The sequence below is a fragment of the Oncorhynchus mykiss genome, chromosome 1 (genome assembly GCF_013265735.2).
Source record: "Oncorhynchus mykiss isolate Arlee chromosome 1, USDA_OmykA_1.1, whole genome shotgun sequence".
Lineage (NCBI taxonomy): Eukaryota > Metazoa > Chordata > Actinopteri > Salmoniformes > Salmonidae > Oncorhynchus > Oncorhynchus mykiss.
This window is the reverse complement of record NC_048565.1, coordinates 27,127,131-27,199,219: the sequence shown is the minus strand read 5'-3', so window position 1 is coordinate 27,199,219 and position 72,089 is coordinate 27,127,131. Positions and strand designations below refer to the sequence as shown.

At 43.1% G+C, this 72,089-nt stretch overlaps 2 protein-coding genes and 1 non-coding gene across 5 annotated transcripts in view; 1 reads left to right on the top strand and 2 right to left on the bottom strand.

The window, feature by feature from the left end:
* Nucleotides 1-27,876: 27,876 nt before the first annotated feature.
* On the bottom strand, nt 27,877-46,400 carry LOC110520078 (E3 ubiquitin-protein ligase Siah1). 3 transcript variants are annotated; one of them, XM_021597135.2, is made up of 3 exons: nt 46,295-46,400; nt 35,112-35,168; nt 27,877-29,879 (listed from the first exon to the last, which is right to left on the bottom strand). In XM_021597135.2, exons 2-3 carry the CDS (start codon nt 35,119-35,121, stop codon nt 29,029-29,031), a joined length of 861 nt encoding a protein of 286 aa, XP_021452810.1. In that variant the 5' UTR covers nt 35,122-35,168; nt 46,295-46,400; the 3' UTR covers nt 27,877-29,028. The 3 variants fall into 3 exon arrangements, with proteins under 3 accessions (XP_021452810.1, XP_021452801.1, XP_021452787.1); XM_021597126.2 differs by having other exon boundaries at nt 46,135-46,295; XM_021597112.2 differs by lacking the exon at nt 46,295-46,400 and adding an exon at nt 37,500-37,674.
* A 9,406-nt stretch (nt 46,401-55,806) lies between these two features.
* Nucleotides 55,807-55,860, top strand: LOC118966748. Its single transcript, XR_005053625.1, has one exon. It is a non-coding gene; the product is annotated as a U7 small nuclear RNA (small nuclear RNA).
* Nucleotides 55,861-64,199: 8,339 nt separating this feature from the next.
* The window catches only part of n4bp1 (nedd4 binding protein 1), a 12,627-nt gene continuing 4,737 nt past the window's right edge, over nt 64,200-72,089 (bottom strand). The window contains exons 3-7 of the mRNA XM_021597099.2: nt 69,678-69,808; nt 69,312-69,408; nt 66,643-66,750; nt 66,441-66,542; nt 64,200-66,349 (exon numbers count right to left, since the gene is read on the bottom strand). Of these exons, the coding sequence (XP_021452774.2) occupies nt 65,926-66,349; nt 66,441-66,542; nt 66,643-66,750; nt 69,312-69,408; nt 69,678-69,808 (862 nt within the window). The 3' untranslated portion in view covers nt 64,200-65,925. The remainder of the gene's footprint in view (nt 66,350-66,440; nt 66,543-66,642; nt 66,751-69,311; nt 69,409-69,677; nt 69,809-72,089) is intronic.

Here is a 72,089-nt window from a genome sequence, read left to right as displayed (position 1 = left end):
TGAGGCTGATTCCCTGACCTGTCAATGTTCTTAATTTGCTGTTTTATGATTTTGTTATACTCCTGTGAATTCAGTTTTTTTACTAGATTACCTGTAGTTTTCATGTCTGTCTGTAATTGTCTTGGACAGGATGCGCTTGAAAAAGAGATTTCAAATCTCAATGAGCGCTTCCTGGTTAAATAAATAAATTCTTTAAACATTATCCAGCCTGCATAGCAACCATTTTGTTTAGAATGGATGACCAGTCATTTTGTTTAGCAACAATGCAAAAATAATTAATGATTGGGTGGCATCTGTAGCAACATGACCAAAATAACTAACAACCAGATTTAAAGTATAACTACACTATACCATTCAAAATAGGGAATGTTGTAAAATAATTTGTATTAAACTACCTATTTATAGTATTTTAGAAATAAAACAACATTAGAAGAAAGGATATTTAGCTAAATAATACATATTCAAAAATAAGGAACTGGAACACAAAAGTACTCAGAATCAACATGGTAGGGATAAAAACAGCAAACCGAGGACATAGAAGGCACAGTATGTGCGGGTGTATAGTGATGGAAGGTGTGTTTTTATGTTTGGAAAAGTGTGGAGTTAAGTGAATGCAAATCCCAGACCCCATGTACTGTATATGTGCGAGCAGGGGTTGTGAGAGAGAGCTTTCAATTTTGTGCAGATATAGGATATAAACATAGCAAAAAAAGAAACGTCCTCTCACTGTCAACTGCGTTTTTTTTCAGCAAACTTAACATGCGTAAATATTTGTATGAACATAAGATTCAACAACTGAGACATAAACTGAACATGTTCCACAGACATGTGACTAACAGAAATTGAATAATGTGCCCATGAACAAGGGGGGTCAAAATCAAAAGTAACAGTCAGTAACTGGTGTGGCCACCAGCTGCATTAAGTACTGCAGTGCATCTCTTCCTCATGGACTGCACCAGATGTGCCAGTTCTTGCTGTGAGATGTTACCCCACTCTTCCACCAAGGCACCTGCAAGTTCCCGGACATTTTTGGGGGGAATGGCCCTAGACCTCACCCTCCGATCCAACAGGTCCCAGGCGAGCTCAATGGGATTGAGATCCGGGCTCTTTGCTGGCCATGGCAGAATACTGACATTCCTGTCTTGCAGGAAATCACGCACAGAACGAGCAGTATGTCTGATGGCATTGTCATGCTGGAGGGTCATGTCAGGATGAGCCTGCAGGAAGGGTACCACATGAGGGAGGAGGATGTCTTCCCTGTAACGCACAGCGTTGAGATTGAGCTTGTCATTGCAGGCAGTCTGATGATGCTGTGAAACACCGACCCAGATCAAGATGGACCCTCCCCCTACAAATCGAAACCGCTCCAGAGTACAGGCCTCGGTGTAACCCTCATTCCTTCGACGCTAAACGCGAATCCGACCATCACCCCCGGTGAGACAAAACTGCCACTCGTCAGTGAAGAGCACTTTTTGCCAGTCCTGTCTGGTCCAGCGACAGTGGATTTCTGCCCGTAGGTGACGTTGTTACCGGTGATGTAAGGCAGGTCCTGACCAGACAACAGGCCTACAAGCCCTCAGTCCAGCCTCACTCAGCCTATTGCGGACAGTCTGAGCACTGATGGAGGGATTGTGCGTTCCTGGTGTAACTCGGGCAGTTGTTGTTGCCATCCTGTACCTGTTCCGCAGGTGTGATGTTCGGATGTACCCATCCTGTGCAGGTGTTACACGTGGTCTGCCACTGCAAGGATGATCAGCTGTCCGTCTTGTCTCCTTGTAGCACTGTCTTAGGCGTCTCACAGTATGGACATTTCAATTTATTGCCCTGGCCACATCTGCAGTCCTCATGCCTCCTTGCATCATGCCTAAGGCACGTTCACGCAGATGAGCAGGGACCTTTTGGTGTTTTTCAGAGTCAGTAGAAAGGTCTCTTTAGTGTCCTAAGTTTTCATAACTGACCTTAATTGCCTACCGTCTGTAAGTTGTTAGTGTCTTAACGACCGTTCCACAGGTGCATGTTCATTAATTGTTTATGGTTCATTGAACAAGCATGGGAAACATTGTTAAAACCCTTTACAATGAAGGTCTGTGAAGTTATTTGGATTTTTACGAATTATGTTTGAAAGACAGGGTCTTTTTTTTTGCTGAGTTTTCATTTTAAAATAAATTATAAATATAGTTTATTTATGGACCTATCATGATAAAACGGTCCCCAACCCTATACCCTAGACACCTACCTGAGCGACCAATACACTAAAGAGAAGTCCTGTTTTATGGGCATACTGTAAGTTGCATGTAAGCTGCCAAAACAGAAAGATAAATGCGGTCAGAGACCCACTAAAGCAGCACCGCCCGCTCAAGATTTTGAGCCTGCCTGGCAGGGTTGATCCTACAAAGCCCCCCTGATGGGTGAGCATAATATACAAGGAATTTCTCAAAGCTGCTAATGAGAACCTTGAAAACCTTGTAACTAGCCGGTGGAGATTCCAGTGGGGTGCAGTGCTGGCAACACTAGCTGCAGTAACCCATGGGGACGGGGTCACGCTCGGACAATCAGAGAGGGGGCAAATGATTGTGAACCTGGTGGCACAAAATAATCAAAGGTCTGACTGGATAGAGATGCTTGGAAAAATGGTCACAACAGGGGATCAGCATGTGTGTGTTTTAGGGAAAAGGGGTGTATCTGATTTCCATCAGCTGGAACTTGATGTTGTTTAATCAAATCTCTTAACGTTTCTTACATTTTGCATGCCTTCTCAAACAGCTGCACCTTTATATGCATTTACACATAAAGTCCTTTCTTGAGCTGAGCTTGTGGTTGTTTGTGGGGGAAAGAGGTTGAGTGTGTATGTGTATCCCACATCTGTTGCTATGGGGTAATGATGTTAGGGACAATAGTTTTTAATAAACAGTACCAGTCAAACGTTTGGACACCTACTCATTACAGGGTTGTTCTTTATTTTCTACATTGTAGAAAAATAGTTAAGACATCAAAACTATGAAATAACACATATGGAATCATGTAGTAACCAAAAAAGTGTTAAACAAATCAAAATATATTTGAGATTCTTCAAAGTTGCCACCCTTTGCCTTGATGACAGCTTTGCACACTCTTGGCATTCTCTCAGCCAGCTTTATGTTCCCACATATGCTGATCACTTATTGGACGCTTTTCCTTCACTCTGAGGTCCAACCATCTCTGCAGCACTCCAGCAATTAGGCCTTTATGGCAGAGTGGCTAGACAGAAGCCACTCCTCAGTAAAAGGCACATGACAGCCCGCTTGGAGTTTGCCAAAAGGCACCTAAAGACTCTCAGACAATGAGAAACAAGATTCTTGAATGCCAAGCATCACGTCTGGAGGAAACCTGGCACCATCCATATGGAGAAGCATGGTGGTGGCAGCATTATGCTGTAGGGATGTGTTTCAGCGGCAGGTACTGGGAGACTAGTCGGAATCGAGGGAAAGATGAACAGAGCAAAGTACAGAGAGATCCTTAATGAAAACCTGCTCCAGAGCTCCCAGGACCTTAGACTGGGCTGAAGGATCACCTTCCAGCAGGACAACGACCCTAAGCACACAGCCAAGACAACACAGGTGTGGCTTTGGGACAAGTCTCTGTATGTCCTTGAGTGGCCCAGCCAGAACCCGGACTTGAACCAGACCGAACATCTCTGGAGAGACCTGAAAATAGCTGTGCAGCGGCATCCAACCTGACAGAGCTCGAGAGGATCTGCAGCGACGAATGGGATAAACTCCCCAAATACAGGTGCCAAGCTTGTAGTGTCATACCCAAGAAGACTCGAGGCTACAATCGCTGCCAAAGGTGTTTCAACAAAGTACTGAGTAAAGGATCTGAATACTTATGTAAATGTGATATTTCAGTTTTTTATTTTTATTAAATGATCAAAAATGTCTTTAAAACTTTGCTTTGCTTTGTCATTATGGGGTATTGTGTGTAGATTGATGAGGGGGGGAAAAACTCTTTCATCAATGTTAGAATAAGGCTGTAACGTAACAAAATGTGGAAAAAGTCATAGGGTCTGAATACTTTCCGAAGGCAATGTATTGACTCAGGTGTGTGAATACTTATGTAAATGAGTGTGTTCCGTATTTCATTTTCAATAATTGTGTAAACATTTCTAAAAACATGTTTTCACTTCATCATTATGGGGTACTGTTTGTACATGGTGAGAATGATCATTTTATTATCCATTTTGAATTCAGACTGTAACACAACAAAGTGGAATACATCAAGTGGTATGAATACTTTCTTCAGACTCTGTATGTGCATGTCTTTCTGGTTTCTATTGTCACTGTAAGTGTATGTGTAAGCGTACGTGAATGTTCTGGATGCAGCGAGTCTGGAGGAACTTTTAAAGAAGACTTTACTCCCTGCTGACCTGACAGATTGAGGGGCTCAAGCTGCTGCAGAACACCAGAAAACCCAGACCAGATGATGACAAGAAGGTAAGGCAAAAGACAATATATACACTACCCAGACAGTCTACTGTTAGCATTTCCCATATGAAAAGGGGTTATGCTTGTAGGCATGCTAAGAGAAGGGGTGCCTATCTACAATTGACAAGCAGAGATTCTCTCTCTCTCAATTCAATTCAAGGGCTTTATTGGCATGGGAAACCTGTCTTAACATTGCCTTAGCAAGTGAAGTAGATAATAAATACAAGTGAAAAACAATAAAAATTAACAGTACACATTACACTCACAGAAGTTCCAAAATAGACATTTAAAATGTCATATCATGTCAACTGTGTTGTACTTTAACTATTTGCACATTGTTACAACATGGAAAATAAATAAACATAAATATGGGTTGTATTTACAATGGTGTTTGTTCTTCACTGGTTGCCCATTTCTTGTGGCAACAGGTCACACAACTTGCTGCTGTGATGGCACACTGTGGTATTTCACCCAATAGATATGAGTTTATCAAAATTGGGTTTGTTTTCATTTTTTTTTTTTTTGTGGATCTATGCAATCTGAAGGAAATATGTGTGTTTAATATGTTCATACATTTGGCAGGAGGTTAGGAAGTGCAGCTCAGTTTCCACCTCATTTTGTGGGCAGTAGCCTTCCCTTGAGAGCCAGGTCTGCCTACAGCGGCCTTTCTCAATAGCAAGGCTATGCTCACTGAGTCTGTAGATAGTCAAAGTTTTCCTTAGGTTTCGGTCAGTCACAGTGGTCAGGTATTCTGCCACTGTGTACTCTCTGTTTAGGGCCAAATAGCATTCTAGTTTGCTCTGTTTTTTTGTTAACTACTTGACACATTGGAAGTAATTATCTTTTTGTTTCTCATGATTTGGTTGGGTCTAATTGTGTTTCTCTCTCTCTCTCTCCCTCAAATGCTTTATTGGTATGAATGGTGGTTGTCATTGTTGCCATAAGCGATGTATATGAAGTATTACAAAAATGAACAATATATCTGAGCAAAAATATTAATACATTAAAGAAATCATACAATACACTCAAAATAAAACAAATACACTCAAAATAAAACAAACTAGCCACATTGAGACATTAAATTTACAGGGCTCATGCGTGTAAAATGGTGGGAACAGTTGTCTCCCTAATAGTATGACAGGCCAGGACATACTCTGCAGCAACTGTCTCTACGTTTTCTCCCAGAAAAGTGGATTTTCTTCTCAACAGGTAGTTTAAGAAATCCTGCAATCTACAAATTTCATGAGATAAATACCTCTGAATGAAGCATATTTGGATTAGTGGAGTATGGAGGGCTGTCCATCCTCTACTTCAGCTGTGCAATGATGCTTACAAAGTCTCTCCTGTCTCTTTCCACAGATTGAAGAAGATGCCCCAGTCCATGCCAGAGTACGCTCTCACCCGAAACTACCTGGAGTTTATAGTGGGATTTCTATACGCAGTACACCACTACAATCTCTTAATGTCTTTATTAATACACACTTTATTCATTAAACTCATAGATGTACACATCCATAAATACAGAGAGCACACCATATTCATGTTTCAGGTTATACCTTAACAATCTCTAATGGGATTGAGTATTTTCTGGGGTAAGGGGTAGCCAAAGTGACATTTAATTATGTATTATGTATTAAGTACCACAAGAGGGAGGCCATCACCACAGTTATCTCTTGAACTCTATTCAAAATGGAACAGAAGGCTTCTGCCACTGGAGAGCTCCATATCATATTTCTCCACTGGCTGCTTGGTCTTCTCTACTAAGCAGAACCAGCAGAGGGAGCTAGTAATTAGACACTGGAAATGTGCTTATATAATACAGCATTACTCATGGGGGAGTCCATAACTGTACATCTGCTTATTCATGTACAGTCATGACCTAACCCCTCCGTTAGTCAATTATTCTATGTCCATCTTGGCTAAAACTCTTTTTAATTAAATAGTAAAAAAAGTGATTAATTGAAACACTTGATTTACATTAGATAAAGTTACCATGTTTATGGTGTGAGAATTAAGCCATTCTCCTGTTTGTGCAGACTGTCTTGATATCCTCACTGCTCAGGTGCTGAAGAATGAAAACTATGCCATGGAGAAGCTGGAGAACCTGGCTGTGAGGCAGCTAGAGAGCACCCTGAAGGGGCCCGTTCTGTGCTTCGTGGTTCCACCAGGGGTGGGAAAGACCAGTGTGGGCCCTTGAAATGAAGTGGATACTGTCCACTTTAATTTGAGGGTAGTTTCATCCATATCAGGTGAACCGTTTAGAAATTATAGCACTTTTTGTACATAATCCCCTCATTTTAGGGGACCAAAAGTATTGGGACAAATTCACTTATGTGTATTAAAGTATATAATTAAAAGTTTAGTATTTGGTCCCATATTCCTTGTACTCAATGATTACATCAAGATTGTGACTTTTGTGCCCAATATAAATTAATGATAAATAATGTATTGTATCATTGTGGCATCACTTATTGTAAATAAGAATATAAAATGTTTATAATCACCTCTACATTAATGTGGATGCTACCATGATTACAGATAATCCTGAATGAATCGTGAATAATGATGAGTGAGAAAGTTACAGATGCACAAATATCATACCCCCAAGACATGCTAACCTCTCACCATTACAATAACAGGGGAGGTTAGTATTTTTTTTGGGGGGGGGGGGTATGATATTTATACCTCTGTAACTTTCTCAATCATCATTATTCACGATTCATTCAGGATTATCCATAATCATGGTAGCATCCACATTAATGTAGAGGTGTTTAGAAACATATTATATTCTTATTTACAATAAAAGTGACTCAAATGACACAATACATAATTCCCCAAACCTAACTTTTTACTACTTTAATACACATAAATTAATTTGTCCCAATACTTCTGTACAAAACTATGAATAAATAAAGTGCTGTAATTTCTAAACGGTTCACCCATTACGGATTAAAATACCCTCAACTTAAAGCTGACAGCCTGCACTTTAACCTCATAGTTATTGTATCACTTAAAATCCAAAGTACTGGAGTACATAGCCAAAACAACAACACATGTGTCACTCTCACTTTTGGAGTTTACTGTATATCATAATAACAAAAGGTACTGACATGATTTGTCCAGAAAGCAGTACTTGTCAAGGTACAAGTAGTTCAACATGTGTGAAGCCTTGACTGTAACTCATCAGTGGTCATGGTTGATAGGTGGAGACAGATGTGGGTCAGCAGCAGCAGATAAAAGGTTCTAATGCTGTCTGTCTAGACGGTACATACCACCCTCTGCAAGGTGAGTAAACCTGAGAGTGAAACCTAGGAGTGGGAGCATGATGTCATCTTTCATGTTCCTTTGATCTCCTGGCACTATGGAGACTCGGTGGGGCGATGACATCATGGCCTACAGGCCCTGGCATGTCCATCCTGTGTCTCTCAGCCAGTCTCTGAGTTCATCCATAACCCCTAGCCTCCAGTCTCATACATTAACCGTGACACCACACAACCCGCCACTACAGTTTAGGAAGCTGCCTGTTGTGTGTTTTGATGTGGTTTCAGGTGTGTACATATCCTAATAAGTGTGTAAGGGAGGGACCGGGTTCATGCTGGTTCAGGCTCATCTAGTAGGGTGTGTGTGCTGTAGTGTAGCGTTAGTGTCTGAGTGAAGTCTAATGATATCCGTGTTGTGTTGCCCCCTCATGTCTCTAATTAGCTTTAATCTGCTTCCTGCCTTTCTCCATCCTGTCTTTGGAGCCCCAGGGCCAGACATGTGTGGGAGGAGACCTCTATGTTAGTCTTCCTCTTGTGGTTTCTCTTCCAAATATACAGTTGAAGTCGGAAGTTTACATACACTTAGGTTGGAGTCATTAAATTTCGTTTTTCAACCACTCCACAAATTTCTTGTTAACAAACTATAGTTTTGGCAAGTCGGTTAGGACATCTCCTTTATGCATGACACAAGTAATTTTTCCAACAATTGTTTACAGATTATTTCCTTCCAGTGGGTCAGAAGTTCACATACACTAAGTTGACTGTGCCTTTAAACAGCTTGGAAAATTGCAGAAAATTATGTCATGTCTTAAGAAGCTTCTGATGGGCTAATTGACATCATTTGAGGTGTACCTGTGGATGTATTTCAAGGCCTACCTTCAAACTCAGTGCCTCTTTGCAAGACATCATGGGAAAATCAAAATAAATCAGCCAAGACCTCAGAAAAAAAATTGTAGACCTCCAGAAGTCTGGTTTATCCTTAGGAGCAATTTCCAAAAGCCTGAAGGTACCACGTTTATCTGTACAAACAATAGTACTCAAGTATAAACACCATGGGACCACGCAGCCGTCATACCGCTAAGGAAGGAAACGCGTTCTGTCTCCTAGAGATTAACATACTTTGGTGCGAAAAGTGCAAATCAATCCCAGAACAACAGCAAAGAACCTTGTGAAGATGCTGGAGGAAACAGGTACACAAGTATCTATATCCACAGTAAAACGAGTCCTATATCGACATAACCTGAAAGGCCGCTCAGCAAGGAAGAAGCCACTGCTCCAAAGCCGCCATAAAAAAGCCCGACTACGGTTTGCAACTGCACATGGGGAGAAAGAGTGTACTTTGTGGAGAAATGTCATCTGGTCTGATGAAACAAAAATAGAACTGTTTGGCCTTAATGACTATCGTTATGTTTGGAGGAAAAAGTAGGAGGCTTGCAAGCCGAAGAACACCATCCCAACCGTGAAGCACAGGGGTGGCAGCATCATGTTGTGAGGGTGCTTTGCTGCAGGAGAGACTGGTGCACTTTACAAAATAGATGGCAACATGAGGGTGGAAAATTATGTGAATATATATTGAAGCAACATCTCAAGACATCAGTCATGAAGTTAAAGCTTGGTCGCAAATGGGTCTTCCAAATGGACAATGAGCCCAAGCATACTTCCAAAGTTGTGGCAAAATGGCTTAAGGACAACAATGGCAAGGTATTGGAGTGGCCATCACAAAGCCCTGACCTCAGTCCTATAGAAAATGTGTGGACAGAATTTAAAAAGCTTGTGCGAGCAAGGAGGCCTACAAACCTGAATCCGTTACACCAGCTTTGTCAGGAGAAATGGGCCAAAATTCACCCAACTTATTATAGGAAGCTTGTGGAAGGCTACCCGAGTGAAACAATTTAAAGGCAATGCTACCAAATACTAATTGAGTGTGTGTTAACTTCTGACCCACTGGGAATGTGATGAAAGAAATAAAAGCTGAAAGCGGTTTATTTATTTCACCTTTATTTAACCAGGCAGGCCAGTTGAGAACAAGTTCTCATTTACAACTGCGACCTGGCCAAGATAAAGCAAAGCAGTGCGACACAAACAACAGAGTTACACATGGAATAAACAAACTTAGTCAATAACACAAAAGCAAGTCTATATACAGTGTGTGCAAATTAAGTAAGATTAGGGAGGTAAGGCAATAAATAGGCCATAGTGGCAAAATAATTACAATTTAGCAATTAAACACTGGAGTGATAGATGTGCAGAATATGAATGTGTAAGTAGAGATACTGGGGTGAAAAGGAGAAAACAAATAACAATATGGGGTTGAGGTAGTTGGGTGGGCGAATTACAGATGGGCTATGTACAGGTGCGATGATCTGTAAGCTGCCCTGACAGCTGATGCTTAAAGTTAGTGAGGGAGATATGAGGCTTCAGTGATTTTTGCAATTCGTTCCAGTCATTGGCAACAGAGAACTGGAAGGGAAGGCGGAGTTGGCTTTGGGGATGACCAGTGAAATATACCTGCTGGATCGCATGCTTCAGGTGGGTGCTGCTATGGTGACCAGTGAGTTGAGATAAGGCAAAGCTTTACCTAGCAAAGACTTCTAGATGAATCATTCTCTCTACTATTATTCTGACATTTCACATTCTTAAAATAAAGTGGGGATCCTACCTGACCTAAGACAGATAGTTTTTACTAGGATTAAATGTCAGGAATTGTGAAAAACTGAGTTTAAATGTATTTGGCCAAGTAAACTTCCGACTTCAACTGTACCTTACTGTCGGTCTGTAGGAACTATTCTTGGGTGGTGCTGCTGTGACACTTCAGAACAAATCAAATCAAATCAAATGTATTTATATAGCCCTTCGTACATCAGCTGATATCTCAAAGTGCTGTACAGAAACCCAGCCTAAACCCCCAAACAGCAAGCAATGCAGGTGTAGAAGCACGGTGGCTAGGAAAAACTCCCTAGAAAGGCCAAAACCTAGGAAGAAACCTAGAGAGGAACGAGGCTATGTGGGGTGGCCAGTCCTTTTCTGACTGTGCCGGGTGGAGATTATAACAGAACATGGCCAAGATGTTCAAATGTTCATAAATGACCAGCATGGTCCAATAATAATAAGGCAGAACAGTTGAAACTGGAGCAGCAGCACGGCCAGGTGGACTGGGGACAGCAAGGAGTCATGTCAGGTAGTCCTGAGGCATGGTCCTAGGGCTCAGGTCCTCCGAGAGAGAGAAAGAAAGAGAGAAAGAGAGAATTAGAGAGAGCACACTTAAATTCACACAGGACAACGAATAGGACAGGAGAAGTACTCCAGATATAACAAACTGAACCTAGCCCCCCGACACAAACTACTGCAGCATAAATACTGGAGGCTGAGACAGGAGGGGTCAGGAGACACTGTGTTATTAACTTAACGATGAAGAATGAGCTTTTTCACATCTTGTTTTGGCTTTAACTTTCCTTGTTTTGAATCTTTCCACATTATTTTATTATTTCCCTTCCATTGATTTTCTCCTATCTCAAGGCACACCTTTCTCTCTCATTTTGCTTCCTTTCCCTTATCTACACCTCTATTTTTCTCCCTCCTTTCGCCTCTTTGCTCTCCTTTCCTTTCTGTGCCCTATTTTCTCTCCACTCTGCACTGTTCTCTGTGTCCTGACTCCCTCTGGTTGCAGGAGGACTTACGTGGGCAGCATGCCCGGCCACATCATCAATGGGCTGAAGACGGTGGGAGTCAACAACCCTGTCTTCTTGCTGGATGAGGTGGACAAGCTGGGCAATAGTCTGCAGGGAGACCCTGCCTCTGGCCTGCAGGAGGTGAGACACATGGGACTAGGAACCAGACCAGGGGGCAGCCTAGTAGTCTCTCTGATACAAAACATATGGAGAGGACAGGGAGGAGGAGGTTGACTGCTGTTAGGAAAAGAGAGGGATTGAGTGATACAGGGAGGGACAGGAGACACAGCCAGACAAACAGGCAGGCAGAGAGAGATAATACGATTGTAGAGGAGGATGGAGTAAACAAAAAGTTTGCACGTAAGAAGTCAAAATCTGTCTGATCTCTGGAAAGACCAGTAGTCCACTGGAGGTAGGTATGTGACCTGGTCTGGTTCAACTGGACCTGCTCCACTTCCTGCTGGAGTTAACAGCTCCCATGGTGCATCACTGTTCCACTTCACTTCAAATCAAAATGTATTGGTCACATACACATGGTTAGCAGATGTTAATGCTAGTGTATCGAAACACAATGGACAAAACACTTCCTGGAAACACAATAGGGGAAGGGGAAGTAAGAATCCCCATCGCAGTGATGGACAGAGAACATGAGCACTGTAGTCTCCACACGGGTGGAAGGTAGCCTAGCGGTTAGGAAAGTTGGGCCAGTAACCGAAAGGTTGCTCATTTGAATCCCTGAGCCGGCAAGGTGGAAAAATCGGCCCTTGAACAAGGCAGTTAACCCCCAACAACTGGTGCCGTGGACGTCGATTAAGGCATCCCCCGGCACCTCCCTGATTCAGAGGGTTTGGGTTAAATGCAGAAGACGCATTTTGGTCGAATGCATTGTTGTGCAACTGACTAGTTATCCCCATTCCCACACACATGCTATACTGTCCACATATACACATCACTGAGTGCCTTCAGAAAGTATTCATACCCCTTGACTTGTTACAGCCTGAATTTGAAATGGATTCAATAGATTTTTTTTTAGAAATGTTTGCACATTTATTGAAGATGAAAAACAGATATCTAATTTACATAAGTATTCACACTCCTGAGTCAATACATGTTCGAATCACCTTTGTCAGCGATTACAGCTGTGAGTCTTTCTGGGTAAGTCTCTAAGAGATTTGCACACCTGGATTGTACAATATTAGCACATTGTTCTTTTTTTAATTCTTCAAACTGTGTCAAGTTGGTTGTTGATCATTGCTAGATAGCCATTTTCAAGTTTTGCCATAGATTTTCAAGCTAATTTAAGTTAACATTCAATATCGTCTTGGTAAGCAACTCCAGTGTATATTTGACTTTGTGTTTTAGGTTATTGTCCTGCTGAAAGGTACATTTGTTTCCCAGTGTTTGTTAGAAAGCAGACCAGGTTTTCCTCTAGGATTTTGCCTGTGCTTAGCTCCATTCCGTCTATTTTCATTAAAAAAAACTCCCTAGTACTTGCTGATGACAAGCATACCCATAACATGATGTAGGTACCACCATGCTTGAAAATATGAAGAGTGGAGAGTAGATTTTCCGACATAAAGTTAATTTCTTTACCACAGTTTTACTTCAGTGCCCTGTTGCAAACAGGATACATGATTTGCAATATTTTTATTCTGTACAGGCTTCCTTCTTTTCACGCTCTCATTTAGGTTAGTATTGTGGAGTAACTAAAATGTTGTTGATCCATCCTCAGTTTTCTCCTATCACAGCCAATTCTAACTGTTTTAAAGTCACCATTGGCCTCATGGCAAAATCCCTGAGCGGTTTCCTTGCTCTCTGGCAACTGAGTTAGGAAGGGCGCCTGTATCTTTGTAGTGACTTGGTGTATTGATACACCATACAAAGTGTAATTAATAACCATACTCAAAGGGATATGCAATGTCTGCTTTAGGTGCCCTTTGTGAGGCATTGGAAACCCTCCCTAGTCTCGGTGATTGAACATTTCTAAAAAATACTTTGACATTATGGTTTATTCTGTGTAAAAAATATATTAATTTTCATTTTAAATTCAGGCTGTAACACAACAAAATGTGGAAAAAGTCAAGGGATGTGAATACTTTCTGAAGGCACTGTATGTTTTGAGTTACAGATGGTCTGAAGACGATGTATTTAGGTGAGGGATACCTACCTTCCAGCAGTGTGATGGAAGACTCATCTCAGTAAGAATGCTTACAGCTAGTTAAGATAACAGCCCCACTAGCCTCAAGCCTAAGCTTGACCCTCCAGTAGGAATGGTGCTCACTACTCAGAAGTCACACTCACTTTGTCTTTCTTGGTTACACACACACACACACTTGCACATTCCTAGTTCAAACACACTATGGCATGTTTCTACAGGCTCCCTCTGTAGGTCTGTTTGTTTGGTGTTGTTTGGTTTTGCTTTAATCCTCTTATATATTGACGTGTGTGGTTATGTAGTCATGCTTTCTGAGGAGGCAGTGTGTGCAGACCATGGCACAACCAAACCGAAATCTCAGACTCAAGTCGCAGAATTACCCACCAGGTGCACCGTGTTCTGCTGCATTCCACCGTCTTACACCAAAATTTGATTTGATTTTGATTTGATACTCCCACTTCCCCTCTCTGCCTCTTACTCTCTCCTTCTTCTGCTCTCCCTCACCGCTTGGCTACCCAGAGGGAGAGAGAGAGAGGCATAGCAGGGAGGAACAGAAGGGACATGGCGGAGGAAGCAAGGCAGAATGATTTGTAAATTGCCTCTGGCAGTGTGAAGTCTGACCCAACAACACACATAAACACAGACACACACAGTGTCAGTGTTTCTACAACTGCAGCTGGTAGACATGCAGGTCATTAGTAACAGTTGCTAACCAGTTGCATATATTGAAATATAAGTTACTACTGTGCTAAATAACCGAAAGAAGACTTGCAAGTGTGGCAACGCATGACTAGACAGTCACCAACCAGTTGAGTACATTGATATATGCATTGTTCCTTGTAGACAATTTGTTATTTGTCCTGACTACCACTAGGTCCTGGACCCAGAGCAGAACCACAGCTTCACAGACCACTACCTTAATGTGACATTTCTCAAGTTCTGTTCATCGTTACAGCCAACATCACGGCCACCACCCCTCCGGGCCTGCTGGACCGGAAGGAGGTCCTACAGGTGCAAGGTCAAAAGCCAGGGGTCAATGGTCAAGGTACAGGTTGGTCAGCTAAAGAGGTGTGGAACCTGTCTTGGCTATTGATTTATGTATAATTAATGTAACTGATTATTAACAGACGAATAGCACACTTCATGGCATCTGTAGATCCCCTCTGAGATTGATAAGATGGATAAATATGGTAATGGACTGTCAGGAAGAAGTGTGTATTAGATTATTGTATGGATGTGTATAATGTGTGTGTATAATGTCCTCTCAATGTACATTGAGGAGGAGACGGTGGAGATAGCTGATGGGGAATCAGGTAACGACGAGCTACAACAGCATGGTCTCACCCCCCAATCGTTCCAGACACCTCAGGACATCATTAGCAAGTATGCAGACACAAACATAAACACACACATAGCACACACACACACACCATAGGGGAGCGGTAGGTCAAAGACAGGATGAGGGGAGTGATTATCTTTCTAGCAGGACAGAAGGGGGAGATTACCAGAGCCAGACAGTTTAAGACGGGTCACAGAGGGCACCTACTGGTACATACTGACAGACACACAGACAGATAATTAGACCAAAACAAATAGATTGGCAGTACAATATTAAACCTACAGACACCCCAGTAGACCCAGATGGACTCGAGTCATAATGTTAACATAAACAACAGGGGCTGTCAGTATAGAGTCATACATTCCCGGTTCAGTCCAGACATCTTTACTGAGCCATACGTACCTCCACCATCGCTTAATTAAAGGTGAGTAGTTGGGCATAGAAGAAGAAAAAAGGCCACTGGGGTTGGCTGGCTGAAGAAGAAAGAGAGTGGAGGTCAGAGCATGGTGCAGATGGGGCCAGTACCTATCAGACCAGGCCTGGGGGGGGAGACTGTGGTGTTCTGTGGTGTATTAAATACTTTTGTCTCAAACACTCACATCACACTCAGTCATTTTTCCCATCATGATTGATGCTGATGTTAGCTGAACTGTGTGTGTGTGTATGCAGGTACACTTGAGGCCGGTGTCCGCACCCTGGAGAATATCGAAGCGATCTGATCTGCCGAGTGGTGGCAATGAAGGTCGCAGAGGGTCACAAGTTCACCAAATCAGAGGCCATGCCCCCCCAGGGAGTTGAGGATGAATGTAGGAAGAGCAGCAGGGGGACAACCGTGCCCCTCTGTGGGGCTGGAGATGAGACGTACTGTAGCTAGCTGTGTCAGTCACAGTCCCTACAACACACTACAGTGGTGAGCAGCATCTCAGACTGATGTGGGCTGCATAAAGACCGAGGCAAGCACAACCCACACACTTCAAGCTGTGAAATCACCATATCTGCTCCTTGATGTATTTGAGGCCCTGGAGACTGGAGCTAATTGAGTTGTTAGTATGATATAGCCGTGTTCCTATGTACACTAGCAGGTGCCCCCCCCCCACCTCACACACTTTCACACTGCTGGCTGGCTGTGCATTCCCCGGTGCCAAAAGACTGCTGACCACTGCACAATGCCCTCACACAAACACACAGGCATGCTCACACAAAGTCACACATACAGTACATACACACACATACACACCATCCGCCCTCTGAATATGGGGCCTTCTGGGGTATGAGTGGTATTAAGGGGAGGGGGCAGGACTTAAGCCTGCTAGCAGACTGCCTCATGACCATATGCCCCCTCTCCCCTCTCCCTCCCCCACCCAGTGTATCTGTGCAGCTGCTCTTGTGTAACAGGAGAAATCACACTGCCAGTTAACATGGCCAGAGCCAAGGAGGAGGGGGAGAACAGAGGGGTTTTATGACTGTGTTGCATTTGCCCTATTGAAACTGAATTGGACTCTGCCACCCCCTCCCCCCTCTGTGTAACCACTCCCACTGTACAAGGAAAAACATCAGCAGATGAAAAGAGAGGGAGAGGGGGGCAGTCTTCCTCTGCTCTTTGTGCAAATGTCTGTCTGTTGCCAGGTAACGGTGACATTATTGCAGACAGAACAAAGAGTTCTGAGGAGGTGTGTGCGCACTGTGGGGGGTCTGTGTCTTTCTTTCCTCTACCAGCTGCTCCACGACTGGCGGCTCGTGACATCTGTCACATGACCAGTTAGGAGCACACCTGTTGTTCTTTTGCCCACCTCTCTTGGTTGTATCCTCTGTTTCATCCCTCACTTTGTTTTATCTTTCATTGCACTAGACCGCGCAGAGGGAATGAACTGTCAGACCTGTTTCCTGTTATATTACACACTCAGACACTACTCCGTTATCTCGGTCAGTAAAGACTATCCTCAGTTATATTAACAGATAGAGGGAGGTGAGGAAGATATCTATCCCCTCTTCCCCTCTTTAGTGCTTCATTGAGTGTCTGTAGAATGGTGCTGTGCTACAGTGTAGTTTGTTTTTATTGGCATGTGCACTAGCACAGTGAAATGCCTTTCTTGCTTGCTCTTCCACAAGAATGCAGTAGAATATGGGTAGAGAGTGTGTAGAATGTGCATAGAGACAGTACAAAAATAAAATAGAAGGGTCAATGCAGATCGTTTGTGTAGCTGTTAACTAATTAGCAGTCTTATAGCTTGGGGATAGAAGCTGTGGTATAAGACTTGATGCTCCGGCACCGCTTGCGTGCGGAAGCAGAGAGAACAGTCTATGGCTTGGGTGGCTGGAGTCTAACAATTTTCCCGGGCCTTCGTTTCACACCGCCTGTTATAGAGGTCCTGGATGGCAGGGAGCTCGGCCCCAATGATGTACTGGGCTGTCCACACCACCCTCTGAAGAGCCATGCGAGTGAGGGCGGCGCAGTTGCCATACCAAGCAGTGATGCAGCCAGTCAAGTTGCTCTCAATGGTGCAGCTGTATAACTTTTTTATGATTTGAGGGCCCATGCCAAATCTTTTCAACCTCCTGAGGGATAAGAAGTTCTGTTGTGCCTTCTTCATGACTGTTTGCGTGACTGTCCTTACTGATTTGGACACAGAGGAACTTGAAGCGCTCAACCCGCTCCACTGCAACCCCGTTGATGCGGAAGGGGGCATGGTCTCCCCGCCCGTTTCCTGTAGTTCACGATCAGCTCCTTGGTCTTAATGATATTAAGGGAGAGGTTGTTGTCCTGGCACCACACTGCCAGGTCACTGACGACCTCCCTGTAGGCTGTCTCATCGTCGTCGGTGATCAGACCTACCACTGTTGTGTCGTCAGCTAACTTGATGATGGTGTAGGAGTCATACGTGGCCACACAGTCGTGGGTGAACAGAGAGTACAGGAGGGAACTAAGCACACACCCCTGTGGGGCCCCCGTGTTGAGGATCAGTGTGGCGGAGGTAATATTGTCTACCTTCACCACCTGGGGTCGGGAAGTCAGGAAGTCCGGGATCCAGTTGCAGAGGGAGGTGTTCAAACCCAGGATCCCAAGTTTTGTGACGAGCTTGGAGGGGACTTGTGTTGAACACTGAGCTGTGATCAATGAACAGCATTCTTACATAGGTACTGTATTTCTCTTATCTAGGTGGGAGAGGGCAGTGTGGAGTGCAATTTAGATTTAGTCTATGGATCTGTTGGGGCAGTATGCAAATTGGAGAGGGTCGAGGGTGTCTGGGATGATGGAATTGATGTGTGCCATAACCAGCCTCTCGAAGCATTTCATGATTACAGATGTGAGTGCAACAGGGTGGTAGTCATTGTAGCAAGTAGCCTTGGAGTTCTTGGGAACTAGAATGATGGTTGTCAGCTTGAGACGTGGGGATTACAGACTGGGACAAGGAGAGGTTGAATGTGACTGAATATTCCCGACAGCTGTTCTGCGCATGCTCTGAAAACACGCCCTGGAATTCCGTCCGGCCCTGCGGCCTTACAAGTGTTGAACTGATTGAAAACCTTACATCGGCTTCGGAGAGTGAGATCACTCGGTCAGCGAGGGCCCTAGTGTATGGCTTGGTGTTGTTTTTGTTGAAGTGTTCATAAAATGAATTGCGTTCGTAGAGGCATCTTTTGGCAGATCCCGGCTGCGTCTTCCTTTATAATCCGTAATGGGCTATAGCCCCTGCCACGTGTCGGGCATTGAAGCCTGTGTAATAGGATTCCACCTTGTTCCTAGATTGTTATTTTGTTTGTTTGATGGCTCTGCGGAGGTCACAGCAGCACTTCTTGTACTTATTAGTTTTCTGAGCCATAGCCTCTGGGTTGGCTGTGCAACAACCTCGGTGTTAATCCAGGGCTTTTAATTGCGGAAACAGCAAACCTTCACTCTGGGGACAGCATTGGCGATGCATTTCCTAATGAAGCCGGTGACGTAAGTGGTTAGCTCGTCAATGCTATTGGCGGAGTCCCGGAACATATTCCACTCAGCTCATACCCACTGAAAAGGAGGACCATTTCTCAACAGAGCGCGTCATGGGTACTTCCTGTTTGAGCTTTTGCTTGTAAATAGGAAGCAGGAGTATAGAGTCATGATCTGATTTGTCAAAGGTGGGGACGACGGAGGGCCTTGTATGCTTGCTTGTGGGACTGAATGGACTAGGTCTGTTGAGGGGAACACTGTGCTCCTTATCCACATGATATTGGTAGTCAGGGCACTTCGTCAGTGGGCAGTGATCGTCATGTGCATAATAAGAGGTCTAGGGAGGCTGGCTCGTGACCGTGCCGGGTTGTGTACTGTGTAAAAGAACAAACCGTATGTGCAGAAATGCTCACCCAGTCATTTTAAATTCTCCTCCAACCTCCCCAATGAACTCTCAAGTGGTAGTGCTAATATTCATATTAATTTCTATAATTTTCTCTGCAGCTTTCTAAGTTCTCGTCCTCTCTCACCTCTGTAATATGTGTGTGTCTTTCAGAGGGGGAGCCCAACTCGAGCAACCGGTTCTGCCACCTCTGGCTCTTGGCCCTCCCACTCCTATACTCGTGCTCAGTCAATTTGGTTGGGGATCATTGATGGACAGAGAGAGCTACACAACCTACGCCACTTAAAATGTGGAGTAGGTTGTGTAGATCTGTAGGGAACTAAAATGAAATCCCTTTTTGGGACAGCAAAATATGAAAAAGGTTCAGAGGTGTAGACTCTCTATAGGCACTGTAGATGTAAAGAAAAGCCTCGTCATACAGAATTAAAGCCTGCACCCATAACATGGTTCCTCTTGCCAGAACAAGAGCCAACTATAAGCATGCACTTATAACCCTACTAGTTTGCAGACTTAAAGGGTGCAACTTAAAAAAAGTACTCTGATTGTTGTGCTGCTCTGCTCCCGTTGTTGACTATAGGCTTACAGCAGTGTAGCTGTTCGAGAGAAAGTACACATGCACACTTATGTTAGTAACATAAGCATTCCATTCATACCCATGGGATTTGGGGGGGTGTAGGGGGGAGAGGGGATCGGGGTTAGGGGCTCTTGAGCTCGCACAGGGTACTGGAATGTGTCTGTGTTATGTGTAAAGCAGGGAGAGGAGGGTGGTTATCTGGAGGGGAGGCAGACAGGGGTTGTTGACCACAGTATTCTTCTGTTCTAGTCCTCACCGAGTAGGATACTGAAGCAGGGCGTAACTACATAGGAGTAATATTGTTCAAAAAAATAAAACATACAACCGTTCAAAAGTTTCTGGTCACTTAGAAGTCCTTGTTTTTTAAAGAAAAGCTAAAAGAATGTGTACATTAAAATAACATCAAATTCATCAGAAATACAGTGTAGACCTTGTTAATGTTGTCAATGACTATTGTAGCTGGAAAAGGCTGATTTATAATGGCATATCTACATATGCGTACAGAGGCCCATTATCAGCAACCATCACTCCCGTGTTCCAAAGTCACGTTGTGTTAACTAATCCAAGTTCATCATTTTAAAAAGGCTAATTGATCATTTGAAAACCCTTTTGCAATTATGTTAGCACATCTGAAAACTATTGGGCTGATTAAAGAAGCAATAAAATTGGCCTTCTTTAGACTAGTTGCATATCTGGAGCATCAGCATTTGTGGGTTCAATTAGACTCAAAATGTCCAGAAACAAGTCAGTCTATTCTTTTTCTGAGAAATGAAGGCTATTCCATGCGAGAAATTGCCAAGAAACTGAAGATCTTCTACAACGCTGGTTACTACTCCATTTACCAAACAGCCACTAACTGGCTCTAACCAGAATAGAAAGAGGAGTGGGAGGCCCCGGTGCACAACTGAGCAAGAGGACAAGTAGCGTGTCTAGTTTGAGAAACAGACGCCTCACAAGTCCTCAACTGGCAGCTTCATTAAATAGTACCCGTAAAACACCCGTCTTAAAGTCAACAGTGAAGAGGCGACCCCGGGATGCTGGCCTTCTAGGCAGAGTTTCGAAGATAAAGCCATCTCTTTCCTGTGTTCTTTTGCCCATCTTAATATTCTCTTTTCATTGGCCAGTCTGAGATATGACTTTTTCTTTGCAACTCGGCCAGCATCCCGGGGTCGCCACTGCACTGTTGACGTTGAGACTTGTGTTTTGTGGGTACTATTTAGTGACGAGAACCATGTAGCTGTCCTACACGATTTCCTGATTTCACAGACGGACCACTTAGATGTTAAATCATGAAATATTTTTAGTTTACCCACTGATAAAACATAGGCTTTCATCAAATTGAGTTTCATGATTTGTATTTATTTTTCTTTTGGGGTGGATTATCCCTTTAAGCATTTCTTCTTAACATTTCCCTTCCCTAAGTTCATGAGTTTCAACTTTCTCACACAAACAACCGAGGATAGATTGTTGAGATGTAGTGCCCTAACTTGAATCACCGGTTGCCTTTCCTTTATTTTGTGGAGGATTTGGATTGGATCTGATATTCAACATTTATGACCTGACTGGTCTGAACTTGGTGAAATTTCAAAAGGAGTTCAGACCATCAATCCCTGAGCTCTACTGTCTGTCTGCTGCACAGGTTGTTCTGGGAACTGGCTGAATAATCTAGAGGGGGGGGGGGGGTTTAGCGGTACTAGCCAGTGATAAAGTTCCTCCAGAGGAACCATATGTTACTCTGGCGTGGAAGTTCTGGCCATGTACATTTAAGGGCGAACCCTAATTTTTGGTGTAAGATAATAACAAGACAGTTGACCTTGAACATGCTGTTCATGTACCTCAGATCTAATATGGTGACGGAATGAATGAGGTTTACAAAGGCTTCTTGATGGGCATCAGCATCAGAGGACTGCTGGTACACTATATACAGTGCCTTGCGAAAGTATTCGGCCCCCTTGAACTTTGCGACCTTTTGCCACATTTCAGGCTTCAAGCATAAAGATATAAAACTGTATTTTTTTGTGAAGAATCAACTACACGTGGGACATAATTATGAAGTGGAACGACATTTATTGGATACTTCAAACTTTTTTAACAAATCAAAAACTGAAAAATTGGGCGTGCAAAATTATTCAGCCCCTTTACTTTCAGTGCAGCAAACTCTCTCCAGAAGTTCATTGAGGATCTCTGAATGATCCAATGTTGACCTAAATGACTAATGATGATAAATACAATCCACCTGTGTGTAATCAAGTCTCCGTATAAATGCACCTGCACTGTGATAGTCTCAGAGGTCCGTTAAAAGCGCAGAGAGCATCATGAAGAACAAGGAACACACCAGGCAGGTCCGAGATACTGTTGTGAAGAAGTTTAAAGCCGGATTTGGATACAAAAAGATTTCCCAAGCTTTAAACATCCCAAGGAGCACTGTGCAAGCGATAATATTGAAATGGAAGGAGTATCAGACCACTGCAAATCTACCAAGACCTGGCCGTCCCTCTAAACTTTCAGCTCATACAAGGAGAAGACTGATCAGAGATGCAGCCAAGAGGCCCATGATCACTCTGGTTGAACTGCAGAGATCTACAGCTGAGGTGGGAGACTCTGTCCATAGGACAACAATCAGTCGTATATTGCACAAATCTGGCCTTTATGGAAGAGTGGCAAGAAGAGAGCCATTTCTTAAAGATATCCATAAAAAGTGTTGTTTAAAGTTTGCCACAAGCCACCTGGGAGACACACCAAACATGTGGAAGAAGGTGCTCTGGTCAGATGAAACCAAAATTGAACTTTTTGGCAACAATGCAAGACGTTATGTTTGGTGTAAAAGCAACACAGCTGAACACACCATCCCCACTGTCAAACATGGTAGTGGCAGCATCATGGTTTGGGCCTGCTTTTCTTCAGCAGGGACAGGGAAGATGGATATATACAGGACCATTCTGGAAGAAAACCTGATGGAGTCTGCAAAAGACCTGAGACTGGGACGGAGATTTGTCTTCCAACAAGACAATGATCCAAAACATAAAGCAAAATCTACAATGGAATGCTTCAAAAATAAACATATCCAGGTGTTAGAATGGCCAAGTCAAAGTCCAGACCTGAATCCAATCGAGAATCTGTGGAAAGAACTGAAAACTGCTGTTCACAAATGCTCTCCATCCAACCTCACTGAGCTCGAGCTGTTTTGCAAGGAGGAATGGGAAAAAATGTCAGTCTCTCGATGTGCAAAACTGATAGAGACATACCCCAAGCGACTTACAGCTGTAATCGCAGCAAAAGGTGGCGCTACAAAGTATTAACTTAAGGGGGCTGAATAATTTTGCACGCCCAATTTTTCAGTTTTTGATTTGTTAAAGTTTGAAATATCCAATAAATGTCGTTCCACTTCATGATTGTGTCCCACTTGTTGTTGATTCTTCACAAAAAAATACAATTTTATATCTTTATGTTTGAAGCCTGAAATGTGGCAAAAGGTCGCAAAGTTCAAGGGGGCCGAATACTTTCGCAAGGCACTGTATACACACAAAAGGTATGTGGACACCCCTTCAAATTAGTGGATTTGGCTATTTCAGCCACACCCGTTGCTGACAGGTGTATAAAACCGAGCACACGGCCATGCAATCACCATAGACAAACATTGGCAGTAGAATGGCCTTTTTGAAGAGCTCAGTGACTTTCAACATGGCACCATCATACCAACAAGTCCATTCAACATTTTTGCCTTGCTAGAGCTGCCCCGATCAACTGTAATTGCGGTTATTGTGAAGTGGAAACTTCTAGGAGCAACAACGGCTCAGCCGAAGTGGTAGGCCAAACAAACTCACAGAACGGGACCACTGAGTGCGTAGCATGTAAAAAAGTCTGTCCTCATTTGCAACACTCACTGCAGAGTTCCAAATGTCACCACAAGAACTGTTCGTTGGCAGCATCATGAACTGGGTTGCCATGGTCAAGCAGCCGCACACAAGCCTAAGATCACCATGCGCAATGCTAACAGTCGGCTGAAGTGGTGTCAAGTTCGCCATTGGACTCTGGAGCAGTGGAAACGCATTCTCTGGAGTGATGAATCACACTTCAACATCTGGCAGTCCGACAAACGAATCTGGGTTTGGTGGATGCCAGGAGAACGCTACCTGCCCCAATACAAGGTAAAAACGCTACCTGCCCCGAGCTGACAAGGTAAAAGTCTGTCATTCTGCCCTTGAACAAGGCAGTTAACCCTCTGTTCCTAGGCTGTCATTGTAAATAATGTGTTCTTAACGGACTTTCCCAGTTAAATAAAAAATAAAATGCATAGTGCCGACTGTAAAGTTTGGTGGATGAATAATGGTCTGGGGCTGTCTTTCGTGGTTCGGGCTAGGCCCCTTAGTTCCAGTGAAAGGAAATCTTAATGCTACAGCATACAATTACATTCTAGATGATTCCTGGCAACAGTTTGGGGGAGGCCATTTCCTGTTTCAGTATGACAATGGTTTGTCGAGCTCGGTGTGGATGACCTTGACTGGCCTGCACAGAGCCCTGACCTCAACCCCATCAAACACCTTTGGAGTGAATTAGAACGCCGACTGCAAGCGAGGCCTAATCGCCCATCATCAGTGCCCGACCTCACTAAATGTTCTTGTGGCTGAATGGAAGCAAGTCCCTGCAGCTATGTTCCAACATCTAGTGGAATGCCTTCCCAGAAGAATGTAGCAAAGGGGGGGGGGGGGGGGGGGGGGGGGGCAACTCCATATTAATGCCCATGATTTTGAAATGAGAAATTCGATGAGCAGGTGTCCACATACTTCTGGTCATGAAGTGTATCAGAATTTACTAGTGATTTAATTTACAGTGCCTTGAGGAAAAAGTATTCACACCCCTTTTGTGTTCCAGCCTGAATTTAAAATTGATGACATTTAGACGGTGTCACTGGCCTGCACACAATGTCAAAGTGGAATTGTTTTTAGAAATGTTTACAAATTAATAAAAAATGAAAAGCTGAAATGTCTTCAGATGATTTATCAATTTTTTTTTTTTTTTTTTTTTTACCTTTATTTTACTAGGCAAGTCAGTTAAGAACACATTCTTATTTTCAATGACGGCCTAGGAACAGTGGGTTAACTGCCAGTTCAGGGGCAGAACGACAGATTTTGTACCTTGTCAGCTCGGGGGTTTGAACTTGCAACCTTCCGGTTACTAGTCCAACGCTCTAACCACTAGGCTACCCTGCCGCCCCACACCCAATCACTACAAAGATACAGGCGTCCTTCCTAACTCAATTGCGGGGGAGGAAGGAATAGGCTCAGGGATTTCACCATGAGGCCAATGGTGACTTTAAAACAGTTACAGAGTTTAAAGGCTGTGATGGGAGAACTGAGGATGGATCAACATTGTAGTTACTCCACAATACTAACCAAAAAGATGGAAGCCTGTACAGCAAATCCAACATCAGAGTACCACTCTTCATACAGTAATTTCAAGCATGGTGGTGGCTGCATCATGTTATGGGTATGCTTGTCATCAGCAAGGACTAGGTTCGTTTTTGGGGGGTATAAACAAAACAGAGTAGAGCTAAGCATAGGAAACATCCTAGAGGAAAACCTGGTTCAGTCTGCTTTCCAACAGACAAGTTCTCCTTTCAGCAGGACAATAACTTAAAACACAAGGCCAAATATACACGAGTTTAACAAGATGACAAAGTTCCTGAGTGGCCTCGTTACAGTGGACTTATAAACGGCTTGAAAAACTATGGCTGTCTAGCAATGATCGATAAACAACTTGAGAGCTTGAATAATAGTACAATATTTTAACAATCTAGGTGTGCAACGCTTAGACTTACCCAGAAAAACTCACAGCTGTGATCGCTGCCAAAGGTGATTCTAACATGTATTGACTCAGGGGTGTGAACACTTATGAAATACAGACATCTCATTTACATTTAATAAAATTGGCTACAAATTAAAAAAATATTTTTCACTGTAAATATGGGGCATTGTGTGTAGATTGTTGAGAGAATTAATTTTTATATCCATTTGAATTCAGGCTGTAACACAAATGTGGTATAAAATGGATGAGTGTGATTGTACAATAGCTAATATAGTGTATACTGTTAAGATGCAGTACTGTGTCATACCCTAAGACAAACTCATCTCATTTAGCCATTTTCCTGTCTCAGCCTCCAGTATCTATGCTGCAATAGTGTGTGTTGGGGGGCTAGGGTCAGTCTGTTATATTTGGTGTAATCCTGTCTTATCCGGTGTCCTGTATGAATTTAAGTATACTTTAATTCTTGCTCCCTCTCCCGGAGGACCTAAGCCCTGGGACCATGCCTCAGGACTACCTGGCCTGATGACTCCTTGCTGTCCCCAATCCACCTGGTCACGCTTCTGCTCCAGTTTCAACTGTTGTCTGTGGCTATGGAACCCTGACCTGTTGACTGGACGTGCTACCTTGTCCCGGACATGCTATTTTGCGACCCTCTCCCTCTACAGCAACTGCTGTCCCGAACTCTGAACGCTCGGCTATGAAAAGCCAACTGACTATTACTCTGGAGGTGCTTACCGGTTGCATTCTCTTTTGCACCCTCTACAACCATTGTGAATGTTTGACCCAGCTGGTCATCTATGAACATTTGAACATCTTGGCCATGTACTGTTATAATCTCAACCCCGGCCCAGCCAGAAGAGAACTGGCCACCCCTCAGACCCTGGTTCCTCTCCAGCCTTTCTAGGGAGTTTTTCCTAGCCATCGTGCTTCTACATCTGCATTGCTTGCTGTTTGGGGTTTTAGGCTTGGTTTCTGTACAGCATTGACATCGGCTGACGTAAAAAGGGCTTTAGAAATACATTTGATTGATTAATTATGCAACTGTTACACAACTAGATAATGACCTGAAACATGGTCACTAACTGCAGAAAATAAGGAATTTCAATTCAAATACGTACTCTGTTGAATGTGGTTGAGAATCAGCAGAAAACTATGCAGCTGCCTCAGTAACAGCAGTGAGGGTGTGGATCATCATTCTGACCACCACCCACTTAGTTCTACGATGAGCCAAGACAAGCGCCACCACAGCCTGCCTGCTACCTCCAACATCTACATGCCTTCCACTGGGTCCAACAGGAGATACTACCAAAATATATGACCAGAAACAAAACTGCAGACAATAGTAACCTACTGTTAATATTAACACAATTGTAAATTTCAGGGATTGGGGTGAAGGAAATTGTGATTAGTGCATCTGGAACAGGTTGTGTTTAAGCTGTGCTCAGATGTAGTAGTCAGCTGGCCCGAGGCCGATTCTACAGACAGATGTGCCATTTAAATCTGAGCAAGGATTAAATAATCCACCCTGAAAGTCTGCATAACAGACCAAACTTCCTCAGGGCAGGGAAAATAAGGCCTCATCTATGACCTCATCACAAGGAAACTACCCTGTGCTGTAAATCACCACGGGAACCACTACTCTGCACCTCACACTAGAATAGCAGATAACAGTTAGTGATCAAAATCCCATGACTGCTTTACTCCACCACTTATGGACACATCTAATTTCAGATTTGATTGAATGAGGCCTGGGAAGGAAACAGGAGCACTTTCCCCTAAACATCTTCCCCTGAGCAGTACACATGACTGAACATGGCTGTTACTTTAAGGGCCACTACTGGGGGAGATAATGCATGACGGAAGTGGCGTGAAGACAAAACAGCAGCAGGGTCAGAGAAAGAGTGGTCTGTGTTCCCCAGTGGAGTGTAGCTGGCTGGGTGCCAAAGTCCCCAGGGCGTCCTGGGGGCCTCTGGTAATTATGGTCCTACAGAGCTAACCCTTCATTCACTAGGCCAGAACACAGACGCCCCCAGCCTCCACAGGGCTGGATAGGACTGGGAAACACATGCACACACACAATGTACCATAATCAACAATGCACCCCACAGCACACACACGCAAACCTTTGTGATCAGCAGTGCACTCATGCATGTCTATATGATTAAAGCCATCTGATGAGTATAAAGTGCTTAACTAGAATGATAATTCCGTGGTTGGAGTAAATCCCTGCCAATAAATAATGTTGTTATTCCCTATAGCAAATCACAGGGATGGAGAAATTGCACAAGGTATGAAAAAGAGATTTATTTAATGACAAAATAAAACAAGACAATTAAGAGATGGGGCCCAGCAACAGTACTATGTATCCACAGAGATGTTTGGCATTGCTACGCCCACTCACAAACAGAATTTAGACAAAGACGGACAAACGACGAGCGAAAACTAACTTACAAAATAAAATACATTGAAGTTTTCGAAAGAACGACACAATTGATCTACAAACACTGAAAGATTAGCCACAAGGGTACAGCCTTTTTCATTCATTAAAAGTCATTACAAAAATGATAACAATCTCCATTTAATAATAACGATATTATAACTGTAGAAACTGTCCTCATTCCTGGGGTGTATTCATTACATCTTGCAACGGAAAAACATTTACCGTTTAAGAACCAAACAGAACGAAACTGAGGGACCTACCTGAATTTGTCCAATAGAAACTCTTGTTTTAGTTGTAAAACGCTTTGCAACAGACAAAACGTTTTGCAACAGAATTGGAGTAACAAATACACCCCTGGTCAGATATTCAGTGGTTTAGGCTGAAACCGTTGGACTCCAGAGAGACCAAACTAGCTTTTCAGCCAATGTCCGTGCACACAGTACTAGGACCTTCTCATCCAAGGAGGGGAAAAAAGGACAACATAATTAAAAATCAAAAACATTAATAGTTCATTTCACTTCGACTCAACTGAAATGCAATATATAAAAAATAAAAACATTTGCCATTGTTTTTGATGCCCCACCCTCCCTCAAATTGAGTCCACCCACTCCGTCTCTCACTATCTGTAACACTTCTGCCAGCTTCCCTCTGCAAAGATGGACACAAAACTGAGCTCCCACCTGTTGAAGTGTTCACTCCATAGGTGTGCTCTGGGTTGAAGGGCATTGGTGGATTATCCTCAGAAAAACTTACCTTTAATTATTGAATGAATATTGTATTGAAGCCTAAATGTAATCCCAGGGATAGAGTTCCATTGTTTGCATCAAGCTCTTACCAATCTGTGAAAGTTCTAAACCACAATTTACAATGGCAACAGGTTCCTTGGGACAACACTTACACCCTGCTGCTCTCCAAACCCAGGTTTCCTGTAGTGTGGAGTGTGTATATGTGTGTCTGTATGCGTGTGTGTGTTAGTGGCTGTCCACCTGACAGTCCTCAGCACATGGATATGGTGACATTGATGCCCAGGTTCCCGTTCTCAGCGAACAGCTGCGCGATGGAGGTGTCAAACACCAGGCAGTCGCTGTTCATAATGGCTGTGGCAATGCCCTCATGGATGGAACGGGGCGTGGCCTCCCAGGTGAGCCGTCGCCGGTGCCCGTTGAGCTCCAGGCGGTAGGCAAAGTTCTCTGCCTGCTTCCGCGTGCCGATTAGCTGCACAATGGCAAAGAACTGCTGGTGGCCGTCGTATTTCTCCTGCTTCTCCAGGACCAGCATGAAGTGGAAACCAAAGCAGGACTGCATCATGACCCAGTCCACTGCTCCAGGCAGGTTAATGTCTGTAGCCAGGAACACGATGTCCTCGCCCTGCAGCGTGGTGATGGATTTGTGCTGGTGCATGAGGTGGGGCATTACCGCGTCCAACGAGCCCTGCCACTTACAGGAGGCCCCTGGGCAAGGGCAGGAGTACGGCCGGAACTCACACAGCTCCTCGTGCTCCGCCTTGTCTGTGTGGGGCAGCGTTACCTCGCAGCCCGACGATGCATACTTGCAGGGGAACAGCACAGAGTTGGCCACCTTCTCCATGGCCAGGTTCCGGATGGAGCCCAGCGGGCCCCGACAGGTGGGGCAGCAGGTGAGCTTGGGACGGCAGTTGCTGCAGACCAGGTGGCCGCTCTGGCACTGCAGGATGGGGGGCAGCACATAGTCGAAGCAGACAGGGCACTCAAACAGGCTGGCCAGGTCGCTGTTAGAGGCTGTAGTGCCGGACAGGGTGGGGATGCGCTGGGAGGGGGCGCACTTGGAGGTTCCTGTTGGCAGCGCTGTGGCGGTCTGGCGACTCATTTCTGTCGAGAAACACAGGGGTTAGAGAGACACACTGGGCGAATAACTGAACTAGACATTTGGTGAGAACACTAAAATAGGTGATAGTAGTGGGGGAATGTGAAGACAAATGTCAAGCCTCTCATGGAGACTGTTACCAGGTCACGTAGGCAATATGGTATAAAAACAGAGAAGGGCACATAAAGTACATAAGGCATATAGATCACGGACTATGATCAATGAATACCAGACTAACAAAGTCATGGAGATCGCTGTAACGGAGAGGCAGACGGAGACATGCTCTAGATTTCATCTTCTCCATGCCGAGACCCCTGCCATGTAAATTAACATAGAGCTAGGCCTCAGGGCCTCTAAGGAGATGTATTCACTGATAGTAATGTTCCTCTCCCAGCACAGCTGCAGTACAGTGGGCCTGGTTGGGGCCTCAGGGCAGGCAGCCCTCTACACTGATGAGTATCTCCCCTCCCTCTCTCTGGGGGTCAGCCTGGAGGCTCTGTGATACACCTATCTGTCCATTTGCTCTGATAAAGTCTGACCAGCGCAGGGCAAGCAGACAGCTTGGAGGAGCTATTATGGTTTGGGAGAGCGACACAGATTTTAAAGGTAAAAAAATTACGGTTCCAGGCGGCAAAGTGGACTGGGATGGCTGTGAGAGCAGAGCAGAGGGCTAGCTTGCTTCCTGTCAGCTGTTCCCATGGCAACAGGCTGTGGTTGAGGGCTTTGTGGATGGGACGGCCCACCGATGGGAACAGGAGGGAGGGATGGATTTTCCCTGGGCCGCCTGGCAGGAGCTGGGTGTGACCCACCCCTGGCCCTGCTGCTACTGCTGTTTCTTTATATAACCCAAAGCCGTAGCACATTGTACAGCTCAGAGACTGGGAGGCGGGCAGGAAGACCGCTATGATGGGGGCACTGTGGTCCAGCCAAAATGGAGGTAGTTCACTGAAACTGTAGGAAGCACAGAAAGGGAGAGTGGAGGAGAGGAAGAGAGGGGCAGACTGGGCAGCAGGGCTGTGCGTGTAGGTGTCATTGAGCCTGCCTGTAAACACATCTGCTCTGATAAAGCTCTACCTATTTATAGGCCTCCTAGCTAGCAGCTCTGGACACACAAGCAACAACTGTGGACTAAATTAGCACAGAACAACAAGGCCAAGACTAGCAGACCTAAAAATAAATAAAAAAATAACGAGCTTGACGTATAGGAGCTAAGAACACATCTTGTTCAGATGGCAGAGTTGCAATTGGTGGCTATAGTCTGGTCCTTGCTATCTGGGATTGTTGTCACATCCCTGCCCCATTAAGTTGATCTTTAAAATGGTTAAGGTAAGGGTTTGGGCAGGGCGCTACAGTTTCTCTCACCTATGTGCCTAAATATTTTTTACTTAGGAGCACCAATGCACCCCAAAAAAACCATAAATGATAATTGTTTCAATGATTACATCACTGTACTGCAGCCCCAGTGCCATGGAGAATACACTGAGCGCGGATTCAAGACCGTCATGCATGCACCATTACTACAAAGAAAACAGCTTGTTACATGAAATATTTTACATTGTGCTCCTTGTAAAAAAAAAAAAAGAAGGTCAGCATTAACCCAGGGCTTTGAGTTAGGGTTAATAAAGGGAATACTGGACACAGAGACATACAAAAGGCCTCATTGCCAAAATCCTGAAGTATCCCTTTAAGGCTAGGGACGTCCCAAGGATCCCTGATAATTCTAACCCTGGGCGGTTAGTGTCTGTATGAGGTACAATATATATGCTGGCGTGAGCGAGCCCCTTAGCAGGAAGTCTGCAGTGACAGCAACAGAGTGTTTGTGTTGCTTCTGCAGCCTGCATGTGGGCAGTGGTGTGCTCCAATGCAGCAGGGAGGGAGATGCAGACAGCTCTTTCGTTTTGTTTGTCAACTGGAGGCATTGGTACCAGCAACCTACTCTACACCCTCATCCCAGTCTGCCTGCTGCTTGGCCCTCCTGGGTCCCTGCTGGATGCAGGCAGCCATGGGACTGGTGCAATAATGAGCATAATCAACACTGCTCTGAGAGTATGCTCATTGGTGTGCCTGCAGTCAGGATCATAGAAGGAACAGGCGACATGAGTGTTTCTCCTACTGAAGAGAAGAAGTTTATGATTTTGAACCAGGGTGTACAGGCCAGAGTGAGGGAGCAGGTGAGCGGAGGTTACTGTAGAGATCAAATCAAAGCAGTTTCATCATAAATAGTGGAAATTAACCTCCCAATAAACACCCAAAACAGCCAGGTCTTGTGCCATAACAGTGCTTGACTTGAGCAGGAGTTCACCTGAGCCGAATACCAGCACCTCAAAATATTCTACAAGCTCAAGCAGTAAAACCTTTGCGCGAAAGTATTGTGGAGCTCCTGTACCAAAATATAAAAACAGTACCAGAACGTATTTCAGTCCATGTCAAGTACTGCATCACAATCGTACAGTCAATAACACAATAGAAAAATCTATGTACAGTCTGTGCAAATGTAGAAAACTAGGGAGGTAAGGCAATAAATAGGCCATAGAGGAAAAATTATTACAATTTAGAATGGAGTGATAGATGTGCAGATGATGATGTGCAAGTAGAGAAACTGGGGTGCAAAAGAGCAAGAGGATAAATAACAATATGGGGATGAGATAGTTGGGTGTGCTATTTACAGATTTACTGTACCTGTACACAGCCATCGGTAAGCAGCTCTGACAGCTGATGCTTAAATTTAGAGGGGGAGATATGAGTCTCCAGCGATTTTTGCAATTCATTCCAGTCAGTGGCAGCAGAGAACTGGAAGGAAAGGCTGACAAAGTAAGTGTTGGCTTTGGGGATGACCAGTGAAATATACCTGCTGGAGCGCGTGCTATGGGTGGGTGTTGCTATAGTGGCCTGTGAGCTGAGATAAGGCGGGGCTTTACCTAGCAAAGAATTAGATGACTTGGAGCCAGTGGGTTTGGCGACGAATATGTAGTGAGGGCCAGCCAACGAGAGCATACAGGTCGCAGTGGTGGGTAGTATACGGGGCTTTGTTTACAAAATGGATGGCACTGTGATAGACTGCATCCAATTGCTGAGTAGAGTGTTGGAGGCCATTTTGTAAAATGACATCGCCGAAGTCAAGGATCAGTAGGATAGTCAGTTTTACAAGGGTATGTTTGGCAGCACGAGTGAAGGGGGCTTGTTTTGCAAAATAGGAAGTTGATTCTAGATTTAATTTGGATGCTTAATTTGAGTCTGGAAGGATGCCCTGAGGGTGTCTCAGGGGGAGTGGGAATTGCAAATAACACATTTTCATTTCCCACCCCACACCTGTACAGGTTATCCACTTGTACATACAGTGAAACAGAACTATATATGCACCCCTAATTATAATTTTCTTATGGTTAAGAGGGCAGAATTACTTTTACTGGAAAGAGGTGGTATGTAAACTCAGTGGAGTAGGCTACCTCAGGCTCTGGTAGGACTGGGTGAGCAGTTAGAACTGTATGTGTCAACTGTGGTCTGTGTCCTAGGATGGGCTGACTTGTGGTGCAGTACCAGTGGAAACTCGAGGCCATGTCTTCACACTGGAACACAGGCAGTTGTACAGAATCACTTCAAGAGATCTAGTGCTTCCCCCTAGGATTTTTTTTAAAGCACCGTGGAGTGCAATGAGAGGCAGGCGGTTAGAGCATTAACTCTAGAGACTAGTTAACTGTAAGGTTGCAAGATTGAATCCCCGAGCTGACAAGGTAAAAATCTGTTGTTCTGCCCCTGAACAAGGCAGTTAACCCATCGTTCCTAGGCAGCCATTGAAAATAAGAATGTGATCTTAACTGACTTGCCTGGTTAAAAACCTCTTCAGTCTACCCCCTACCTTTTCGAACATTCTGTTAAAAATCGCGCAACATCTCAGCGTCCTGCTACTCATGCCAGGAAGATAGTATATGCATATGATTAGTATGTGGATAGAAAACACTGAAGTTTCTAAAACTGGTTAAATAATGTCTGTGACTATAACAGAACGTGAACAGCAAGCGAAATCCCAAGAAAAACCTGGTCAAAAACCACAGAAAAGTATTAATCCGCCAGTCTCTGAATTGTTTATTGCAAGCAAAAATATATAGCAGGGAGCTTGCAGTTCCTACAACTTCCACACGATGTCGCCAAAAACGTCATTTTCATTGACAAAAATCCTTTGTGTAATGACAAATAGATCCTTCATTTCGTCTGGCATACAGCAATCGATTTTGGAAGAGAGACAAAGGACATCGTTTTCTTGAGTAGCTGCTATTGAATACAGATCGCCCAGTGATCAATTTGATCGCTTATTAACGTTTACAAATACCTAAAGTTGGGTTACAAAAGTAGGTTGAAGTGTTTTGTCAAAGAATATAGGCAACTTATATCATTTTTAAAAATGACGTTGCGTGTTGGAAGGGAGCTTTTTTCCTGAACCAGACAGGCTATACAAATGGATATTTTGGGCATACATGGACGGATTTAAATCGGGAAAAAGACCCAATTGTGATGTTTATGGAACATATAGGAGTGCCAACAAAGAATATCATCAAAGGTAATGAATGTTTTATATTTTATTTCTGCGTTTTGTGTAGCGCCGGCTACGCTAATTATTTTGTTTACGTCCCCTTCAGGTATATTGGGGTGTTGCATGCTATCAGATAATAGCTTCTCATGCTTTCGCCGAAAAGCATTTTAAAAATCTGACTTGTTGGCTAGATTCACAACGAGTGTAGCTTTAATTCAATACCCTGCATGTGTGTTTTAATGAACGTTTGAGTTTTAACGAGTACATTTAGCATTTAGCGTAGCGCATTTGCATTTCCAGGTGTCTAGATGAGACATCTGCGTCTCAGGTAGGAGCAAGAAGTTAAATAAAGATTAAATAAAGGTGTAAAAAAGAAAAGAAAAAGAAGATATCGGCCAAACCGATTTCCGATCATTATGAAAACTTGAAATCGGCCAAACGAGAAGGAGTAGCTCAAAATGTCCCTCCACATGGAGAGGAGTTGATTACTAAACCAGCTCAAGGTGGTAGCTCACTGGGCCTTCATTAGATGACCTGTACATTGTGGACCCCAGGAAGAGTAGCTGCTGCTTCGCAACACCTAATGGGGATCCCAATAAAACACCTGTTTTACCAACCAAGTCACTTTCCCTGCGTTAACCCAAAAACACAGCTCTCTCATACAGATCTCACGCACACGGACACACACAAGAAAGAAAATGTTGCTTGCCTTCGTCCATAAGATTCCCAAATAAGGCTTTCTTCTTCTCTTGAAATGTGGGGACCTCTGAAAGGGGAGAGAGAAAATAGAGGTTAACTAGTAGAGTAAAAACAAGACAAGAAATAGAGTCAAACGGAGCTGAGGTCTCCATAGAAACACACCAATCAGCATCACTGAAGTCTCAGTTCTGTGAAGGCCCATAAGCCCACCTTCTGTTCTCTGCTGGGCAACCACTCAGGGCTGGTCATGGTCAACAGTTCTAGCTATAGTATACACTGAAGGTGGACATGTGTTGCGGACTGGGACCTGCTCAAACTTCAGCCAATACAAATGCAGTGTTAACCAGTGAGCTGTGGAAAGAAAACGTCATGGCTATGGCAGTTCTCTCTGAGACAAGTGCTAATACTGAGCTCTCTTGGCCCATCAAAGATTCTGCTGAAAAACCACAGCTTCCATCATGCAATGGGTTAACAACACTAATGCAAAGTATATTACATGAAGCATCGATTTCCCCCTTCAGTCTTTCCCTTAGAACTACCTTTAAATATTTAAGAATGTTCCATCGAAAATTCAGAGGCACTTACATTTTTACACTGTCCACTTGCATTTAGGCCTGCTATCACATTACAACAACTTGGGCTTGACCTTGCTAAATATCCTCACTACCTGACACGAACATAGAAATTACTTTACAAAATCAGTCAACTGATTGACAAGGATGCAAACTGGTAAGTGCCCACAAAGTGACAAACCAAATGTGCATGGAAACACGTGAAAAACCAGTGTAAAGCTCAATTTAAAAAAATATTTTCTGGAGAACAACAAGTACACAATACACATTTGATTAAAATCGCAATACTCCTAATTTTCTAAACCACAATAACGAGAGAAAAGTGTCCTAGTAGTGGGAGTTGGGTTCTTTGGTCTGGGTTGAAGGTTGATCATGAAATGTCTCCCCAGACAGGAATACATAGCGCACTACGTAGATTATTTGCCGAATTCCACAACCATGCTTAAACCACACAGGGCATAGTTGCCCTTTAAAATCAATTGCACACCAGCAAGATACCATTGTATTAAGATAAAGGTGTTTGTGGCGGTTCTTGTAACAGTGTTTCATGTGACTGGAGAGTTTGCAAATCAAATGCTCAACCGATTGATACAAATCATGATAAAGCTGACATGCTACTTTGCAGTAAACATTTAATTGGGAAAGCCTTTAGAAATGACTGTTTAGGCATGCTAACTGGCTACACAACAACAGATAGGCAGACAGAAATCAGGAGGTACTTCAGAAAAATTCAGGAAATACATTCTATTCATGAATTGAGCAATGAGTGCAATAACTACTTTTCTAATAAGTTAAAGTTAAATGTGCTCAGTCCAGAGCCTCAGCCACTGATTGATATGAGACAACCTCCCCCCATTCACATGGATGCCGGAAAGCGACAAGTTTGCATCCCTGGATCGAGGTCCTGATTGTGGTCTTCTGTAGCTCAGTTGGCAGACTTGGTAGAGAATGGTGCTTGCAACGGCAGGACAGTAGGTTCGATTCCCATGTGTCAAATGTTTGCACGCATGACTGTAATCCGCTTTGGGTAAAAGAGTCTGTCAAATGGCATATATTATTATTGACCCAAATCTCTGCACCGAACTCATGTCAGATTTGTAGTTTAAACATCTGGCTACCCCGGTCTAACCCATTTGTTGAATCATGTTTTTGTGTAAAACCATGAATTCTCATCACTAGCCCGTTAAAATATGACTTATTGAAGATGACAGCCGGTAAGGAGCACCAGAAACTAGCAGATGCAGGCTAAACCCAAAACAAAACACTATCATGTGCATCAACAGCCTCCTGCATGTAGGCATCTGGCTTTCAGTTAGTGTGGACTAGAAGAGTCGGGCGAGTCTCCTCCTGCCCTGCCTCCTTACTGTAAACTCCTGCTGCTGTTTACTACCAAACACACACTGTCTGCCTGTGCTCTGTGCCCTCCACACACACAACCACTTTAAAACAGTCCAATAAAATGACGTAACAGCCAACGTCTGAACACAGAGGGAGACAGAATGAGAGAGTTGGCAACTATGAGTGTTGAAAAAACAAAACCATTTCTTCTCAACACAAACATGCCATTATTTGTTCTCCACTCATGTCGTCTCTCTCACGATCCTGCACACACACAATCAATTAGAATCTGCAGTACCTTGCAGAAAACAAAGCCAAATGTCGGGACAGAAGTGAACACCTGTAGGTATTTATGACGCCACAGTTGCACCCCAGGTATAGGAGGAGCATGGGAAAGGGCAAACATTCCATTCCAACAGGCATTTTTTCCCACTGAAAATTAGCAGTGGGGCATATATGAGCCACAGAGTGCAAATAGGACTTCTTACCTTTGGGGTTGTTGGCTGTTCTAGTGGCTATGCATGTGAAGAGCTTGAGCACCCCCTTCCATGAGTTCACAGGCTGCACATTAGCTCTGCCCGACATAGGGAGAGAGTGAGGGAACTCTTCATTGCGGTTTTTCCATAGAAACAAAACAGCCCATAACAGAGGGCCGCTCCTTTCCGCCCCCCCCCCCCCCCCCCCCCCCCCTCTCCTTTGGGTCTCTGCCTAAACCCCCATCTGAAAACACAGATGTACTACTTCTATCAGAGCCTGAGAGTCCATGGACAGACACCTTAGAGGGATGGAAGCCTCATACAGAGCCAGAGAGAGAACACAGAAATACACTGATCCAGGCTCTTCTTTCACCACCACAGCAGAGAGAGCAGGAGGCTAGAATCCAAAAATCCTCTTTAAAGTGCAGCCCAGGAAAAGGCCAAGAAAGGGTGGAGGACCCGAGGGTGGGGGCGAACAGAGACCAAAAAACACGTTGCTGTAATTCAGGAATGTTACACAAGTATATCCAGCTCCCAGAGCCTAGCAGGCAGCTTGGGCAGCAGTCAGCTTTGGCAGCAGGCAGGCAGCCCAACCAGGGAGAGAGGGAAAGAAAGGGAGAACATTGAAGAGGAAGCTAAGGAAACACTGGCCATGTTTTTCTCCTTCTCCTTCTGAAAGCTTAGTTGAGCCCTGGTGTAAGTACCCTCCCTGCATCCTCTGGTTGATCCAGATCTAGTCAAGAAGTCAGCTGCTCCAGGCAGAGAGAGGGAACTCCCAGGCAGGCAGCTGGGTGAAAGAGATCGACAGTCCTGGCTGAGCACCACAGAGCAGTCCCTCTAGAGGGATCTATCTACACAGTCTATGCAACGGATCCGACAGAGGGTCGCTGCTGCTCCCTGTAGGCTAAGGAGACCAACAGACTGGAGAGAGTATGCTCACATTCTCCCTCACTCTCCTGAGGTGTGGGGCCCCTTCTCCTGGGCTCAGCCCTTCTCAGATTACAGTCTGCCTGCTCTGGCAGCTCCACCTCCAGCATGGCTGACACCTTCCTTCCTGCCTCTCTGCTCCCTTCCTTCCTCTGACCACGTGGACTAGACAAAAGAGACTGGAGAGGGTAAGAGTCTGAAAACACAACTACTGTTAAATACACTCTGACCTCCGACCCCATAGCAGCTTCACAGTAGAGTGAACACCCCAAAACACAAAAAAGTCAGACTATACATGAAATGCAAATCACGTTCAGAGTGGATACCAAAAACACTCCATACATACCCTCTTAACAGACACTCCACCATAACTTACATTTCCACTACTTGTGTACTCTAAATGGTAACTGCTGTATCCAATCAAATCCAAAATAGACTTCCCATGAGGCATGGCCTATCTGTGAGAGCAAAGTGAAAGTAAATCATCAAATAAAATAAAAAGAATAATAGTCAGCACCATGGCCAAAGTTTTAGCAGCCCACAAAGTCCAGGTAAAAAACAAATATCACTAGTCACTATTTGACAGGCTTATGGCTGTATTTGTTTATTATCAGGCCTTTTGTCTCTCAATTTTTCAGACCATCCAACTTATACCATGTCACAAAATATTTTTCAGCAACAGATATGATGGCATGACCTTACAGAATGCTAGAACAGCAACGATCTATTCGATACAGACCTCATTACCAACCTAACGATACTAATAAACTGACAATAGACTAGACAGAAGATCCATTCACTGCCCTTTCCTCTCCTCCCCGATTAACATTTGAAGGCTATTACACAGACAGAGGTATTCCTACTAAAAGCAGCTGGATATTCTTTGGCATCCTGCAACAGACTGGTGAACAAAAGGTTACTCAGGCAGGCACCAGACAGAGCATATAAACAGTAGCAGCAGCATGCAAAAGGGTAGCTCTTATGGTTGCTCTTAAAGTATAATGTCTTAAAGCCACAGCTACAGTAATTTGGATATAGCCTACATCTTGATTTGGTAAGAACATGACTAAAAAACCTTTGTCAAGCGTATTGTTAGAGGAGGGCAGGGGGGGAATGAATTCCCATGAATGACAAGTGTCAACATTTACATCAAATCTAGACAGACACCTGCAAAGGGACAGAATGCATAGAACTCAACCAGCAGGATGCAAAACAGGTTCCCCGGGGGAAATGTACCATCAGTCTAACACAAAGAACACAACTCTGCAACAATAAATAAAGACAGACGTAACACTTTGGCTGATAAAGGAATAGGAGTAAAGTCTGATCAGAAGACAGAGGGGCCTACTTTCACTCTTAAATTAATCCATGGAAACACCTTCCATGAAGGATAAACAGTTGCAGTGACAGCCCATTCCTCCACCTCATAAAACAAGCACATGCAATCATCCTACCTTCCCAAAGAAAGACCAGACTCTCCTCAAAATGGAAATAAAACAAATAAAACGGGTATACTACAAAGCAGGATCAATGAGTTAGCCTGCTAACTTTGACAAACCAACCATAATGAAAGAAAATAAATGTTAGTTAAGTTAAACGTAGATGTATTTTTGGTTTTTGAGTCAATTGGATCATGCCCATTTCAAGAATACCTCAATCAAATGCTGACCATATTATCTCCCAAGAGAATTCTCTTCGGTTATCTTCTTATGGCTGGGGGGGGGGGCAGTATTGAGTAGCTTGGATGAATAAGTTGCCCAAAGTAAACGGCCTGCTCCTCAGACTCAGTTGCTAATATATGCATATTATTATTATTAGTATTAGATAGAAAATACTCTAAAGTTTCTAAAACTGTTTGAATGATGTCTGAGTATAACAGAACTCATATGGTAGGCAAAATCATGAGGAGAAATCAAAACAGGAAGTGAGAAATCTGAGCTTTGTATGTATTCCCCAATGAAATCCCCTTGAAATATTCATGATGTTGCACTGCCTAGGGGTTCCACTAGATGTCAACCATCAATAGAAATTTGAATGAAACTTCTACGGTGTTGTGGGAGTGAATGAGAGCAGAATGTATCAGGTGTCTGGCAGTCAGCCATTTTCTGATCACGTGCATTCCTCATGGTATTCACTTGCATTCCATTGCTCTTGAAGACACAAAGGAATACTCCGGTTGGAACTTTATTGAAGCTATACGTTAAAAACATCCTAATGATTGATTCTGTACTTAGAAACATTTCAAACTTCGACCTGTAATAACTTTTTAAAGTTTTTGTCCGATATAATGCTGACCAGAATGAGCGTTTGGATATGTATACCAAACACGCTAACAAAAGAAGGTATTTGGACATAAATAACATATCATTGAACAAAACAAACATTTATTGTGGACCTGGGATTCCTTTCTGATAGATCAAAGGTAATGGAATATTTATCATGTAATTTCTTGTTTATGTTGACGCTATTGTGACATTTACTTCTGAGCACCGTCTCAGATTATTGCATGGGTTTCTTTTTCAGTAAAGTTTTTTTGAAATCTGACACAGCGGTTGCATTAAGGAGAGGTATATCTATAATTCCATGTGTATAACTTGTATTATCATCTACATTTATGATGAGTATTTCTGTTGAATGATGTGGCTATGCAAAATCACTGGATGTTTTTGGAACTAGTGAAAGTAACATGCCAATGTAAACTCATTTTGATAAATATGAACTTTATCAAACAAAACATACATGTATTGTGTAACATGAAGTCCTATGAGTGTCATCTGATGAAGATGATCAAAGGTTAGTGATTCATTTTCTCTCCATTTGTGGTTTTTGTGACTCTAGCGGGAAAATCTTTTGCTGAAAAAATTGCTGTTTTTCTATGGCTATGTGGTGACCTAACATAATCATGTGGTGCTTTTGCTGTAAAGCATATTTGAAATCGGACACTGTGGTGGGATTAACAACAAGATTAGCTTTAAAATGGTATGAGATACATGTTTGAGGAATTTTAATTATGAGATTTGATGTTTTGAAATAGGCGTTCACTGGCTGTTGTCATATCGCTCCCGTTAACGGGATTGCAGCCATAAAAAGATAACGTCACAGCCGTGTATACCCCCCCTCAAGCCGATACCACGACTGCCCTCAAGGAACTTCACTGGACAATGCAAACTGGAAACCATATATCCTGAGGCTGTATTTATTGTAGCTGGGGATTTTAAAGCAAATTTGAGGAAAAGACTACCTAAATTCTATCAGCATATTGACTGTAGCACTCGTGCTGGAAAAACAGCCATTGTCATTCCAACTTCTGGGATACATACAAGGCCCTCCCCTGCCCTCCTTTCAGCAAATCTGATCACGACTCAATTTTGCTCCTCCCTTCCTATAGGCAGAAACTCAAAACAGGAAGTACCCGTGCTAAGGATTATTCAAATCTGGTCTGACCAGTCAGAATCAACGCCTCAAGATTGATCACGCGGACTCGGATATGTTCCGGGTAGCTTCAGAGAATAATATTGATGTATATACACACACTGACACAGTTACGGAGTTTATCAAGAAGTGTATAGGAGATGTTGTACCCACTGTGTCTATTAAAACCTAGCCTAACCAGAAACCGTGGATAGATGGCAGCATTCGCACAAAACTGAAAGCACGAACCACCACATTTAACCAAGGCAGGGTGACTGGGAATATGGCAGAATAAAAACAGTAGTCATTCCCTCCGCAAGGCAATCAAACAGGCAAAACGTCAGTATAGAAACAAAGTGGAGTCGCAATTCAACGGCTCAGACACAAGACATTTGTGGCAGGGTCTACAGACAATCACGGACTACAAAAGGAAAACCAGCCACGTCGCGGACACAGACGTCTTGTGGGTTCTCCTTCTCTGTGGCCGACTTGTGTCAGACATTTAAAAGTGTTAACCCTCACAAGGCTGCCAGCCCAGATGGCATCCCTAGCCGCGTCCTGAGAGCACGCGCAGACCAGCTGGCATGTTTACAGACATGTTCAATCTCTCCCTATCCCAGTCTGCTGTCCCCACATATACCCAAGAATGCAAAGGTAACTGAACTAAATGACTATCACCCCGTAGCACTCACTTCTGTCATCATGAAGTGCTTTGTGATATGATCCTTGACTAGTCTCTCCTCCACCTTACCTGCCACCCTAGACCCATTTCAATTTGCTTACCGCCCCAATAGGTCCACAGACGATGCAATCGCCATCACACTGCCCTAACCCATCGGGACAAGAGGCATACCTATGTAAGAATGCTGTTCATTGACTATAGCTCAGCATTCAACACCATAGTACCCTCCAAGCTCATCATCAAGCTCAAGGCCCTGGGTCTGAACCCAGCCCTGTGTAATTGGGTTCTGGACTTCCTGGCGGGCCGCCCCCAGGTGGTGACGGTAGGTAACAACACCTCCATTTTACTGATCCGCAACACTGGGGCCCCACAAGGACGAGTGCTCAGACCCCTCCTGTCTACCCTGTTCACCCATGACTGCGTGGCCATGCACGCCTACAATTCAATCATTGAGGTCTGCAGACGACACAACAGTAGTAGGCTTGATTACCAACAATGGTGGTGAGGGCTCTGGGAGTGTGGTGCCAGGAAAATAACTTCTCACTCAACGTCAATAAAACAAAGGAGATGATCGTGGACTTCAGGAAACAGCAGAGGGAGTATCCCCCTATCCACATCAACAGGAAAAGGTGGAAAGCTTCAAGTTCCTTGGCGTACATATCACTGACAAACTGAAATGGTCCACCCACACAGACAGTGTTGGGAAGACAGCTCAGGAGGTTGAAGAAATTTGTCTTGTCACCTAAAACCCTCAACGTTTTACAGATGCACAATTGAGAGCATCCTGTTGGGCTGCATCACCGCCTGGTACGGCAACTGCACCACCCACAACCGCAGGGCTCTCCAAAGGGTGGTGCGGTCTGCCAAACGCATCACCGGGGGCAAACTACCGGCCCTCCAGGACACCTACAGCACCCGATGTCACAGAAAGGCCAAAAAGATAATTCACCCCACTATCATCCAGCAGGCGAGGTCAGTACAGATGCATCAAAGCTGGAACTGAGAGACTGAAAAACAGCTTGCATCTCAAGGCCAACAGACCGTTAAACAGCCATCACTAGCATGAGAGGCTGCTGCCTACATAGACTTGAAATCATTGGCCACTTCAATAAATGGAACACTAGTCACTTTTAATAGTGTTTCCATGTCTTGCATTACTCATCTCATATGCATGTACTGTAATCTATACTATTCTACTGCATTTTAGCCTATGCCGCTCTGACATTGCTCATCCATATATTTATATATTCTTAATTCCCTTCCTTAGTTTTATGTGCATTAGGTATTTGTGAAATTGCTAGATATTACTTGTTAGATATTGCTACACTGTCGGAACTAGAAGCACAAGCATTTCGCTACATCCGCAATAACATATGCTAAACACGTATGTGACCAATAAAATTTGATTTGGCCAAACAGTTTCAGGATGGAGAAATTCACAACAGATAGCATAGCCCTTGCCTAGCTCTCACATTTCAACTGCAAAAAAAAGCATGCTTTGTGACACCTTTCGCAAAAATATAACAGTAGTTTTACTATATATACACACACACAAATTTGCTTATAGTGAGTTTACTCCCATAAACAGAGGATTTAGTCACTTAACATCCTGGTAGACAAGAGCAGTCTGGGCAGAGCATCCAAATCGGCCTGAACAGAACAGCATTATCAGCAGTAGCTGATGTGTTGCCATGGAGAAGGTATGTTGAGGGTTAGAATCTGAAGGCAGAAACACCCATCTTCAAACATCCATATACAGCCGTGCTCCTCTGCAAAACACACACACGCCTAGTATCATGTTCAATCTATGCTGCAGGAGAGAGGGATACTGATTAAGATGTAGAGAACTGAAGAGGCAGAGAGAGCTAGTCAAGTGACTAGTCATGCTTTGTAAAGGATAAGAATGACCTCACTGCCTGAGTGTCACCAAACTGGAATTACTGCAGCTAGAGACACAGGGCTGTCACTATGTGGGGTTTACCATGTTCGATTCACTATGCATGTGCTGTTGACAGCAAGTCAGGCAGTGACAAAGGACAGACTACTACATTCATGAACCAGGCAGCAATTACATTTTATTAAAACCCAGGCCAGCCCTAACACACCAATATTGGAAGTCTGATTAATTGTTTCTGTGCAACCCCACCAACAGAGCTCTGAAATGGTAGTCCTAAAAATAAGGTTATGCTTAGGCGAAGTAAATCACAAACATAAAAGACCATGGTTCTCTGTTGTAGCTGTTAATGGACCTGAGATGGATGCTGTGCACAGTTATGTCCAGTCATGGCGAATCAGTAAAACAACTTGCAGAATTGTGCTAACTAATCACAACAGATACAAGAGCTAGCAGCTCAATTTTCAAATAGCTTATTAGGGAGACCATTTTCCTTGCAAGTAAATTGACATGTATAACTCGATAAAGTAGCCTGTTACATTCTTAATTTTAGATTAAAAGCAGCAGCCATTTAAGGCGCAAACCTGCAAATTGCATTGTTTTGCGAGTGATGGCTACTAAACTAAGCTTTCCAGCAAGACGTAGGAGCGTTACAGAAAGTATTTAAGCAGCTGCTGTTGCACCTCGTTTGTGATATCTTAAGAGTCTTAATTTGATTATCTTGACATACATTTCAATTGTAAGATAAAATATTTTTAAAGAAAATAACTCTATATGAAATCATGCAGAATATAGCCTAAGTATAACTGCATTAAATAATGTTGGAACCCCAAAACATTGTCTTACTACTATGAGTTGAAGACTTGTCAACTGAGAAACACGGGATAAGGAATATAACATTTACAGAAATGATAATACCCCTGCCACACCTGATTGCCACTAGCTCAGCTCGTCTACAATCCGACTGGAACGCGCCCATTCATGTTAGAGTTTCTGACAATACCATCGCCAACAGACATTTAAAAACAGTCCATTAGCAAACACGTGGAAGGTTGCAAGGTATATTCAACTAACTAGCTATGGAGGCCCAGATTCTGTAAGCAAAATGCTGGGACGATGTCATCCCCATTGCAAACGCTAGTTAGCGTACAACGTAAACAAATCAATAAAGCATATTTTAATCGTTATAGTACCTAGCAGAAAAATAGATCGCAATACCTCGAAATTCTCACTTGCTGCGTAGATTAACTTACGGTTAGCTGACAAATTCGACAAATGGCATGAGTTGACAGACAATTTTGGTATGGCATGGTCATGATGGGAGTCAGCTAACGTTAGGTGTTTAATAACGTTAGTGGCTCGAGCGCGGCCTATCCGAATGTAGCCAAAGCTTGTTTTTTTATTATTATGTTTTTGCCAAGGCTAGGTAGTAGCCAGCTAGCTAGCTAACGTTAGGTCGGAGAGTTAGTTACTGTAGCGATGTACAAGGCCTACTCTGTGGTGAACGAAATATTCACATAGCCACTGTATGTGGCTGGTTATCTACACAGTAATGTTAGCTAGTTTACCAGCTATATTATCCGGCCAATGACGTCGAGTAATTTAGCTAACCAAGTTAGCTGAACTTGCTAGCTAAATTATTCTAACTACTTCAGCCTAGCAGTGGCGTTAGCAGCGGTGTTGTTTTTCGAGTACAACCCGGTAAAACATCCGCACTCATTTGCAGCCTTTACCTTGGTGTAAATATCCTTTTAATATTGTAGATAGCTAGCCACCGCGACGTAATCCACAAGGGATCCCGCTCCAATTGCACCGTCCTTCGCTCGTTAGCTATAGTGTTTTCCACATTCGGCTGTCCTCGAGAGACGAGACGCCTGTAGTCCTAGTACTCACCGGTCTCGGGCCCGCGCACAGTTGTTGAAATAGTTTCTCACGAGAGCGGCGCACAAGGGCATGAATGCGCTACTGGTTGAATGCGCCAATAGTTGAACAAGGCGTCATGACAAAATCTCTACAGTATCCTAACAGTAGCAGCTAATATAGTATTCTGCTCTATTTGTGGGCTTAATCTACCACACTCTGCATTCACTTGGGCTACTAAACCAGGTATTATTCTGTAATGGAAACACAGTAATTAAAAATGAAAAGTATAAATAAAATAAAAATGGCAGTAGGCCTATGATGTATGTGTAGGTCCATGTGATACACTGTGATTAACGCAATGAAGCTTTTCTTTACCATTTCCTAAAATGTATGCTATTTTTCTTGCTGTCTACTTAAAGGTTTGTGAATTATTCATAATCAAGGGACCTGTACAGTATTAATGAAACAGTGATACCTACCTTTACCTGCCATGTGCTCCTGCTTGGATACTCTTACAAAGGATTTGTACAGGCTAAAGTGATTCTCCATTACCCGTTACATGATAGGTACTGTTTGGCGTAGCCCAAAATGTACTATTAGAGAATGTAGACGAGCCGAACGTTACTCTTTAAGGTCCAAGGACTTCAGAGAGTATTGCTACACCTTGACTTATTCCAGATTTTGTTATGTTACAGCCTGAATTCATAATAGATTAAATTTTTTTTTTTTATCAACCATCTACACACAATACACTTAATCACATTTTTTTTGTGTAGTCAGAAGTTTACATACTGTAACGACCCTGGGTTTATAAGCGCGGAACTCAACCTCGCCGCACGAGCATGCCTTTGCGGTACAGTCGATAGCGCGTCGGACCTCGGGCTAGCAGGTCGAAGGTTCGAGACCTGCTCCCTGCCTGTTTCATGACATTGGTGTCAGAAGTGATCGGACCTCGCATCCACGACAGTGCGTGGGCTTGGCCGGTGAGCGCGTTCCAGTAAGACGTAGAGTCGCAAGCTAGCGCGAGGACGCGCTCTTTGGAAGGAGGGAGTAGTGTAACGACCATGGGTTTATAAGCAAGGAACTCGATGACCATGCTTTTGCGGCACAGTCGATAGCGCTCCGGACCTCGGGCTCCAAGGTCGAGGGTTCGAGACCTGCTCCCTGCTGTCTCTTTACAATACACTTAGGTTGGAGTCATTAAAACTCGTTTTTCAACCACTCACCAAATTTCTTGTTAACAAACTATAGTTGTGGCAAGTTGGTTAGGACATCTACTTTGTGCATGACACAAGTAATTTTTCCAACAATTGTTTACAGACAGATTATTTCACTTATAATTCACGGTATCACAATTCCAGTGGGTCAGAAGTTTACATACACTAAATTGACTGTGCGTTTAAACAGCTTGTAAAATTCCAGAAAATGTAATGGTTTAAGAAGCTTCTGATCGACTAATTGACATCATTTGAGTCAATTGGAGGTGTACCTGTGGATGTATTTTAAGGCCTACCTTCAAACTCAGTGCCTCTTTGCTTGACATCATGGGAAAATCAAAAGAAATCAGCCAAGACCAGAGAAAAAAATTGTAGACCTCCACAAGTCTGGTTCATCCTTGGGAGCAATTTCCAAATGTCTGAACATACCACGGTCATCTGTACAAACAATAATACGCTAGTATAAACACCATGGAACCATGCAGCTGTCATACCGCTCAGGAAGGAGACGTGTTCTGTCTCAGAGATGAACGTACTTTGGTGCGGAAAGTTCAAATCAACCTTGTGAAGATGCTGGAGGAAACAGGTACAAAAGTATCTATATCCACAGTAAATCGAGTCCTATATTGACATAACCTGAAAGCACTTCGCAAGGAAGAAGCCACTGCTCCAAAACCACCATAAAAAAAAGCCAGACTACGGTTTGCAACTGCACATGGGGACAAAGATCGTACTTTTTGGAGAAATGTCCTCTGGTTTGATGAAACAAAAATAGAACTGTTTGGCCATAATGACCATCGTTATGTTTGGAGGAAAAAGGGGGAGGCTTTCAAGCAGAAGAACAACATCCCAACCCGTGAAGCATGGGGCTGGCAGCATCATGTTGTGGGGGTGCTTTGCTGCAGGAAGGACTGGTGAACTTCACGAAAAAAGATTGCATCATGAGGCAGGAAAATTATGTGGATATATTGAAGAAACCTCTCACGACATCAGTCATGAAGTTAAAGCTAGGTCACAAATGGGTCTTCCAAATGAACAATGACCCCAAGCATACTTCCAAAGTTGTGGCAAAATGGTATAACGACCACAAAGTCAAAGTATTGGAGTGGCCATCACAAAGCCCTGACCTCAGTCCTATAGAAAATGTGTGGGCAGAACTGAAAAAGAGTGTGTGAGCAAGGAGGCCTACAAACATGACTCAGTTACAGTATACCAGCTCTGTCAGGAGGAATGGAGAAATCCACCCAACACCCAACTTATTTTGGGAAGCTACCCAAAACATTTGACCCAAGTTAAACAATTTAAAGGCAGTGCTTCGAAATACTAATTGAGTGTATGTAAACTTCTGACCCACTGGGAATGTGATGAATGAAATAAAAGCTGAAATAGATAATTCTCTCTACTATTATTCTGACATTTCACATTCTTAAAATAAAGTGGTGATCCTAACTGACCTAAGACAGGGAATTGTTACTTGGATTAAATGTCAAGAATTGTGAAAAACTGAGTTTAAATGTATTTGGTTAAGGTGTATGTAAACTTTCGACTTCAACTGTAAGTATTCACACCCATGAGTCAATGCATGTTAGAATCACCTTTGACAGCGATTACAGCTGTGAGTCTTTCTGGATAAGACTCTTAACAGTGTTGCACACCTGGATTGTACAATATTTGCACATTATTATTTGTAAAATTGTTCATGCTCTGTCACGTTGGTTTTTGATCATTCCTAAACATAAATGTTTAAGTCTTGCCATAGATTTTCAAGACATTTTTAGTCAAAACTGTAACTAGGCCACTCACGAAAATTCAATGGCTCTAGGTAAACCACTCCAGTGTAAATTTGTCTTGTGTTTTAGGTTATTGTCCTGCTGAAAGTGTCTGTTGGAAAGCGGACTGAACCAGATTTTCCTTTTTTTTTTAACCCAAACAATTATTTTATCCTTGCCGATGACAAGCATACCCATAACATGATGTAGCCACCACCATGCTTGGAAATATGAAGAGTGGTACTCAGTGATGTGTTGTGTTGGATTTGCCCCAAGGACATAAAGTTAATTTCTTTCCCAAATTCTTTGCAGTTTTACTTTATTGCAAACAGGATGCATCTTTTGGAATATTTTAATTCTGTGCAGGCTTCCTTCTTTTCACTCTGTTGTTTAGGTTTGTATTGTGGAGTAACTACAATGTTGTTGATCCATCTTCAGTTTTCTGCTATCACAGCCTTTAAACTCTGTAACTGTTTCAAGGTCACCAATGGCATCATGGGGAAATCCCTGAGCGGTTTCTTTCCTCACTGGCATCTGAGATAGGAAGGACGCTTGTGTCTTTGTAATGACTGGGTGTATTGATACACCATCCAAAGTGTAATGTATAACTTCACAATGCTCAAGGGGATATATTCAAAGTCTGCTTTTTTCCTTTTTTACCAGTCTACCAACAATTGCCCTTAGAAAACGTCCCTGGTCTTTGCAGTTGAATCTGTGTTTGAAATTCACTGCTTGATTGAGGGACCTTACAGATGTATGTGTGGGTACAGAGATGAGGTAGTCATTCAAAACATAACACTATTATTGCACACAGAGTCCATGCAACTTATTTCTGAATTGCTAAGCAAATTTTTACTCCTAAACTGATTTAGCCTTGCCTTAAAAACAGTGTACAGTAAGTGTGCATTTGTGAAAATATTTTGATGTGATATGAAAGCAAAGGGATTTATTTTTTCTAGAACCGTATCGCAATTGAGAGTCAATTTGTGTTTAGATGGAGTATTTGGCTGTTTTGGCTGCCAGAGCCAGTCTACCTCTGAAAATAACACATACAGTGCCTTGCGAAAGTATTCGGCCCCCTTGAACTTTGCGACCTTTTGCCACATTTCAGGCTTCAAACATAAAGATATAAAACTGTATTTTTTTTGTGAAGAATCAACAACAAGTGGGACACAATCATGAAGTGGAACGACATTTATTGGATATTTCAAACTTTTTTAACAAATCAAAAACTGAAAAATTGGGCGTGCAAAATTATTCAGCCCCCTTAAGTTAATACTTTGTAGCGCCACCTTTTGCTGCGATTACAGCTGTAAGTCGCTTGGGGTATGTCTCTATCAGTTTTGCACATCGAGAGACTGAATTTTTTTCCCATTCCTCCTTGCAAAACAGCTCGAGCTCAGTGAGGTTGGATGGAGAGCATTTGTGAACAGCAGTTTTCAGTTCTTTCCACAGATTCTCGATTGGATTCAGGTCTGGACTTTGACTTGGCCATTCTAACACCTGGATATGTTTATTTTTGAACTATTCCATTGTAGATTTTGCTTTATGTTTTGGATCATTGTCTTGTTGGAAGACAAATCTCCGTCCCAGTCTCAGGTCTTTTGCAGACTCCATCAGGTTTTCTTCCAGAATGGTCCTGTATTTGGCTCCATCCATCTTCCCATCAATTTTAACCATCTTCCCTGTCCCTGCTGAAGAAAAGCAGGCCCAAACCAGGATGCTGCTGGCACCATGTTTGACAGTGGGATGGTGTGTTCAGCTGTGTTGCTTTTACGCCAAACATAATGTTTTGCATTGTTGCCAGAAAGTTCAATTTTGGTTTCATCTGACCAGAGCACCTTCTTCCACATGTTTGGTGTGTCTCCCAGGTGGCTTGTGGCAAACTTTAAACCACACTTTTTATGGATATCTTTAAGAAATGGCTTTCTTCTTGCCACTCTTCCATAAAGGCCAGATTTGTGCAATATACAAAATATACATTGTTGTCCTATGGACAGAGTCTCCCACCTCAGCTGTAGATCTCTGCAGTTCATCCAGAGTGATCATGGGCCTCTTGGCTGCATCTCTGATAAGTCTTCTCCTTGTATGAGCTGAAAGTTTAGAGGGACGGCCAGGTCTTGGTAGATTTGCAGTGGTCTGATACTCCTTCCATTTCAATATTATCGCTTGCACAGTGCTCCTTGGGATGTTTAAAGCTTGGGAAATCTTTTTGTATCCAAATCCGGCTTTAAACTTCTTCACAACAGTATCTCGGACCTGCCTGGTGTGTTCCTTGTTCTTCATGATGCTCTCTGCGCTTTTGACGGACCTCTGAGACTATCACAGTGCAGGTGCATTTATACGGAGACTTGATTACACACAGGTGGATTGTATTTATCATCATTAGTCATTTAGGCCACCATTGGATCATTCAGAGATCCTCACTGAACTTCTGGAGAGAGTTTGCTGCACTGAAAGTAAAGGGGCTGAATAATTTTGCACGCCCAATTTTTCAGTTTTTGATTTGTTAAAAAAGTTTGAAATATCCAATAAATGTCGTTCCACTTCATGATTGTGTCCCACTTGTTGTTGATTCTTCACAAAAAAAATACAGTTTTATATCTTTATGCTTGAAGCCTGAAATGTGGCAAAAGGTCGCAAAGTTCAAGGGGGCCGAATACTTTCGCAAGGCACTGTATAGTGCCTTCAGAAAGTATTCACACCCCTTGACTGTTGTATTACAGCCTGAATCTAAAATTGATTAAATTTTGATTTTGTGTGACTGACCTACCTACAATGCCCCATCATGTCAAAGTGGATTTATGTTTGTAGAGATTTTAGAAATTAAACTGAACAAAAAAATAAAGGCAACATTTAAAGTGTTGGTCCCATGTTCAATCAAAAAATGTTAAGAATGAGTTGAAATGAAAGATCCCAGAAAGTTTTTACACACATAAAAAGCTTATTTCTGTCAAATTTTGTGCACAAATTTGTTTACATCCCTGTTAGGGAGCATTTCTCCTATGACAAAATAATCCATTCACCTGACAGGTGTGGCATATCAAGGAGCTGGGGACAAAATAAGGGCACTCTAAAATGTGCAGTTTTGTCACAAAACACATTGCCACAGATGTCTTATTAAGTTTTGAGGGAGCGTGCAATTGGCATTCTGACTACAGGAATGTCCACCAGAACTGTTGCCAGAGAATTTAATGTTAATTTCTCTACCATAAGTCGCCTCTAACGTTGTTTTAGAGAAATTCACATAATGTTCAACCAGCCTCACAACCACAGACCACGTGTATGGCATTGTGTTGGCGAGCTGTTTTCTGAAGTCAGTGTTGTAAACAGAGTGCCCCAAGTTGGCAGTGGGGTTATGGTATGGGCAGGCATAAGCTACGGACAACGAACACAATTGCATTTTATCTATGGCCATTTGAATGCACAGCGATACCGTGACGAGATCCTGTGGTCCATTGTTGTGCCATTCATCCGCTGCCATTACCTCATGTTTCAGCATAATAATGCACAACCTCATGTTGCAAGGATCTGTACACAATTACAGGACACTGAAAATGTCCCAGTTTGTCCATGGCCTGCATACTCACCAGCCATGTCACCCATTGAGCATGTTTGGGATGCTTTGGATTGACGTGTATGAAAGCATGTTCCAGTTCCCGCCAATGTCCAGCAACTTCACACAGCCATTGAAGAGGAGTGGGACAACATTCCACAGGCCACAATCAACAGCCTGATCAACTCTATGTGAATGAGATGTGTTGTGCTGCATGAGACAAGTGGTAGCACACCAGATACTGACTGGTTTTCTGATCTACACCCCTACTTTTTTTTTTAAAGGTATCTGTGACCAAAAGATGCATATCTGTATTCCCAGTCATGTGAACTCCATAGATTAGGGCCTAATTTATTTATTTCAATTGACTGACTACCTTATATGAGCTGTAACTCAGTAAAATCTTTGAAATGGTTGCATTTATATTTTTGTTCAGTATAATTAAAAAGTATTCAACAACTTTGTTATGGCAAGGTTTAATCAGTTTTGGTGTAAAAAGTGTTTTATCTTTTACCAGATCTATTGTGTTATATTCTCCTACATTCCATTCACAGTTCCACAAACTTCAACGTGTGTCCTTTCAAATGGTACCAAGAATATGCATATCCTTGCTTCAGGGCCTGAGCTACAGGCAGTTAGATTTGGGTATGTAATTTTAGGTGAAAATTGGGGGGAAAAGGGGCGGATCCTTAAGAGGATTTATATGGCTTTATCACAGTTGCAGCTGACAGTATTTTTAAGCTACAACATGTTTCTGGCAGCCTTCTTCCATTACACACAGGTGTTCAGAGCATGCTAGATACCTAATTAGCACAGGTGGTCGCCTCTGTCTTCCATCTGTCTTCCTGAACATGGAGATATGACCGTGTGGGAACACTAGCCCTAACCCTATGTGTAATAATTTAACCTTTTGTCTTTTGAAGGTTTCTCGCTTATATGAAAGATACGTTCCTTATTTTTACAAGCGCGTACCGCAAGCGATGTGTTCATGTTCAGACCTAGCATCAGGGAAAAAAATCCCCTGGAAAGAAGATACACTACATTACTATAAGTATGTGGACACCTGCTCATAGAACATCTCATTCTAATATCATGGACATTAATATGGAGTTGGTCCACCTATAACAGCCTCCACTCTTCTGTTAAGACTTTCCACTAGACGTTGGAACATTGCTGCTACAACAACCTCCACTCTTCTGTTAAGGCTTTCCACTAGATGTTGGAACATTGCTGTGGGGACTTGCTTCCATTCAGCCACAAGAGCATTAGTGAGGTCGGGCACTGATTAGGCCTGGCTCGCAGTCAGCGTTCCAATTCATCCCAAAGGCGTTCGTTGAGGTTGAGGTCAGGGCTCTGTGCAGGCCAGTCAAGTTCTTCCACACCGAGCTCGACAAACCATTTCTGTATGGACCTCGCTTTGTGCACGGGGGCATGATAAAACAGGAAAGGACTTCCCCAAACTGTTTCCACAAAGTTGGACACAGAGAATTGTCTAGAATGTCATTGTATGCTGTTAAGATTTCCCTTCACTGGAACTAAGAGGCCTAGCCCGACCCATGAAAAACAGTTTCAGACCATTACTCTCCTCCACCAAACATTAAAATTGGCACTATGGTACTATGCAACCGAGGACAGATGTTTTTTTACATGCTATGCGCTTCAGCATTCGGCGGTCCCGTTCTGTGAGCTTGTGTGGCCTACCACTTTGCGGCTGAGCTGTTGTTGCACCTAAACTTTTCCACTTCACAATAACAGCACTTACATTTGACCGGGGCAGCTCTAACAGGGAAAAAATTTGACGAACTAATTTGTTGTAAAGGTGGCATCCTATGACAGTGTCAAATTGAAAGTCACTGAGCTGTTCAGTAAGACCATTCTACTGCCAATGTTTGTGTATGGAGATTGCATGTCTGTGTGCTCGATTGTATACTGTACCTGTCAGCAACGGGTGTGGCTGAAATCGCCAAATCCAATCATTTGAAGGGGTGTCTACATACTTTTGTATATATAGTGTACCATCATCAGTAGGTGGTAAAGGTCGTTAGCATCTATGAATTTGGTACTGTATGTTTAGCGTAGCTTGGCGATACTATCTTCGTTCTCGATTCGGCCAAACATCTATCTTCTAAAATGTCTGTGTCAACTTGCACGTTGTTCATTTGAATTTACAAAATGCTCCATTATTAAAATAAATCCATGTGCTGATCCATGAAGTAATCCAACAATGTATATGCTGCCATCTCTACTTCAAATATTCTCACATTGATTGAGACACCTGTCTCAATTAAAGTGAGAAGATTTGAAATGGACAAGACGGCGGTGTACACATTGTTGGATTAATTCAGAGAGAATTACTGTAATGTGCAGTAAGTGGTGACATTACACGGCTGAGACAATTAGTTGCGATCTGCAGAGGTGAGTGAAACCTGATCACACCACTCTAGCTTGCAGAGTGTAGAGTCAACTATGTGTGTCATTGTTCTGAATGGATATCAGCCGGTTAGCCTTCTATTATGACTCAACTCATTCTGACTTCACCTATATGTTTAGAACACCCACATGAAAAAATACTACAATTTACTATAGAATCCTACAATACTTAACTATAGAATTCTATACTAAACTGTAGTATACTCTACAATACTCGGTCATGTGTAGTACTTACTAAAAAATGTTGTAGTATATGGTAGAATACTATAGTAAATAATAGGGTTATCTGCAACAACAAAAAACACTGTAATAAATACAACGGTAATGTCAACAAAAACAATACAGTCCACAAAAACACTATACTTTTTAAACTACAGTAAATACCTCAGGATTTAATTTGCGTATACCCTGCCCTTTCCCCTCCCCATAGCCCAATTTGTGCCACCCATAAGTGAGAAACCTACATGCCAAGTATAGATTGTATATTGTGTTCCCTACAGGTTATAGAAAAGAGCAGTAGTGCCAAACTATTCATTCAGACCCCAGGCCTACCTACCTACAGATTATACAAAATGTGCTCTTTTAGTATTTCTCTAGTAAGTTTCCTCAATGAGAAAGACTCCACTTATATGTCAAAGATAATAAAACAAAAACAGTATAGTAAATACTGTCCTACAGTAATGTCCTCAAAAACACTACTGTAAATACTACAGTACACTACAGTTCGCAAAAACACTCCAGTAAATACTAAAGTCCACAAAAACACTACAGTAAATAAGACAGTAAACTATAATCCGCAAAAAACACAACATTAATTAATATAGTAAATACTATAGTTTTCTTTTACTACAAGAATTATATTAAAGTTAACTGGCACGACAAATCCTTTCCCCCTCAGGAGACTGAAAAGAGTAGGCATGGGTCCCCAGATCCTCAAAACGTTATTCAGCTGCATCATCGAGAACGTCCTGACCGGTTGCATCACTGCCTGGTTTTAAACTGCTGCTACTGTCTGCTTATCACTTTATTCCTACCTACATGTACAAACTACCTCGACTAACCTGTACTCCGCACATTGACTCGGTACCGGTACCCTCTGTATATAGTCTCGGTATTGATATTTTGTGTTACATTTTATTTTTTACTTTATTTAGTAAATATTTTCTTTACTCTATTTCTTGAACTGCATTGTTGGTAAGGGCTTGTAAGTAAGCATTTCACGATAAGGTCTACACACCTGTTGTATTCGGCGCATGTGACAAAAGTATTTGATCCCCTGCTGATTTTGTACGTTTGCCCACTGACAAAGAAATGATCAGTCTATAATTTTAATGGTAGGTTTATTTGAACAGTGAGAGACAGAATAACAACAACAAAAATCCAGAAAAACGCATGTCAAAAATGTTATAAATTGATTTGCATTTTAATGAGGGAAATAAGTATTTGACCCCCTCTCAATCAGAAAGATTTCTGGCTCCCAGGTGTCTTTTATACAGGTAACGAGCTGAGATTAGGAGCACACTCTTAAAGGGAGTGCTCCTAATCTCAGCTTGTTACCTGTATAAAAGACACCTGTCCACAGAAGCAATCAATCAATCAGATTCCAAACTCTCCACCATGGCCAAGACCAAAGAGCTCTCCAAGGATGTCAGGGACAAGATTGTAGACCTACACAAGGCTGGAATGGGCTACAAGAGCCTTCCCAAGCAGCTTGGTGAGAAGGTGATAACCGTTGGTGCGATTATTTGCAAATGGAAGAAACACAAAAGAACTGTCAATCTCCCTCGGCCTGGGGCTCCATGCAAGATCTCACCTCGTGGAGTTGCAATGATCATGAGAACGGTGAGGAATCAGCCCAGAACTACACGGGAGGATCTTGATCTCAAGGCAGCTGGGACCATAGTCACCAAGAAAACAATTGGTAACAAACTAAGCCGTGAAGGACTGAAATCCTGCAGAGCCCGCAAGGTCCCCCTGCCCAAGAAAGCACATATACATGCCCTTCTGAAGTTTGCCAATGAACATCTGAATGATTCAGAGGACAACTGGGTGAAAGTGTTGTGGTCAGATGAGTCCAAAATGGAGCTCTTTGGCATCAACTCAACTCGCCGTGTTTGGAGGAGGAGGAATGCTGCCTATGACCCCAAGAACACCATCACCACCGTCAAACATGGAGGTGGAAATATTATGCTTTGGGGGTGTTTTTCTGCTAAGAGGACAGGACAACTTCACCGCAAAGGGACGATGGACGGAGCCATGTATCGTCAAATCTTGGGTGAGAACCTCCTTCCCTCAGCCAGGGCATTGAAAATGGGTCGTGGATGGGTATTCCAGCATGACAATAACCCAAAACACATAGCCAAGGCAACAAAGGAGTGGCTCAAGAAGAAGCGTATTAAGGTCCTGGAGTGGCCTAGCCAGTTTCCAGACCTTAATCCCATAGAAAATCTGTGGAGGGAGCTGAAGGATCGAGTTGCCAAACGTCAGCCTCGAAACCTTAATGACTTGGAGAAGATCTGCAAAGAGGAGATGGGACAAAATCCCTCCTGAGATGTGTGCAAACCTGGTGGCTAACTACAAGAAACGTCTGACCTCTGTGATTGCCAACAAGGGTTTTGCCACCAAGTACTAAGTCATGTTTTGCAGAGGGGTCAAATACTTATTTCCCTCATTAAAATGCAAATCAATTTATAACATTTTTGACATGCGTTTTTCTGGATTTTTTTTGTTGTTATTCTGTCTCTCGCTGTTTAAATAAACCTACCATTAAAATTATAGACTGATCATTTCTTTGTCAGTGGGCAAATGTACAAAATCAGCAAAGGATCAAATACTTTTTTCCCTCACTGTATATTACGGTAAATACTACAGTAAATAATACAGTGAAGTCCACAAAAACACTACAGTGAATACTATAGCATTTATACCATAGTATACTATAGTATTAATTTCATGTGGGCACAAAGGACAGTCATTATTACAATCACATGTAAACACAGACAGTTGGACTGAACATTTCTCCCCACCCCTCGCTCTCTCTCTCCCTTCCTCTCTCTTATTTACTTGGTTTAAAGGAAATGCAAATCACTTAAAAGTTTGTCTAAAACCAAACAGAATCCTCTGCAACAGCAATACAGGTACTATTTGTAAATGGAAGTTGGAACTCTTGGATCTGGAATTCATTGCACGTTCTAATTTTATACATTATATCTGTGCTCTTTCCAGCTGAAGAATTTGCCTGCTCAGCCACTGACAGGATATTACATCAGTGTTGGCAGTTTTGCAGCAGATGTGGGGACTATAGTCGGATGCTTTGTAACCCCTCCCTTAGCCTTGGCTAGGAAACCAGGGTGTGAAGTGAGGAGAACACACTGAGAGGTCAGATCTGTGTGTACAGTTCATAGCCCTTTTACTCTGAATGAAGTGATACACAACAAAGCTAAGGAATAGCCTACTGTAGATAAAAATCTGGTGACCTCCAGAAGATGGTGCTGGTAACACGGCTAGTGAATCTAAACACTCTTATTAGATCCAAGATGCACCACTGACTCTGTGCACACATATTGCTGCTGCACATAATCTTTGGTTGCCTACAACAACACAACAAGCTGAACTGTGTTCCCCCCTGGATCCAATTTCATCTACTGCCACTAAATCTCTGGCCAAACAATGATCTCTGTAGTTTACCATAAGGATCACCATATCTTGTCAAGGATGGACACCACTATTCTCAACTGTTTTTTTCCCCTCTGGAGGTCATCTTCTGCAGGCTATATAAATCAAAATCAAGAAATATTAACATATGTATTTTTTAAGACTGACATGGTATATTACTTCCTTTTGCTCGTTTTGTTCCATTCTTTGATTTCACTATTTTCTATTCATTGTCACGCACTTCACTTGCCGCACTTTCAGATTCAAACACAGTCGCCATTTCCTCGACCAACCGAATCTTGGAAGTTTTTCCATCACCTGCAGTAATGACTGATGACTGCTGAGAGGAAGTTGAGTCTAGAGGGAAGTGAGGTGAGAAAGGTGGGCGTCAAGTGCAAAAACAGGGATACGTGCTTCAGTACTTCAGAGATGGAACTTGTTGAGAGTGAGGGTGAAGTACCTGCGGCAAAGATCGCAGAGTTTGGGCCTTGTCCCAAGGATGATAAGAATGATTTTGACCCAGTGGGAGTGAGATTTGTAGAGAGAATGAATCCTTGTTGTTTGGTTGATCCATATGCAGTGTCAGGTTGGGTGGAGGAGAGATTGGGGACTGTTGAGTTGGTAAAGGTAACTCGGAATGGACTCTTGATGATTTATTGCGTTTCCTCCGCACAGGGGGAGAGGGCGCTCCGGATTATGAGATTAGGGACAAGAATTGTGACTTGCTTTTCTCTCCGGAGCAGGGTGCCGTTGAAAAGAGGGATAACGGGGGTGGCATTAAGTGTTGAGGAGAAGCAGTTGAAATGAAATATTCCCGGTGTCTGTGACGCCCACCGCTGGATGAGATGTAGATCCGGTGGGGAAACGGAAAAGGCATTATCTGTCATGCTGAGTTTTGATGCAGAGTCGTTACCAGATAAGATCAAGTAAGGAAGTGTCAGTTATCCCGGGAGAGTTTACAGTATGTTCCAAAAATATTACAGTGTTTTAGGTGTCAAGGTTATGGGCATATTGCAGCAGTGTGTAGGTGGGAGATGCCTAGATGTGAGAAGTGTGCAGGAGGGCATGAGATGAAGGAATGTGTGGTATTGGTGTAGAGAGTGATGAAGAAAGGTGTGGTATCGGTGTAGAGAGTTATGTGTGTTAGTTGTCGGGGTGATTATGGGGCTGGAGATCTGAGGTGTCCGGTGAGAGAAAGACAGATTGAGGTTTCCAGGGTTAGAGTAGTACAGAAAGTGTTGTATGATAAAGCAGTGGAGAGAGTAGTAGACGAAGATGGGTACAGGGTGAGGGATCCTGATCGGATTCCTGTGAGTAGGCAGAGATCAAGAGAGATAGAGAGTGATGGGAAGAATATGTGCTTCAGTAAGGTGGGCTTTTTAGCATTTATAGCCATGGTTGTCAACTGTACTGTAGAAATGAATCTAAAGTCACTAAAAATAGAGGTTGTAGTGGCAGCGGCAGAGAAGTACTTGGGATGTCGAGGATTTACTGCCGAATAGCTACAGGGGGTGTTGAGTGGTAGTGATATGCCCTCTCAGACGTTGGTCTGGAGTAGGACTAGGTAGGCTTAAATAATGGGATGGGTGGTGTTTTTTTTAGAAGGCTAATAGGTGGTAGGGTACATTTCCTTTTTCCTAATTTTGTATTTTGTATCTAAGAATAATGTATGTCGGCAGTGAATGGCCTCACACACCAGTACAGCAGGTGGCGATGTATGCGCCTAAAGTCGGATGTGATCCCCCAACCAAATCCCGAAGAAGAAGAAATCGCATAGCCTACAGTCGCAAAGGCCTGCAATTTGCGTGCACCAAATACCAAATAGATTATCGACGAAATGTGTTGAAAAGCAGAGAAACCCAGTCAGGCATATCGTAATAGGAATATTGATAAACAGTAGGAAATAGGAAACTGATAAACAGTTTGGAAAACATTATAATTTGCTGTAAAGAGAAGAAAATGAAAATAGCCAAATTTGTCTTTTAATTATCAAAATTGTGTATCAATTTAATTAAGCGAAAAGTATCTTATTAGCACCAGCGGATATCATTGGTGAGTGTACATATTCACTGTCTTTATCATTGGGTCAGTGCCACCTTTGTTTTTTTGTATTTGTGTCTCCCCTTTTCGTATAGGCCTAATACACTATATATACAAAAGTATGTGGACACCTCTCAAATTAGTGGATTTGGCTATTTCAGCCACCCATTGCTGACAAGTGTATAAAATCAAGCACACAGCCATGTAATCGCCATAGACAAACATTGGCAGTAGAATAGCCTTACTCAAGAGCTCTGTGACTATCAACGTGGTACTGTCATGCACTTTTACTTTCTTCTCCAACACTTTTTTTTGCATTATTTAAACCAAATTGAACATGTTTAATTTTATTTGAGGCCAAATTGATTTTGAGTTAAAATAAGCGTTCATTCATTCAGTATTGTTGTAATTGTCATTATTACAATTTTTTTTTTTTTTTAAGTCTGATTAATCGGTATCGGCTTTTATTGGTCCTCCAATAATCGATATTGGTATCGATGTTGAAAAGTCATAAATCGGTCAACCTCTAATACATACAGTACCAGTCAAAAGTTTGGACACACCTACTCATTTAAAGGGTTTTTCTTTATTTTTTTTACTATTTTGTGTTAAGACATCAAAACTATAAATAACACATATGGAATCATGTAGAAAACCAAAGTGTTTAATCAAAATATTTTTTATATTCTTCAAAGTAGCCACCTTTTGCCATGACAGCTTTGCACACTCTTGGCATTCTCTCAACCACCTTCATGAGGTAGTCACCTGGAATGCATTTCAATTAACATGTGTGCCTTGTTAAAAGTAAATTTGCGGAATTTCTTTCCTTCTCAATGCGTTTAAGACAATCAGTTGTGTTGTGACAAGGTAGGGGTGGTATACAGAAGATAGCCCTATTTGGTAAAAGACCAAGTCCATATTATGGCAAGAACAGCTCAAATAAACGACGAGAAATGACAGTCCATCATTACTTTAAGACATGAAGGTCAGTTATTCCAGGAGATCAAGAACTTTGAAAGTTTCTTCAAGTGCAGTCTCAAAAACTATCAAGCTCTATGATGAAACTGGCTCTCATGAGGACCGCCACAGGAACGGAAGACCCAGAGTTACCTCTGCATCAGAGGATACATTCATTTGAGTTACCAGCCTTAGAAATTGTAGCCCAAATAAATGCTTCATAGAGTTCAAGTAACAGACTAATCTCAACATCAGCTGTTCAGAGGAGACTGTTTATTAGGCCTTCATGGTCTAAATTGCTGCAAAAAAACTACTAAAAGGACACCAATAATAAGAAGAGACTTGCTTGGGCCAAGAAACACGAGCAATGGACATTTAGACCGGTGGAAATCTGTCCAAATTAGATTTTTGGTAGGTGAACAGATGATCCCTGCATGTGTGGTTCCCACCGTGAAGCATGGAGGTGTGATGATGCGTTGCTGGTGACACTGATTTATTTAGAATTCAAGGCACACTTACCCAGCATGGCTACCACATCATTCTGCAGTGATACGCCATCCCATGTGGTTTAGGCTTAGTGGGACTATCATTTGTTTTTCAACAGGACAATGACCCAACACACCTCCAGTCTGTGTAAGGGTTATTTGGCCAAGGAGAGTGATGGAGTGCTGCATCAGATGATCTAGCCTCCACAATCACCCGACCTCAACCCATTTGAGATGGTTTGGGATGAGTTGGACCACAGAGTGAAAAAAAAGCAGCCAACAAGTGCTCAGCATGTGTAGGAACGCCTTCAAGACTGTTGGAAAAGCATTCCAGGTGTATATGTATAGTGCATTCCTTCAGAAATGATTCCGGAAAGTTTTCAGACCCCTTACCACATTTTGGTAGGTTACATTGATTATAGTTTTTCCCCCATCAATCTACACATAATGACAAAGCAAAAACAGGATTTTCAAAATTTTTGCTAATTTATTAAAAATAAACAACTGAATCATCATATAACATACGTATTCAGACCCTTTACTCTCCTTTGTTGAAGCACCTTTGACAGCGATTACAGCCTCGAGTCTTCTTGGGTATGACACTACAAGCTTGGCACACCTGTATTTTGTGAGTTTCTCCTATTCTTCTCAGAAGATCCTCTCAAGCTCTGTCAGGTTGGATGGGGAGCGTTGATGCACAGCTATTTTCAGGTTTCTCCAGAGATGTTTGATCGGGCTCTGGCTGGGCCACTCAAGGAGGTTCAGAAGCCACTCCTGCGTTGTCTTGACTGTGTGCTTAGGGTGGTTGGAGGGTGAACCTTCACCCCAGTCTGCGGTCTTTAGCGCTCTGGAGCAGGTTTTCATCAAGGATCTCTCTGTACTCTCTCTGTCACCTCCCTGATAAAAACTTCAGTTTGGCCGGGCGGCTAGCTCTAGGAAGAGTCTTGGTGGTTCCAAACTTCTTCCAATTAAGAATGATGGCGGCCACTGTGTTCTTGGGGACCTTCAATGCTGCATAAATGTTTTGGTTCCCTTTCCCAGATCTGTGCCTCAACACAATCCTGTCTCGGAGCTCTACGGTCAATTGCTTTGACCTCACGACTTGGTTTTTATTCTGACACACACTGTCAACTGCGGGACCTTATATAGACATGTGTGTGCCTTTCTAAATCATGTCCAATCTATTACATTTACCACAGGTGGACTCCAATCAAGTTGTAGAAATATCTCAAGGATGATCAATGGAAACAGGATGCACCTGAGCTCAATTTCGAGTCTCATAGCAAAGGGTCTGAATACTTTCTGAATGCACTGTGTGTGTCTGCATGTCATACAGTGGACACCTAACCCTATAGGCCTATGCATGCAATGCTCTGAGACATTTAATGCTCAAATCGCTGACAGCTAAACCGTGTGGTGGACAATTATTGTTTTAGGAAAGTAGCCTATAAACCAATACAAAAATAGGCTATTACGTTTGGAAACTTAAAAATTATAATATTTTTGCCTGCATAACCTCGGACGCCAGCCGCACCAATGTGTCGGAGGAAACCCCAACTGACAACCAACATCAGCATGCAGGTGCCTGGCCCTCCACATGGACTCAATAGAGTGAGATGAGCCAAGCAAAGGGTCTGAATAAGGTATTTCAGTTTTATATTTAATACATTTCCTAAATTTCATCACCTGTTTTTGCTTTGTCACTTTCTGAATGGACTGTACATGACTATTTTTGCTTTCAGTACATGTCTGCACACCAACAAAACAGCTTATAAATGGTTAGAACAAAGACGAGAACAGACAGATGAAGAAAAGGTCTCGTTTATGACAAACAGTTGGCCTTTATTAACTTTACCAGCCTGTGGAAATCAAATATACACCCTGTCTTTCAAGTAGCCGTGAGATACCCACAGAACGCCTATGCCCTCATTGGTGATGTCACTGCATTTCCTTTCTCGTAGAAATCTTAAAAGGGAAAAAAATGTCAAACATCAGTGACTGATATCCTTTACATTATATAGAGAAGAAACAACAGAAAGGGGACTTGGATACAGAGTCCAAAGTTTTACCCCACTGGTAGAAGACACTGACAAACCTCTCCAAAAAGAGTTGGATGTTAGTTATACACAATGGATGCATCTTGTTATACAAAACTAAAGCTATACACAACGGAAGCAAATTGTTTATCATAATAGCCAGGCCACTCATCTGTCTGTTTTTTTTTTTTTAGCAATAAGTGCTCCAGTAGCAATTAGCCCCTGACAGCTTGGTTCACAGTGACCTCTGCTGGCTGGTGACTGGGGTCTTATCAAATCAAATTTTGTCACATGCGCCGAATACAACAGGTGTAGACATTACAGTGAAATGCTTACTTACACGCCCTTAACCAACAACGCAGTTAAGAAAATACCTACAAAAAAGTATGAGATAAGAATAACAAATAATTAAAGAGCAGCAGTAAATAACAATAGCGGGACTATATACAGGGGGTACCGGTAGAGTCAATGTGTCAATGTGCAGGGGCACCGGTGTTGAGGTAATTGAGGTAAACATGTAGGTAGAGTTATTTGTGATCGTTGTTCATTGAACAAACAATGAATAATGGGTTTGCTATGTTACCATTACAAAAGGTAGTGACTTGTACAAGAGTGGCCAGGGTGTTCCAGATCATTGAGTAACATGGGTAAGTTGGCTCTGTTTCTGGTCTCTGAGTCAGTCTGGGACTCTCCAGAAGATACAATGGCTATGTCCTCAGAGTGTAGTGGACAATCAGTACAGGAAGATAAGGGACTTAGCAGCCAATCTCTGTAAGTAATATTTGCGATGTCATTCAAGGAATATAATTTCCTCATGTTTAAGAATGTTTTGAATATATTTTTTTTTCAGCACAGGATTGTGCTTGGACAGGGCACTGGTGTCTCCAGGCCGTGTATCTAGACTAGAGGAACCCTTCTACCATGCCAACATAGTATCAAAGCACTGGATTGTGAATCACTGAAGGAATGAAGTATCGCTAGTTTAAAAATAAGCTTCTTTATGGAGCTGTTTGTATTTGTGTGGTTAATTCCATAAAACCATACCTGCACATGTCAATGTTCATATTTACAAAATCATACAGAAACAAATTATATTACAACATGAACAAAATAACCTTCCTTCAGCAGTTATTACAGCAATTTGGTTTTACACCTTAAAGACTTGTGCAGAGACAAATGACAGGAAATAAGTACTTAGAACACATGTGGACATCACATACAGTAGATGCCAGCTGGACAATTCCTTCCCCACAATTGTATGGTTTCACTCGGGAAAGCAATCTATTCATGAATGGCATATGTTCCATGGACACTGCTGAACTTAAATGTGTAGAAAAAGGGGAGTTATGCCTTCCAAACAAATAGCCATCCAAGAGCAATGCAGTTGACCGACTTTAATAGAAAAACTTTAAATAGCTCAGCTTTCTGTACATAGGCCTACTATTGGCACCCTCCTTCGACAGAGACTTGTAAGTATATCTGTGTGTGAGTGACTGAGTACAGTTTTGTGCTTGGTTTCATCCCAGCAGAAGGCCTGACAGTGCATTCAGGTCCCTCATGTAGGGGTTGTCACTGAGGATACGGTCAATGCGCTGCTTCTGGTCGGGGAAGATATCGTACAGCTTCCTTTTGAGCTCTATGGTTTCCGAGGGTGACCGCTGGGGAGGGGGAGAGGGTGTTGGGCGAGGGGTGTTTGATCGCTGAAGAGGGGGTGAGGGGTGAGGAGGGTGTGACCTCTGTGGAGGTGGTGAGGGTGTTGGGTGAGGGGGGTGCCACCCAGGGGGCCCAGAATGTGGCCAGTGGGAGAGTGGCCTCATCTGGGGGGTAGCTGTGGGGCGAGGGACAAATGAGGGGCGAGGTGCAGACTGCAGAGCTTGGACAAAGACAGGTTGCGGGGTGGCTCGGGGGTCTGGCCTCAGAGGAGGTGTGACTGGGCTCCGTCTGTGAGAGAGACACACATATGGTCAATACACATACCTCTGCAGTAAGGTCATACTGTATAAACAATACTATCATCTCCTTTCACACACACCTGTTGTCCTTCCGTAAGAACACCTCCAGGTGAGGGCCATGCTTCCCCAGGGGGTCATCTGGGATCATAAAGTGGTCCTCTACAAAGGTAAACTGCAGAAGCCTGGAAAAAGGGGCCAGTCAGTGTGAGAGGAGAAGGTAATATATAATCCAGGGATTATATAAAAGAGTGCATGTCTGATGATTGGTTAAAAGGCCTTCACCTCTCTTGGATGATCCTCATCCATGCCTCTGATGTATTTACAAAGTCCCGCAAGTTGTCATTGGTGACGATAACCCCTCCTGTCTTCTCTGCCAGGTGGAGCAGAAACCTGTAGGTGAGAGAGAGATAAGATAGACCGAGTCATCTGACAGTGAGTCAATATGGATGACAGTAAGGAATGTGGGCAAGGCTGTGGGACAGAGTGAGTTTAGGGTGGAATATTTCAGGTATTTTACAAATGTTCCATCACGAGAATAAATTACTTTTCTCCCGGGTAAACTGGTATTTCCCACCAAAACCGGAAGTGTCATTCAAAAGCATTTAAATAGGCCTGTGTCTGGATTGATTAAAATTCAAGCCTGATGCAACCTGAGCCTGATTTAAATGATTGTGCGGTTATCCAATACATAGGGTACTGCATATTACGCACTGGAATTACGCACCTCGTTCAAACCATTATAAAGCAGAGAGAGAACATGCGACTCTGGTGCAGCACATGCGGCCTACAAAGTTAAAAGTATAGGCTAGCAAATTTGTTTAAACATTTTCATAATATTTCCACTAATGTTATTAGCCTACCTCCTTTCTCTCTCTAGTGTTGCTTCATTCCTTCCTCACTTTCAACAGTTAAGGACAACAAAACGTGTTTCATTTATCTTCATCATTCTGCTATAGTTATTAACTGCTATAGCCTACGGCCATCAAGCGTTTGCCCTTCTTTCAAAATACCCGTGAGTTCTATTGGCTGCTGTATTTAACAAACAAGAGCTTGTGTCCCTCTTTGAATAATCTATTGGTATAAGAAATGCCCCAAAAATGATGTCCAGCAAGCTAATCTAGTGTAGCTTTTCCTGCATGGGACTGCGAGAGCTAAGGATACTTAAAAAAACATTTTAAAAAGAAGAGACCAGCGGCGCACAGGTGTGTACATATTGTGCAAGAGAGGTTATACGTTAGAAGCTTATTATGCATAACCCACCATTCATGAACTAAATAGAAGGCTAACAAGGCATTGAATGTATTACCTGAAAGAGGTAAGCTAGGACATCATATCTATATAGATATAGATCTATCCATCTAGCAATCTTGAACAGGATTTTGTATTTTGAATGCAGTTTGAATGGAACTGATGGGTGAGAGAGAGTGCTCGCTCCTGTTTTAAAACTCTGCAGCTGCAATAAATACAAGAGAGACCCCGGAAGCCAGATGGCGATATGTAAATTAGCCGCACATTCGGTCTTTGTTACTGTAGCACAGGCTACGCTGCAGCAAATGTAGGTCTGTCCACCTGTCACCACACCAAAGTCACCATGATGAGATGATACACTACATGAACAAAGGTACGTGGACACCTGCTTGTCTAACATCTAATTCCAAAATCATGGGCATTAATATGGCGTTGGTCCCCCCTTTGCTGCTATAACAGCCTCCACTCTTCTGGGAAGGTTTTCCACTAGATTTTGGAACATTGCTGCAGGGACCAACTTCCATTCAGCAACAAGAGTATTAGTGAGGTTGGGCACTGATTTGGGCGATTAGGCCTGGCACGCAGTCGACATCCCAATTCATCCCAAAGGTGTTAGATGGGGTTGAGGTCAGGGCTCTGTGCAGGCCAGTCAAGTTTGCTTTGTGCATGGGGGCATTGTCATGCTGAAATAGGAAAGGGTCTTCCCTAAACTGTTGCTACATATTTGGTAGCACAGAATTGTCTAGAATGTCATTGTATGCTATAGAGTTAAAATTTCCCTTCAATGGAACTAAGGGGTCTAGCCCAAACCATAAAAAACACCCCCAGACCATTATTCCTCCTCCACCAAACTTTACAGTTGACACTATGCATTGGGGCAGGTAGCGTTCTCCTGGCATCTGCCAAACCCAGATTCTTCCATCGGACTGCCAGATGGTGAAGCATGATTCATCACCCCAGAGAAAGTGTTTCCACTGCTTCAGAGTCCAATGGCGAGCTATGTACAACTACAGCCGACGCTTGGCATTGCGCATGCTGATCTTAGGCTTGTGTGTGGCTGCTCGGCCAAAGAAACATTTCACGAAGCTCCCGACGAACAGTTCTTGTGCTGACGTTGCTTCCAGAGGCAGTTTTGTACTGAGCTATTCTGTAAGGCCATTCTACTGGCAATGTTTGTCTTTGGAGATGGCATGGCGGTGTTCTCGATTTTATACACCTGTTAGCAACGGGTGTAGCTGAAATAGCCAAATCCACTAATTTGAAGGGGTGTCCACGTACTTTTGTGTATATATAGTGCAGGTCTACATATTGAGATGGGCTGTCGGTCCCCACCCTGAGCATTGATGATTCATCATGCAGTGACCAGACAGAAGGTTGTAGAGAATTCAGATTTAGACATGGCATATCATTTAACACCCTGCTGTTCATATAAAACATGTATATAATTTACCGGTCTCTTGCAGTTATTTATCCCGGGAAAAGGGAATGGTTTTGGGTGGTAAATCTCAGTAACCGGGTTCCTGCCATTCAACCCTACTGAGTATGAATGAGGTGGCAGCAGGGAATGTGGGCGAGGCTGTGGGACAGGGTGAGTATGGATGAGGTGGCAGCAGGGAATGTGGGACAGGGTGATTATGGATGAGGTGGCCGCAGATGACAGAGGGTGGGCTGGCTGTATGATGTGGTGAGGTGTGTGACTCTACCTGTCATCATGGGAGGAAATCCTCTGTCCACAGACCTCTCTGGAAGGAGTAAAGGAGAGCAGACGCAGGTCTTCCAGTTGGTTTAGGTAATGTTGTTCTATTGAGACACGTGGAGAAAATACACATATTAAGACCATATCCTTAACAGAGCACACATAAAGTGCTCCACATGTTTCTGTCTTATCACCATTCAAACAGTAATATTCACAACTATTTGCCAAAGTACAATCATCTTTCTCCTGACCAAAACCTTGGCTGGTTGAACTACCGGTACATTTCATGTCACTTCTTCACCCCCCAAAACCAGAGGGAGGAGATTGAACCCAGGTTGGGGTGGCCTGTGCTGTGGTATGTTTTTGTTCTGACCTGTGGTGTAGCGGTCTCTCTTCTGCCTCCACTGAGGCACAAAGACAGTGATCTCCCGGTGGCCCTGCCTCCAGAAGGCCTCCACAGCGATTGCTATCCCCCGGCAGGAGAAGAAGCGGTGGAGACCATGCCTACAGAGGAGCACAAGGAGGAAGGGTTACTTAGGAATGGCTTATAACCATCCTAATACATAAAGTGATTGTTGTATTTCAGATTGACAAATTGAGGATTGTCTTCAGACAGTATTGTCACAGGTGAGTAACAAGTAGGGCTGTGACGGTCATGGAATTTTGGATGACTTATTTGCGGTCACCGCTATAACCGTTCAAATAGCAAAAAGCTAGTAAAAAAATTGAAACTTTACCCAAAAGAAGCACATTTTACACACATTTTCTCCTCTCCTCCACTCCTGATCCCAGCTGCCCACTGCACTGAAGATAGGAAACACTGTCACCACTGATAAATCCACCATAATTGAGAATTTCAATAAGCATTTTTCTACGGCTGGCCATGCTTTCCACCTGGCTACTCCTACCCCGGTCAACAGCACTGCACCCCCCACAGCAACTCACCCAAGCCTTCCCCATTTCTCCCAAATCCGTTCAGCTGATGTTCTGAATGAGCTGCAAAATCTGGACCCCTACAAATCAGCCGGGCTAGACAATCTGGACCCTTTCTTTCTAAAATTATCTGCCGAAATTGTTGCCACCCCTATTACTAGCCTGTTCAACCTCTCTTTCGTGTCGTCTGAGATTCCCAAAGATTGGAAAGCAGCTGCGGTCATCCCCCTCTTCAAAGGGGGGGACACTCTTGACCCAAACTGCTACAGACCTATATCTATCCTACCATGCCTTTCTAAGGTCTTCGAAAGCCAAGTCAACAAACAGATTACCGACCATTTTGAATCTCACCATACCTTCTCTGCTATGCAATCTGGTTTCAGAGCTGGTCATGGGTGCACCTCAGCCACGCTCAAGGTCCTAAACGATATCTTAACTGCCATCGATAAGAAATATTACTGTGCAGCCGTATTCATTGATCTGGCCAAGGCTTTCGACTCTGTCAATCACCACATCCTCATCGGCAGACTCGACAGCCTTGGTTTCGCAAATGATTGCCTCGCCTGGTTCACCAACTACTTCTCTGATAGAGTTCAGTGTGTCAAATCGGAGGGTCTGCTGTCCGGACCTCTGGCAGTCTCTATGGGGGTGCCACAGGGTTCAATTCTTGGACCGACTCTCTTCTCTGTATACATCAATGAGGTCGCTCTTGCTGCTGGTGAGTCTCTGATCCACCTCTACGCAGACGACACCATTCTGTATACTTCTGGCCCTTCTTTGGACACTGTGTTAACAACCCTCCAGGCAAGCTTCAATGCCATACAACTCTCCTTCTGTGGCCTCCAATTGCTCTTAAATACAAATAAAACTAAATGCATGCTCTTCAACCGATCGCTACCTGTACCTACCCGCCTGTCCAACATTACTACTCTGGACGGCTCCGACTTAGAATACGTGGACAACTACAAATACTTAGGTGTCTGGTTAGACTGTAAACTCTCCTTCCAGACCCATATCAAATATCTCCAATCCAAAGTTAAATCTAGAATTGGCTTCCTATTTCGCAACAAAGCATCCTTCACTCATACTGCCAAACATACCCTTGTAAAACTGACCATCCTACCAATCCTCGACTTTGGCGATGTCATTTACAAAATAGCCTCAAATACCCTACTCAACAAATTGGATGCAGTCTATCACAGTGCAATCCGTTTTGTCACCAAAGCCCCATATACTACCCACCATTGCGACCTGTACGCTCTCATTGGCTGGCCCTCGCTTCATACTCGTCGCCAAACCCACTGGCTCCATGTCATCTACAAGACCCTGCTAGGTAAAGTCCCCCCTTATCTCAGCTCGCTGGTCACCATAGCATCTCCCACCTGTAGCACACGCTCTAGCAGGTATATCTCTCTAGTCACCCCCAAAACCAATTATTTCTTTGGCCGCCTCTCCTTCCAGTTCTCTGCTGCCAATGACTGGAACGAACTACAAAAATCTCTGAAACTGGAAACACTTATCTCCCTCACTAGCTTTAAGCACCAACTGTCAGAGCAGCTCACAGATTACTGCACCTGTACATAGCCCACCTATAATTTTGCCCAAACAACTACCTCTTTCCCTACTGTATTTAATTTATTTATTTATTTTGCTCCTTTGCACCCCATTATTTGTATTTCTACTTTGCACATTCTTCCATTGCAAATCTACCATTCCAGTGTTTTACTTGCTATATTGTATTTACTTCGCCACCATGGCCTTTTTTTGCCTTTACCTCCCTTATCTCACCTCATTTGCTCACATCGTATATAGACTTGTTTATACTGTACTATTGACTGTATGTCTGTTTTAC

Excerpts from the sequence above, each read along its gene's own strand:
- LOC110520078 (XM_021597112.2), bottom strand. The coding sequence starts at position 37,596 with ATGTCGGGCAGAGCTAATGTGCAGCCTGTGAACTCATGGAAGGGGGTG. Across the intron at positions 35,169-37,499 it reads AACAGCCAACAACCCCAAAG|AGGTCCCCACATTTCAAGAG; the intron begins GTAAGAAGTCCT and ends CTCCCCTTTCAG. Across the intron at positions 29,880-35,111 it reads TGGGAATCTTATGGACGAAG|AAATGAGTCGCCAGACCGCC; the intron begins GCAAGCAACATT and ends GTTTCTCGACAG.